The sequence below is a fragment of the Dipodomys merriami genome, unplaced genomic scaffold, assembly GCF_024711535.1.
Source record: "Dipodomys merriami isolate MVZ:Mamm:240054 unplaced genomic scaffold, mDipMer1.0.p SCAF_21, whole genome shotgun sequence".
In the NCBI taxonomy this organism is placed as follows: domain Eukaryota; kingdom Metazoa; phylum Chordata; class Mammalia; order Rodentia; family Heteromyidae; genus Dipodomys; species Dipodomys merriami.
Window position 1 is genome coordinate 4330854 of NW_027203493.1, and position 72089 is coordinate 4402942.

At 34.9% G+C, this 72089-nt stretch overlaps 8 protein-coding genes across 8 annotated transcripts; 4 read left to right on the forward strand and 4 right to left on the reverse strand.

The window, feature by feature from the left end:
* The first annotated feature begins 6603 nt into the window (after window positions 1-6603).
* Window positions 6604-7539, forward strand: LOC138833583 (olfactory receptor 5M3-like). The gene has a single exon (XM_070031864.1). The coding sequence runs from the start codon at window positions 6604-6606 to the stop codon at window positions 7537-7539; it is 936 nt and encodes a 311-aa protein (XP_069887965.1).
* Window positions 7540-13969: 6430 nt separating this feature from the next.
* LOC138833584 (olfactory receptor 5M3) lies at window positions 13970-14933 on the forward strand. Its single transcript, XM_070031865.1, has one exon. The coding sequence runs from the start codon at window positions 13971-13973 to the stop codon at window positions 14907-14909; it is 939 nt and encodes a 312-aa protein (XP_069887966.1). The 5' UTR covers window position 13970; the 3' UTR covers window positions 14910-14933.
* A 5058-nt stretch (window positions 14934-19991) lies between these two features.
* On the forward strand, window positions 19992-20924 carry Or5m9 (olfactory receptor family 5 subfamily M member 9). Its single transcript, XM_070032906.1, has one exon. It carries the CDS (start codon window positions 19992-19994, stop codon window positions 20922-20924), a length of 933 nt encoding a protein of 310 aa, XP_069889007.1.
* A 17770-nt stretch (window positions 20925-38694) lies between these two features.
* On the forward strand, window positions 38695-39657 carry Or8u3 (olfactory receptor family 8 subfamily U member 3). Its single transcript, XM_070032907.1, has one exon. It carries the CDS (start codon window positions 38695-38697, stop codon window positions 39655-39657), a length of 963 nt encoding a protein of 320 aa, XP_069889008.1.
* Window positions 39658-45978: 6321 nt separating this feature from the next.
* LOC138833585 (olfactory receptor 5AL1-like) lies at window positions 45979-46920 on the reverse strand. Its single transcript, XM_070031866.1, has one exon. It carries the CDS (start codon window positions 46918-46920, stop codon window positions 45979-45981), a length of 942 nt encoding a protein of 313 aa, XP_069887967.1.
* Window positions 46921-53131: 6211 nt separating this feature from the next.
* Window positions 53132-54073, reverse strand: LOC138833586 (olfactory receptor 5AL1-like). Its single transcript, XM_070031867.1, has one exon. The coding sequence runs from the start codon at window positions 54071-54073 to the stop codon at window positions 53132-53134; it is 942 nt and encodes a 313-aa protein (XP_069887968.1).
* A 4269-nt stretch (window positions 54074-58342) lies between these two features.
* On the reverse strand, window positions 58343-59284 carry LOC138833587 (olfactory receptor 5AL1-like). The gene has a single exon (XM_070031868.1). The coding sequence runs from the start codon at window positions 59282-59284 to the stop codon at window positions 58343-58345; it is 942 nt and encodes a 313-aa protein (XP_069887969.1).
* A 7462-nt stretch (window positions 59285-66746) lies between these two features.
* LOC138833588 (olfactory receptor 8U9) lies at window positions 66747-67697 on the reverse strand. The gene has a single exon (XM_070031869.1). It carries the CDS (start codon window positions 67695-67697, stop codon window positions 66747-66749), a length of 951 nt encoding a protein of 316 aa, XP_069887970.1.
* Window positions 67698-72089: the final 4392 nt, after the last annotated feature.

Consider the following 72089-nt stretch of genomic DNA (forward strand, 5'->3'; position numbering starts at 1 on the left):
CTTGTATGGTTCAGGATACAAGGAGGGCTCCATAATAGCCTCTCTCTGATGCAGGCATACAAAATTGAAAAATAATAATTAAAGTGCACAAAATTCAAAGAAGGACACAAAATTGGAAGAGGACTCTGAGTTATAATATGAAAAACCCAGCAGTTACCAGATACAGCAGAGAACATATCACTAGAACTTGAACTCTATGAGAGTAGATTGAATGGTTTGAGTTATATTGTAGGTACACCATGAGTGACTATATTTAATATCATCCACATTTTAATAAGCATCAGACATGACAAAGACTGTGTTACTCAGTGCCCTGGAAAACATTCTTCTGTGAGGACTCAGATGCAACTGAAGGAAAAGGAGGAAGATGTATTTATCAAATTAAGTTCCTTTAACCTCCAATGGAAAGTTCAAATATTAATTTAGTGCAACTACAGGAATAAAGTGACATCTTCTAAAATAGATACTGTAAACTAAACTTAAACATGCTATATTGGCAAACATGATTGACCATAATAAAGTTAACTAATGGTTCTAGCATGTTGCTTGTTTTTACTTCTACACAATAGAAATAATCAAATTGATGGAGAAACTATTACTTCTCATGAAACAAGCAAAAATAGCTAGGTAATGGTTATTGTTACTTATTACTATTTAGCTTATTACTTACACAAAGAGGATTTCATTGTTATATCGCCACACACATTTGTGTATTCCATTCATTCTTATGCCCTGCAAACATCCCCATCTCACTCATTGTTCCATTTTCATAGCTACACTAATTTATTAGTACTATTCCAAAGTCTATTTCTTTTCCCAGCCTTACACTTCCTACTGATCAATTGCTTTCATTGATTTCTCTATGCTCCTGAACAGCTATTTTTTATTATATACTAAGGATTTATTTTTCCACATTTTTCATAAAAAAGAAAAGCACCTTAAGGAAAAAGTTATTGAAGGAATCCAAAATATTTTCCTCTAAAATATTTGAAATTGTTTTGTTAAAGCCACTCTAAGTAACATGAGGACTTTCTGCTTTTCTTTTTTTTTCCCAAATGGCAGGACAGAGATTTATCCCAATATGAGTTCTTTCTCATAAAATTCTCCCTCACTAGAGGCAGTGAGTTATCAACGCAGAGACTTTCTCCCATAAATTTATGTCTTTTGGAATGGAGAAACTGTTCTCCTTTCTCCTTACACTAGTGCAAAATTTATGGAGTGTTAATCAGGTTATTTCTGTTACTGTAACACACACCTGAGATAATCAAAATTAAATGAAGAAGTTTATTTGGTTCATAGTTTTAAGACTTGCAGATATTTAAAAATGGTTCTGTGTTTGTTGTTGGTGTTGCTGCTGATTTTTTAAGCAGCAAATATGGATAGAACATGGATAGCGCAAAGCTGTTTATCTTTTATAAAGAAAGCACATGAGAGGGAAAAGAAGGATCTGGGATTTCAATACTTGCCAGGCATGTCATAATGCTAAACCCTTCTTGATGCTGCATCTCAGTTTTTACCCTTCCCAATAGCACAATGGGGAGGGGCCTTTTAATATATGCACCTTCAGGAGATACTATTAAACTACAGCAATAGTTCTTTCTTGAAATATCATTTTAGCAAAACATCGCAGCCATAGCTTTGGGGAGTACTAACATCTAGAAGAAATACTTTTCTCTCTTGAGTTACAAAATTTGATTTTCTCTTGTTAATACAGCTTTAGTTCTGAAAGTCTCTTCTAACTATATGTTTATGGAAATCCAAGAGAAATTATACATTCTCTCCATTCACTGCCAAAACTCATTAAGGAGTTTAAAAGAACTATATTAATTTTTTATCAGAAGAAGAGATGCCTTTTTAAGGAACAAGAATGATGTGTGTAAGAAAATGTACATAATTTTTAATAGAAAGAGTAAGTGAAGGGTTTGCATTTCATTTTCTATTACAGATGATGGAAAAGGGAATGAATATTTTTGTACTAAACAAGTGCAACATGTTTGCTGAGATTCAGGCAAATCATTTAAAATCAAGTCAAGTTTTCTATTGAGAGTTATTTCACCTTTGGGTTTTATTTTCGGTTCTAGAGGATGTGATATGGAACAGTTTAATTAACTCCTCAGTTTCTTTCTTATATTCTCCAGGGAAAAAGTCCCATAGTGAGAAGTTAGTCTTTATAAATCCTTCTAGATTATTCATTTAAGTATTTCCAAGAACATGGTTCTTTCTAGTACAGGTAGGTTAAAGCATACACATTTCAAGATGTTTATTTTTAAATAGAATAAATCTAAATGCTAACCTATGGGCTGTCCTTGTTCTACCAAGAAGATAATTTTGTGCAGAGTGCTTAGAAATTATGTTTGGAGAAGCTTCAGTGTGACAGTGAATGTCTGATGTGAATGATTTTCTGGGTTTGATAACTCTGTCTAAAAATTATAATTCATCCAGGGACAGAAATATATAATTTTCCCTAATCCAGAGATCATTTCTGTATTGTGTCAGTCAATACTAATAAAAAATGTGTTTTTCTTTCCTTTAAAACTCTTTTCCCATTAATATGTGTGTTATCCATTTCTCTTCCTATTTGATTGTCTGCCTCTTATGCATATGTGGTCGTTAAAAAAAGAAATTTAGAATATGGGCGAGTCTATACAGTACCAACAATATATTTTCAAAGTCAGTGACAAAGAACGAATCTTGGTCCCATAAATAATTTTTCCTATACTCCCCAGAAACTACTGTTAATGTTTTTCCTACTATATCTTCAGCCTGTTTTTAGCTTGGAGATAGCTGAGAACATCATATTTAACAGGTATCATTTTGTGCTCTGTGACATACAGAACTGTGGAAAATAATCAATAAGAAGTGCCAGTTAAATAATGAGCTCTTGACAGTTTAACACCTAACCTGCAGTGCTGAGAAACATGTGGTTTTGCAGGATTCCTAAACTAGGAAATTCTTAGACTGAGTAGTTGTTTTTCATCCTACATACATTCTACTGTATGTAGAATCGGTTTTGTTAATTCACTTTTCCATGAATTGAGTCAAATGACGTTTTGTTAAATACCATATAAAAAAGAAAAGCATTATCTTATTTTCTTCTACTCATTAGTATTTTCCTAATTAAGGAAGAAAATAGCTTCTTTTCTAATCTCCATTTATTTTCACACATGTTATGTTCACTCATGAGTATTGAGAGATTTCCCAAGGAAAGTAAGGTAGAGAAAATCCTAGGAAATAAGTACAGAAGAAATAATAGATGACGCATAGTGAAAGGTCATATCTTATATTGAAAGGGGAAAAAGGTTAAAGTAGTAGACATTGGTGGGCATGGAATAAGAAGTAGCAAGGTTATTTTTATTAAGAGGGGAAGATTTAAATGAAAAAACAAAATAATAGAATCTTATACTCCAACATAAGATACATGATTTTTACGTTAAATTCTTAGGTAGGTAGCTAGTAAGTATTTTGGTTGTGAGTGACTCCGTTTGGCAGTAGCAAGTCCCTGCCAATAGAAAGTGAGAGGCTTAGAGTAAGGGAGACTGATAGTGATTTCTCATGAACAGGTGAAGATATGAGAAATGGGGAAAAATCAATACTAGAAAACAATACTTACTGCCCCCTAGGCATTACATGCACTTGTACCTTTCTAGGACATTTTTTTTTCTAGAGGAAGAAACAATCTTCAAAAACCAATTAATGAATATTATATTAGATAACTATTGTCAGCTATTGCCTTTAGAAGACAGAGTCTTTATAAATCATTATAGGACACATAGGTAAATAGACAATACTTCTTTTAAAATAGATCCAATGTAAATTTATGTTGCTAGGTGAGAGAAAATTTAGATTTTCTTTTTTTATTGTGAAAATAGTGTCCAGAGGGGTTACAATTACATGGGCAAGATAATGAGTACATTTCTTATCAAGCATTGTAGCCTCCTCCTTTGTTTACCCTTCCTATCTCTTACCATCCTCCCCTCCCACCCAATCCTCCCCCCCCCACACCAAAGTTGTAAAGTTCATTTTTCCACATAACGACTTGTATATCTCATTGTTGCAATGGATCCACCTGTATCCCTATTTAAACGATTTGTTTTTTCCCTTCCCCTCCACAAATTATACTAACATCAAATACAGTGAAAGCAGGAGTTATACCATTGGTGGAGGGACATACAAAACAACAAAGAAATAATCTTATAAATGTGTTAGAAACAATCACCTGAAAAAATTTAGATTTTCTACATTCCATACAGCTGTGCTTTGGAATATCTTAAGTTCATACTTTACTTAAAATATTTTATTTTTATACTTCTCTTACGGCTATGAAGTGCTCCTATTTAGTGATAAAGTTATGAATTGTTTCTGTATAAACATTGTGTATATATGTATATAAATATGTGTGTTTCAGTTGTTAGTAGAAAGGACACATGATATATTTATATTCATTCCTATCAGTTTCTTTAACATGAATGCAGCATATTTTAAAGTGTTTCCTCTACTGGATAACACTTTGAAATAAAGTACTAAAAAAGTCCTGAGAATGTTAAACAGTAATTGCTAAAGACCCTTTTCTAAATACTTTTACTAAACAAATGTTCATTTTTCACAAATCATACTCTTCAGTTTAAAGAACAATTTAGAATTCACATTAGATCTTTTCTACTTATCATTCAGTGAATTTTATGCTTGTAGTTATCCTATTCAAGTAAAATCATAACATTTTTCTATATGTGATACTCTTAGTTATTAAAATTTGCATGCATTCTTTTTTAGTTAATGTTGGACACCTTAAGAACTAGTATAAAGAAGGAATTGAATCTTTATTACAGAAATTCTGAGAAAATAAATTATGTCTTATACCTCCTCTTTGGTCTTTCTGTGATAAAATAAACCCTTTTTTAACTTTTTTTGTGGGTCCGATCGTGGGGCCTGAACTCTGGGCCTGGGCTCTGTCCCTCAGCTCTTCAGCTCAAGGCTAGCACACTACCACTTGAGCCATAGCACCACTTCTGGCTTTTTTTTCTGCTTATGTGGTGCTGAGGAATTGAACCCAGGGCCTCATGTATGCAAGGCAAGCGCTCTACCACTGAACTACCTTCTCAGCCCCAAAATAAAAACTCTTTATAATAAAAATTTCCAAATGATAACTATTTTTCTTTGTGTGGATAAGGGACATGATAAATACAATTTGAGTTCTATTAATAAATCTCTTTACTAAAATATTACCAGTGGAAGCCACTTGATTCAAATTGTTTCCTATATTAAATGATATATTTATTAATAATAGTCAGGACTAAAACTCAGCATTCAGGATTTTAGTTTGCATCCTCACTTTGTAACAGTAACATGAAAATCTCTCAGTTAATAATCAATGATATTCAACACATTATTTTATTATCTTTACTTACCTATGAAGAAACTATTGCACAAAAATATACAATAATAGTCAGGGTAACAAATTTAGTATAGTTCAAGACTTGTAATGATGAAAACCCACAGTTTTTAACTACCTTACAAAGAGAAGAGGTGGCCAAAATGATATGTTTTCCTACCTTGTACATAGATAGGTATAGGATAATTTTACAAAGTATTTAGGGGTCCATGAATAAATGGAACATAAGAACAAGGTTATAATTTGTGAGTTGGCTCAAATAATTATAACATTAAGATGTGCTAGAAGGTGCTAAGAGTCCAGACAAAAATACATTTTAATCTGAAACAGCCTAAAGCTGAAAAAAACCTGAGCCAAACCTTTCAACAAAGTTTTTTTTTTAATATTTTTTTACATTTGGTACATTTTAGTAATTACTTTGATTTTTAAGCTTAAGCATTTATAAGTGGATAATATCAACCTTTTTTCAATATTTTGTTGATATATTGCCAACCACAGTTTTAGTAGAGTCAGAGATTTGATACTGTGTCAGATTTGGTACTTCTTCCTGGTCAAAGTAATGCAGATTTTAAGAGCACGTGATGCCTAGCTTTGTTTTGATTAGAATTGTTTTTAAATACAATTATGTATTTGGAGATTTTTTTCCTGATAGGAGTAATGGATTTGTATTAAGCTATATACACAATTTTATTGTCATTTATATACTAAACAGCTCAAGAAGGCTGGATAGATGTGCAACTTACACTGGTTAAAAATAGCTGTCCTTTTTGCATCTTTTACTAAATTTTAAGTGTGTGGAAAGATTGTCTAAATATACAAATTTAGTAAATTAATGAATATGCACAGGGTTTTTAGAAGTAAGTACCACTGGTAAATTATCTTTCTCTTCCTTGAAGATAATAACAGTGTGTTTGCTTTATAAAATTTTTCTTTGTAGACAAATAACAAGACAATTTTAGACAAATAACAAGACAATTTTAGACAAATAACAAGAAAGTAACCATTTCTGTGAGAAAATTGTAATGTATGAATATATACATGTATAAGAGAAATCAATATTTGTAAGGAATAAATATAAGAATGAAAGAGACATTAAAATTTGGATTAGGAAAATATATTAATGAACAATGGCTGTATTTTTGTCCTTGTTGTTAACTAATTTGTATTTATTTTACTAGATAAAATGCTTCTATCTGTGGATCAGATTTAAGAAAATGCTCAATTTTACTGACGTAACGGAATTTATTCTTCTAGGATTAACCAGTCGGCCCGAACTGCAACTTCTTTTCTTTGTGGTTTTCCTAATGGTCTATGTTGTCACTTTGGTGGGAAACCTTGGCATGATCGTATTGATCCGAATTAGCCCGCAGCTGAACAGCAGCCCCATGTACTTTTTCCTCAGCCACCTGTCTTTTGCAGATGTATGGTTCTCGTCTAACGTCACCCCTAAGATGCTGGAGAATTTGGTGTCGAAGACCAAAACCATTTCCTACAGTGGCTGCATGGTGCAGTGCTTGCTCTTCATTGCCTTCGTCCACGTGGAAGTCTTCGTGCTGGCTGTGATGGCCATCGACCGCTACATGGCAATCGGAAACCCACTGCTGTATGGTAGCAGGATGTCAAGACCCATCTGCATTCGGCTCATCTCTTTCCCGTACGTGTACGGGTTCTTCATCAGTTTCATTTCAACCCTGTGGACTCACGGGTTGTACTACTGTGGGAAGCTGGAGATCAACCACTTCTACTGTGCAGATCCAGCTCTGATCAAGATGGCCTGTGCGGGAACTTTCATTAAAGAATACACCATGCGTACCCTAGCCGGACTTAACTTTTCCTATTCCCTATTGGTCATTATCGTCTCCTACATATTCATACTTATTGCCATCCTCAGGATGCGCTCTGCAGAAGGGAGAAAGAAGGCCTTTTCCACCTGCGGATCGCACCTGACAGCGGTCACCATATTTTATGGAACCCTTTTCTTCATGTATCTCCGGAGCCCGACAGAAGAATCTGTGGAGCAAGGGAAGATGGTGGCTGTGTTTTACACCACAGTCATTCCGATGCTGAACCCCATGATCTACAGTCTCAGGAACAAGGATGTGAAAGAAGCCGTGACAAAAGCCATCCGTGGAGCAGTCTTGACGAAGTAGCAACTTTATAGTGTGTTGGATGCAAACTCTGGTACAGGGAAGGCCTGAGGAAAGGTTGAGATTATTTCTTTCCAATCATTTTGAGGGAGTTTATTATACTTTCAATGAGTAGATAAATTTATTAACCAATGACATGGAAACAATAATGTAGAGATTGGGAAAGTGTGATGTAAACAGGAATCTTGGGGCCATGAAATGTAAGACAAAAACAAAAAAACAAAACCAAAAAACAACCCTGCACGGACAGTAACGTTAATGGATTTTTCTCTTTCATATCGGGTTCAATTGAGTAAGTTGATTTGTGACTCTGAAATTCTTTTGATCACTCTTTAACATTTCACAACTCATACAGGTAGCTCAGCAGTCCAGTACTTAATAGGCACAAAGAAAAGACCTGGGTTCAATTCTCAGCAACACACACACACACACACACACACACACACACACACACACACACACACACACACACACACACACACACACACACACACACACACACACACACAATTTAAAACTCCATCCCTGCTTTCAGACAAACTGAAAGGGCTGTTTGCAGTTACATGATTTTGTTTGCCCTTTTCTTCTGGATTACATGTTATTTCAAAACAATTAAAAATGATTAAGTTTTACAACAGATGAAATCTACTTCACAATGGAATGCTAAAAATTCTCTGAATTTGAATTTGAATTAGTTGAGTAATATGTGAGGTTTTATGTTCAAATACGAACAATTAGTACAACTCATTTATAAAGGAAGTGTGAAATATCCTAGGACAAGTACTTACAATGGTATTTAGGCCTTGCCTATTTAAATATCTACCATCAAGTAATATGTCATATTTGTTGATGTTCTGGAACCTGGGATAGACTGAGCTACATAGACAAGAGCACAGTGAGTTGTTACCAGTCATAGAGAGGTATTTACTCAATTTTTTGTGTCTATTCTTTCAGTTTTTAGTCTTTGATCCTTATCTTTTACCTTTTAATCTCTGTTTCATCATTTATGTTACATCCTGTGGTGTTCTTCTTTATTTGAATATTTTTTATTATCTTTAAGAAGTTGTACAAATTTCAAGCCCCATGACCAACTTAAAAAAAAAAAGAAGTTGTACAAAAGAATCACCATCCAACCAAGCAGTTTATGAATACACTGCACCTTGATCAAATTTCACCCCAATCAGCATTCTCACACCCACCCATCCCTCTCAAAACCAGGCTTTCTTTCAGTTTTCTTGAATTTTATCTCTTATTTTATCTTTTGTTTTATAAAGATTTACTTATTTTCTTATTTGTGTGTATATGTGTGTGTGAGTTTATATTTAGGTTTGGTGGTAATAGAAACTAACTGGCCTTTCAGAAATTCTTACGTATTTTGTAATGTATCTGTCTTTAAAAAGGAACAAGTCAAATAATAACTGCTACTGTAAGAATGTTGATTTTCTATTTTACAATATTGTTGGTTCAATTTCTAAAAGCTTTGTTTTGGAAAATAGAAAAATCAAGGCACAAAAAGCTTTGTTTGATTGTGAATGAAAACAATTTCCTTTCATTTTAGGATGAAAGATTTTGTTTATCAATAATCATTTTTTTAATTTTCTTTTTTTATATCTATTTTTACTTTTGTCATTGTGAGTCTTGAATTCTGGGCCTAGGCACTGTCCCTGCGCTCTTCAGCTCAAGACAAAAGCTCTACAATTTAAGCCACAACACTACTTCCAGTTTTCTAGTGGTTAATTGGATATAAGAGTCTCTCAAACTTTTCTGCCTGGGCTGGCTTTGAACTGCAATCCTCAGGTCTCAGCCTCCTGAGTAGCTAGGATTACAGGCATGAGCCACCAGCACCCAGCCTAGCAATAATCTTATAAGTACAATTAACAGGGTAACAAGGACATTTAGAAAGAAATAAGATTCAGGAGCTTATTAATTTGCATGAATATACACAGTCATGAATACATACATATGCATGTATATACATATAAACCCACATATATACCTTTATGTGTGTATATGTGTATATATTATTTGCATATATTCAGTTTTTTAGTTTTGCTTTATATTGTTCAAGTTGATCAGAACGTCGTGGAGTACTTCTTTAGAAATTTTATTTAGTAACAAACTAGTTTTCATATAAGATTTTTATATTATTCTGTTAATATTTTATATACTATCTTAATGTACTAATTCAGTCTCCTATCATGTTTAAGCTTATATTCCAATCACCTACTTTCTCCATATGCTACATCTTGGGCATGGGTTTTAATAATCTGAAAGCTTAAAATGTCCTCATTTTTAATAATTTAAATAAGCTTGAATATTAAACACTTAAATAGCACATGAAAGTAAAGTCAAATTTTCTTAATAAGAATAGAGCTTATAAATATGTTAGAAACAATATCAAGAAAGGAAAAATATTTGAGTCCTTATCTTGGGGTTCATTTTGCCTAACATCGTTATCTGACTGTTTCTGCTTGCCATTTTCACAATAAAAAAATAAGAATAGAGCTAAGTAGTAGAATGCTTTTGTATCACCTATAAGGCCCTGGGTTCTTCTGTTCATACCAACATAAGCCAAAGGTGGAACAAGCAAACACAGAAATAACATAACACCAATAACAGCAATACATTTAAACAAAACCTGCATGCATTTAGTTAAGTCATAAACCATGCAGATTCTTAAAGGATAATGCTGATGTATTAGACATTGAGAAGACCATAAATAAAGGCATTCATGGACTGCTTCAAGCAGAGCCTCAAAGCCTTTTCAGACAACATAGACTGAGATATTAGAGAGACCATACAATGAATGATTGATTTGTTTTTATGTGGTTTGCATTTTGCTGCAGAATGGTGGGGAAATGCAGAAATCTGTGAATTGTCCTGATGTGGGCTGCTTTATGGTTTGAAAGGATCATTGTAGGTTTTTAGTTTAGAATGGATTGAAATGTAGGGGTAAGTGTCATACAAACATCTTATGACATCTTTTTGTCCCAATATTACATATCATACTTCCAAAGCACCCTGGGGCCAGAGATGAAGATATAGAGACATTTCATATGACTAAGAGATGAGAATTCCTGCTTTTCTATGTTATGTGTTTATTTAAATAAATGTTTTTGTGTTGCCAATAATATAGTTTTGTTTACAAAACATGATAAATGAAACAGATTTTCTGAATAATTTTATTAACTTTAAGTCATTATACCAAGGAGTTACCATGCACCTAAGCCAATTTATGTATAGAATGCATCTTGATAAACATTTCCCCTTTCAACATTCTTTCCAACCCTTCCCAACCCAACCTTTCTGTCACTTAATTATAGGTTTTTTACTGAATTGTTCTGCAATTTAACAAAGCAGTTTATGTATGCAATGAATCTATGTCATCACCTCAACATCTTTACCTCCTTTTGATATACTCTTTCCCTTATATTTCTAAATTTTGTGGTATATACAATGAGTTTTTGCCTGCATTCTCTTCCCATTCTCCCCTTTATTCTTCTATATCTCTGCCTTTGACCTCTACCCTCCCTTCTTGCAAATACCCATTCCTGGTCCTTATTCTGGGTGCTTTGATTTAGTCTTTTTAAAGAGTGATAGATACTATTTGCACTTGCCACAGAGTCTGTTACGCTTCAGCTGATTCACTTGTAACTCCTTGATAGATTTTATTCTCTGTTTATTATGCTGTAATTTTTAGTTAGAAAGACTAATATTTGATTTATCTTTCATTGGAAAAGCCAAGTCATATAGACCACATGGAAATTATATAACCTAGGACAAGTGTTTACAGGTTGAGGTATGCCACCTCCAAATACTACTTTGGTATTGATCCTCATATCATTGCTGTACTTTGAATATCTTCATGAAAATTCTTGCTGAAAACTTGTAAGTGGTGAGACCATGTGAGACTTTTGAGGAGTAGTGGGGTGATCTGTGCTCTTCTACCATGAATGGATTCATCTATTCACAGATGAATTGGTTCATGGGTTTTCTAGACAGTAGGTTTGTCATAAAATCCCATTTAGCTCTGAGTCTTTTATGCATCCCTGTACCCTGTGAGGCCTTGAGTGGTCTCAGATTCCCCCACCAAATACTGGAAGAAAGTCAACAGCTGCAGCTCCTGGATCTTGAACATCACCTTCCATACCTGTGAGCTGCATCATCTTTTCTTCTTTATAAATTTGCTGAGCACATATCTGGTTATAGTAGAGAAAGCCAATTAAGAGAACTTGGGAGAAAGTAAACTTTTACTAATCAGTTGGAAAAATAATAATCTAATCACTTCCTCTAGAGAGGTATCTCCTCAGGGGGAAAATTCTTTATAGCTAATCATTTTGTAAGAGAAAGATTTAAGGGAAGATCTGTTATAGATTATTTCCACTTTCTCTTTTGTCAGGTTTAGTTATCTGCAATTCTTCTATAGAGAATTCACTTGAAAACTCCACATTTTTGGAATTTTTCTTCATTCTCAGGTGGGTATGAAAGGTGACAAGACAAAGCTAGGCTCTTAGATTTTATTTCATTTTAGGTTTTAGAAATACTCTAATGATTCTATTAGCACTATAATTGTGAAAACTGGGAGAAATACATATACACCAAAAAAATAAACTTTCAATAGAAATTACATTTTATGCTACAATTTAATAATATATTACATTTAAAATTATTCTTGCTTTATTTTGTGTTCTGAATGAAACCCACTATCATAGTGACAAACATGTAATAAAATTATATACTTTTATTTAATTAAGTCATATTGAACAATAGAAAAATGAAAACGAAAACAAAATTTGAATAAAACAAGCTTACTTCCAGAGATGCTAGATTATGCATTCAAAAAATCCTTAAAAATAAGAACTCTTGCTAAGACATTTACTATTACTTTATAGCTACTGGAAAAGCAAAGTAAATCTTCACATTTATTCATAGTTTGATTTGAAATAGAGTAGTCCATTAAGGGAAGCTTATAGATTTTTACCTTTTGCTCCTGAGACAAATCTGCCAAATGCTTTTGACATCACTAGCTCTCTCATTCTTCGCAGACTTCCCATTCTTTAGCATCAGATCCAAACAACCCACTTTTCCAAAACCCAAGTTTTGTTATGATTGTCAATCACCTGTTCAATAAACACTCAGATTTTTCTTGAGTGTAACTTCAGCATAATGTTATCTCTACTACCTTTATTTGATTGGATCATCCTTAGATAATCTTTCTACAATTTGATCTGACTAATACAATAGGTTCTCTATCTACAATCAGTTTTATTTAAAAATATGCAATATTTAACAATCAAGAAACTTCAGGTATGTGATATGCATGTCTTACCACCCAGAGGATAATATTCCCTGCTTATAATCTATTCTGATAGGATCTTGGAAACAATTTTAACAATGTGGAAACCTACTTTTCACTTAATACAGAAATGTGTTTATGGGAGTTGATTCTAATTTTAGATGAATACATATTTTTTCATTCTTTTAAAATTTTACCAATGATTTAATACCTTGACTAGACTAAGATTATGATGTCACATAGTAGGATGTTAATTTTGCTAGGTTGGTATCTTTCAACCTTATTATTGTTTGAGTAATTTCTTTCCAAATAAGTGAGTGAAAAGTTTTATCATCGTAAGGCACCATTTATTTGTACTTTAATATTGAAAATTTCATGGTTTTCTGCTCTCTTACTTTTATCCCCTGACTTATAACCAGTGATAATTTATGGATGCAATCCAACAAATTGTAATTCAACAAATTACAGCATTTAAGGTTAAAGGTAGGAATTCTAGTAATAACCCTTTGCCTTAGATATAATATTAAATTATGAAACAATTCACAATCCAATCTTCACTAAATTCATTTTCTTGCTGAAATGCTATTTCAAGTTCATATTACATAGATGGATAACCCATGCAGATGCATTGATTGGAAAAGAATCTTTCCTTACCAGATATTTGTATATGAGTATCAAATTTTGAGTTAAATAGGCAGAGAAAATGTGAGAGAGTTATTTTCCTGACAACTTCTAATGGTATAGCTCAGAGGATGATTGTGTTTCTATAAGAAGTTGGACACAGCATCAAGTTATCTCACTATTATTTGATATAAGTGATTTTTGTCCAAAATAGGTATGAATACTTCATGAAGCAATAGTATATTCAGAATTAATAAATAATTTTGCTAGAAATATTTCTGAAGAACAATTCAAGCTTTGTAGAAACTTAAAAGGAAGAGAATATTCCAAATTTAAAAATGAATTTGGAAAATTCAATAACATTTCCTAGAATTCCTCTAGATCCTCTTTATTTTCTTAATCATGCCCCCATTATAGATCTGTGCAATTAATAATCTATGCTTAGAAAGTACAGTTTTGCATTAATATTTCTAAATCACTTATTTCATTTTAGTGGTGCAGAGATTTTGACAGAACTATGGAAATGCTAAATTTCACAGATGTGACAGAATTCATTCTCTTGGGATTAACCAGCCAAAAGGAATTACAAGTTCTCTTTTTCGTCATTTTCCTTGTGGTCTACATTGTCACCATGGTGGGCAATATTGGCATGATTATGTTAATTAAGGCCAGTCCCCAGCTTAATAGCCCCATGTATTTTTTCCTTGGTCACTTGTCCTTCATTGATGTGCTGTTTTCTTCCAATGTCACCCCTAAGATGTTGGAAAACTTGTTATCAAAGACAAAAACCATTTCCTATGCAGGTTGTTTGGTGCAATGTTTCCTCTTCATTGCCCTTGTCCATGTAGAAATTTTTATTCTTGCTGTGATGGCCTTTGACAGATACATGGCAATTGGGAATCCTCTGCTGTACAGCAGCAAAATGTCCAGGATTGTCTGTATTCGACTGATTTCTTTCCCCTATGTGTATGGCTCTCTGACTAGTCTGGCTGCAACATTATGGACTTATGGCTTGTACTTCTGTGGGAAAATTGAGATCAACCACTTCTATTGTGCAGATCCACCACTCATCAAAATGGCCTGTGCAGGGACCTTTGTGAAAGAATATACCATGCTCATACTTGCAGGCATTAACTTCACCTATTCCCTGATTGTCGTCATCCTGTCTTACATATTCATTCTCATTGCCATCCTAAGAATGCACTCAGCAGAAGGAAGGCGAAAGGCCTTTTCTACCTGTGGATCCCATCTGACAGCTGTGGCCATTTTTTATGGTACTCTGATCTTCATGTATCTCAGACGGCCCACCAAGGAGTCGGTGGAGCAAGGGAAGATGGTGGCTGTGTTCTACACCACGGTGATCCCCATGTTGAATCCCATGATCTACAGTCTGAGGAACAAGGATGTGAAAGAAGCCATGGACAAAGCCATTAGCAGAGCATGTCTCACAAAATAAACCAAGAGAGTTAGGTTTGTTTTCTGTTATCTATTTGGCAACAGATTTCTCCAATAGGGGGAACATCAATCTGAATAATTTTTAGAGGAAGAAATTAGTAAACAAAAATAAAAGGTAAACTGAATAATTAGTGTTGATAAAATCTTTGAATATAGTTATAGAATAATATGTGTAAAATGAATTATGTCAATGTTCATATGTACAACAGCTGATGAAGTTATAAATTAGTCCAATTTAATATAGCTAAAATGCTTTGCTTTTTGTACAGCAAAAGTGCTATGGATGAATTTGGGAGTGGTTTTACTGTTTTAGAAACTGATCAGTGGCTAACCATATAGTACTAAAGTTCATTTCCTAGGATGAGGACATAACTTTGATAATCAATATGGTGACTAGATGATGCTCAATGCTGGATTGGGTGAGCAGTGATTCCATTCAGAGAATACTAGCAAGGCTATTGTATTTGATGCTTTTTCCAGATTAGCAATCTTAAAAAAAAACAGCATTGTGTATCTTTATTTTTACCAATTCCAATAATTATCACTCTTTAAAGTAACACTTTACAAGTAACCAAACTGTGCCTTTCTCACATAGCACAGATAGTTTCTTCTGTCAGACTTAAGAGAAGAAAAAATTCCTCAGCACCACATAAGCAAAAAGAAAAAAAGCCGGAAGTGGCGCTGTGGCTCAAGTGGTAAAGCTCTAGCCTTGAGCTGAAGAGCTGAGGGACAGCGCCCAGGCCAAGAGTTCAGGCCCCACGACCGGGCCCCCCTCAAAAAAAATTAGAAGGTTGATATGTCAGTGGAAGAAAAGACCACATAAAGGATCCATAAAATCTAACAAATCGGTATTTACATAGAATTTTTGTATAGTTTTGTCTGAAATTCTCAAGAGTTCAGATCATTTTTTTGAGAGAGATAAAATTGTACCCAGTTAAAAAGAAATATGAAGATATTGTGTAAGGACTCAGTTTCTCCAACTCCAAAAATAACTGTTATTTTGTTCAGGCAACTTCAATACTTAACATCATTGTGTAAAATCTAAAGTTGTTTTCCCATTCTCCATTATGTATGAATAATTTAGTTAAATAAAGATCCATATGTATTCCTCTACCTCATGGATTACAGTCTTCAGCATTAGCACTGGCCAATATCAAGTTTCTTCCTGAAATCATCAATTCTCAGCAATTCAGTTTATTTTTATTTGAGAGGAAACGATATCCAAGATAGTGTTTTGTTTTGAATGGTAATGAGAAATCCCATTAAGATTTGGAAAAAAATATGTTAAGTGAAATTATTCAGGCCTAGAGAGACAAGGACACATGCTTACTCTCATGTGGAACTAGAACTAATGTATGAATGAACAAGAAAACGTACATGGGGTTGTATACAAGTGTAAACAAATATTTTAATGAAAGTACGTTCTTTCCAAGAGAATTCAAATGATGTAATTTATTAGAAAAATGAACTCACAATCAGTAAAATGAATACCAGGAAACTTGCACTTGAAAGGTGTGAAGGAAGGTCACAGATTGGGGCGGGGTAGATAAATGAAAAGAGGAAGGGTGGGAAAATACAGTCACAATATTCAATGCATATGCTCTGACATTAAGAAAACTGAATGAAAAACTTGGGTGGGAGGGAGGGAAAGAAAGAGGAGAGGGTTAACATCTAGCAAGATGCATTGTGTTCATAAACTAACTTGTTGACTGGTGACTCCTTTGTACAACTACTTAAAGACAATAAAATATGCTTAAAATAAATAACATGAAAACATTAAAATGTATTAACACACAAACAAGCAATCAAAAGGAAATAACGTGAAAATAACATGAATATGCTAGTGTATGTGGCTCACACACCTGTAACCCTAGCTAATCAGAGACTGAGAACTGAGGATTCCAGTTCAAACCTTGCCTTGACAGGAAAGCCTCTGAGATCCTTATCTCCAATTAAGCCCTGAAAAAACAGAAGCAAGCAAAGGGACAGCTCCCAGGCTCTGAGTTCAAGCCCAAGAATGGGCACAAAAGAAAAAGATTAAATAAATAATATAATTTATCTTCCAGACTATATTTTCTTGAGATATTGTATATTAGGTCTTAAGTTCTTTGTCTAAATGAGTTCATCTGATTCTCCAGAGTAGGTGTAGAGTTCCTGATCACTTAGGGATACAGTAGAAAAACTTACCTGATTGCAATCCAGCCTGTAGCAATCCAGTCTGGGACATATCTTGGCATCATATAGTTGAGAGTCCATGCAGGTTGGTCTTGACTTCATTAGCTATCTAAACGCAGTCTTATAATATCTATCATAAACTAATACATCTTTTATTCTTCAACATCAGGATAATATTAGTCACAATCTCACAGAGGTGGTGAAGGAGTTGTTATAAATGGTGAGAAAAAAAGCTGTACCAAGTATGCCATTTTTTGGATACTTCATATGTAATCTATGTTGAGAAGAGAATTGTACTATATTATAGGAGACCATTAAAACCATGCTTTTAAAATAGTAGTTTTGAACAAGAGATTTTTTTCTTCATTGTATTTTTTTCTTTCCTTTCTGGCTTGTTAGTTTATCTGTCTTTGTGATGGTAAGCAGGGCTCAGAAATGGAGGGGAAAAGGGTGAACAAATGCAGCAGTGCTACTCAATAGATGACATATTGAAAATGAACTTTACACTTGTGGGTGAGGATAGGAGGGGAAAACTAGGAAAGAGTGAAGGAAGGGGGTGATATTATCTAGAAAAGAAATGTTCTCTTTACCTGACTTATGTAGCAAAAGTGCCTCACTTTTATAACAATAATAACATTTTTTAAATGACTGATTTTTAGCTTCTTCAGGTATGGATACTGAAGTTCATGAGTAAGTTACTTGCCCATGGGTTTACAAAAAATGTTAAAACTAAGGTTCTGATTCCAGGTAGATCTGACTGTGTTATATCTTCTCCTTCTCCACTGGCTTGTACTCATTCACATTCTTTCAAATGTTACCAAGTAATCTATACTTTGAGGTATGTGACAGTGGAAAACGACCTAGAGATGCCTAGAGCATTACTAATATGTCTCCTCATATGTGGTGCTGTTTTGTAAGAGTTGCATAAGAAGCAAGAAATCAACCCTCTAATATTTTTCATGATGAACCCAAGTAATAATTCTCTGTGATGCATTCTTATCAATGTGTGAATAAATAAGGACAGAACCTATGTGTGAGAGTGACAAATAAATCATATTGCTCGGTCAAGATGTTGCTTTCTTAATTTTAAGAATCAGTACCATCCACACACTTCTATGCCCCGGATGTTTCTTGAGTTGCAGTCATTATTTTCTTTCATAATTATGTGGATAATACCTTAGGGAAATATTCTCAAATGCTCTCAACACTCATGACTGCGTTATAAATAGTGAGAAATTACCATTTGCTGTTCTCCTCTGCTGAAGGTAGGTTTGCAAGTTTTAGAATCTTTGCAGTACAGATTGATGCCATCAAATCTTGTAATGTTAAGGATTATTTTTGAAAGAGCCCTAAAACAGTAATTATAGACTCATTTCTGATGAGTGTTTTATTAGACATTGATTTACACTTTATTGTTTAAATATATATATGAATGGATGTGGGAATATTAAATTGGTGGGAGTGATTCAGTAATTTATGCTATCATTATTTATCTTTGTGGGTTCTAAAAGGAATATTACTAAAATTGATTTCTCATTTGTGAATTACACATTCTACCAACTTGATTATGTGTCTAGCTGATGCATATCTATCTAACAAACTTTTTTACCATCTGATCTTAGATCAATGGAATCTTTTAAACTTTGAAGAGTAGAGACAAGCAGCTGTGGTCTCTGCAGTCTAGCCTATTCTAGAATCACAAACAAGTTTATTTCATCCAGGACAAAGTAGAAAATGAATGATATCCTCCTTGTAATCAACTCTGTATTGTACATAGAATATTAATAGAACCTTTTATTAAAGTATTGGTTACAGGAGACTTTTAAGAGGGCAAAACAAGGATTAAATAATGTGATTTGTGATTTATATCTAAATACTGCCAATTACTAGTATCTGCCGCAGGGAGATCTAAATCTCTCACTGCTTCATTTTCTTCATTAGCAAAATGAATTGCAATTTGAATAGAGTTTGTTTCATAGGATCTTCCATGATAAAAAAATAAGTTGTAAACATTTGTTAAAAACGTGGTATTCATCCAATAGTTTAAACCTTGGTGTGTGGGCTGTAGAAAATATTTTCCCTAGAGAATGTAGGTAATAAAATATAAATTATGAAATAGGATTTTTTAGAGATCAGAAAGCTTTGTAAAATCCCCCCTGCTATTTCTAAACATATATTACATGCAAGTAGTCAGGCCTTCTAATGAGTTCCAAGGAAACTGAGGCGAGGCAGTAAGAATTTAGGCTTCTTATGATCTGACTTTATTTTTCTTGTTTGTGTTGGTCTTGGGATTTGAACTGAGGGTCTGGGCATTGTGTGAGTTTTGTGATCAAGACTAATGCTCTATCACTCTACTACTACAATTCTGGATTCTTTGATAGTTAATTGGAGATACAAGCCTCATAGACTTTTCTGTCTGGGCTGGCTTTGAACCATGACCCACAAATCTCCACCTTTCGAGTACCTAAGATTACAAGCATGAGCCACTCAGCACCTGGTTCGATTTTGTTTGTTTGTTTGTTTTTTGCAAAAGCAAAACCTCTGACTTTAACTCTGTTTCCTAACCAAAGTTTACAGCTGTCATCTACCTCCTAGCAGGCAAACTTAAAATCATTAAAAGTGACTTAAAAGAAAATAAGCTACATGCCTGGAAATATCTCCTAACTCAAATCAGAATTTAAAGTTCAGAGCTTGTTCATGTTATATGCTTGGCCCATTTTATACATAGTTGATCACCATAGTGACCATTGGCAAACATGTATATTCCTATATCTATATTTTTTATTCAATTATTTAATTTAGAGAAGAACAAGATAATGCAATGTAGAAGTTTCCAGAGAGAGAGAAATACATTTACCACTTTAAACTTTCTCCATAGGCGACATAGACTGGGTCTGTGTTCCAGGCAATGCCAAATTTCACGGATGTCACAGAGTTTCTCCTCGTGGGGTTGACGCGCCGGCAGGAGCTCCGGGTGCTGTTTTTCGTAGTGTTCCTCTTAGTGTACGTGATCACCCTGCTAGGGAATATTGGTATGATCATTGTGATCAGCATCAGCCCCCAGCTGCAGAGCCCCATGTACTTCTTCCTGAGCCACCTGTCCTTTGTGGACGTGTGGTTCTCCACGAATGTGACCCCCAAAATGCTCGAAAACCTCTTGTCACAGACGAAAACCATCTCCTACGTGGGCTGTCTGGTGCAGTGCTACTTTTTCATCGCCCTGGTCCACGTGGAGGTCTATATCCTGGCGGTGATGGCCTTCGACCGCTACATGGCCATCTGCAACCCTCTGCTGTATGGGAGCAGGATGTCCAGGACGGTGTGCGTGCGGCTGGTCTCCGTGCCTTACCTCTATGGCTTCTCCGTGAGTCTGGTGTGCACCCTGTGGACCTACGGGCTGTCCTTCTGCGGAAACCTTGAAATCAATCACTTCTACTGCGCAGACCCGCCCCTCATCAAGATCGCCTGCGGAGGAGTGCACATCAAGGAGTACACCATGATCGTCATTGCCGGCATCAACTTCACCTACTCGCTGTCCGTGGTGCTGATCTCCTACACCCTCATCGTCGTGGCCGTGCTGCGCATGCGCTCGGCGGACGGGCGGAGGAAGGCCTTCTCCACCTGCGGGTCGCACCTGACCGCCGTGTCCATGTTCTATGGAACCCTCATCTTCATGTACCTGCGGAGGCCCACCGAGGAGTCGGTGGAGCAGGGCAAGATGGTGGCCGTGTTCTACACCACGGTGATCCCCATGCTGAACCCCATGATCTACAGCCTGAGGAACAAGGATGTGAAGGAGGCAGTGCAGAAGGCGGTGGCCAAGGCCAGCTTGGCCTCGTGACGTGATATCTATCTATCTATCTATCTATCTATCTATCTATCTATCTATCTATCTATCTATCTATCTATCTATCTATCTATCTATCTACCTATCCATTATCTATCTATCTATCTATCTATCTATCTATCTATCTATCTATCTATCTACCTACCTATCCATTATCTATCTATCTATCTATCTATCTATCTATCTATCTATCTATCTATCTATCCATCTATCTATCTATCTATCTATCTACCTATCCTCTATCTATCTATCTATCTATCTATCTATCTATCTATCTATCTATCCATCTATCTATCTATCTATCTATCTACCTATCCTCTATCTATCTATCTATCTATCTATCTATCTATCTATCTATCTATCTATCTATCTATCTATCATCAAGTTGTTGTCACTGGTGAAAACACTGCCTTGATCAGTGTCTCCCCTTCAATATTCTCAATTCTTTTTTTTCCTCTTAATAGATATATATTATAGTAAAGGATACTGTACAGAGGAGTTGAGGCTACATGAGCAAAGCAATTGATTCTTGACTACATGCCCTGCCTCTTCACCCCTTCCTTTGTCACCTCTCTCCGCTTGACCCCACCCTGCCACTTCTCAGGGTTTTATTGAACTTTGACTTTGCTTTTCTAAAGAATTACACAATTTGCTTCTCCCTTGAATCTACCATGTTTACATGAATAAATTTGTATATGAATATCCGCCACCCAATGCCCTTGCTTATATGTTTAAAGCTAAATCTAGCTTCCATGTACAAAGGAAAACATGCATTCTCTGTCGCTCAGGATCTGACTTACTTCATTTAACACAATTATTCCAGATCTTTTCATTTCTTTACAAATGGTTCAATATCATATTTTCTGAGTAAAATTCCATTATATACAAACATAATCACATATATGTATACATATATGTGTGTATAAAAAACACATTTTCTTGATCCATAAGACACACTATCTAAAGACAACCTTTACCTAAAGTAATAGGTCCAATCTAAGAGTGTTGCCCCTGGAGTGATTTATGGAGATCAAGACCTGAAAATATGTGTTATGTACTTTTTGGATGAGATTCATACCACCTTGTACAGACCCTTAGCTCATAGTGGTGAAGGTGAAAGTAATATATTCCTACGAGTGTACATTGTATTTAGAGTTAAAAGTTACAGCATTTAGTCTGGAAAGTCACACTTCCTTCCATAAGAACACTTCAGGAACATGTATCTTTGTACCTAAACTCAGAAAATTGCTCAAGACAAATTATATATAAATCGATTTCACCTAAAAGCCTTTGAACAAGTCATGGCTTCTCAAGGTCAGAGAAGTTGATTATAAGCAATCTTCTTTATACCCAGATTATTTCTATCTCTTATCTATTTCAGATACTTACACACTTCTTTCTTGTAGGCACAGATTAAAGCAGTTTATTATTTTTTTTATCATGGATTGAATTGTGCCTTCTCAAAATATTTTAAGTCTTAGATTCATAGGGTAGAATGTAGAGTTCACTGACATAATGTTACACAGAATAGCCCTTTATCTTTTTTTATTTAGTTATAGAATTTTGTTTTTTGTATTTATATATATTTATTGTAAAAATACTGTACAGAGTGGTTACAATTCACATGAGTAAGATAATGAGTACATTTCCTATTGAGCAATGTTATCTCCTCCTTTGTTTTCCCCTACTATTACTTCCCTCCCCACCTCCCCAGCTCCTTCTTTTCCTTCCCCCCCCAAAGTTGTAAAGTTCATTTTCAATGTAGTGTCTTGAGTGGTATTCTTACAGAAGAAAAAGTTCTGGATACAAAAATAGAGAAGAGGCAAACAAAGAGGAACAGATTGGGAAATGACTGAGGTTAGTAGATGGGAAGGAGAGACTGGGAGAATCAGGGAACAGAAGACAGTGTTCAAAAGGAAATGTACTCATCACCTGACTCATATAATTGCAACACCTCTGTATATCACCTCTCTAAAAACAATATTAATTTAAAAAATAAAAGAGGAAAAATACCGGACACTCTCCTAGTATGTATCTTCATAAGGATATTTCACATTTTTAGAGTGAACATATAAGAATATAATTTTGCTGTTTTGAGCCATCCAGTTTGTGGTATTTTAACATCCATAAAATATTAATGCATTATGTTTATCTTTGGTGGACATGTTGGAACCATATATTTATTTATTATTTCATTTATTATTATCTATTTATTATTATTATTATTATTATTATTATTATTATTATTATTATTATTATTATTTGCTGTTTCTGAGCCTTGAACTCTGGGCCTCCGTCTGTCCCTAAGCTACTTTTGCTTAATTAAACCTAGCCCTCCACCACTTGAGCTACAACACATCTTTTTTTGTGATTAATTGGCGATAAGAGTCTCATGGACTTTCCTGCCTGGGCTGGCTCTAAACCATGAATCTCAGACCTTAGCCTCCTCAGTAGCTAGGACTACAGTCATTAGCTGATTCCAGCTATTGGAGCTTATTTAAAGCTAGACTTTGTGAATGTGAACGATCCATCTATTCTGGTCTAAGTGAGTCCTTAACTCTATCTACCCTTCCATTCTGCTATCATTCACTTGGTTCCTGGTTTTGCAACACTTTAGATATAGCCAGGAAATACCTGGTGGAAGATACACAGTCTTTGACAAAAATCCAGTAACATTAAATTTTACTTATATTACCTAACTCAGACTCACCCCTTATTTTCCAAGATATTAATAATCTTTCTTTCAATCTCGTATTTACTGTTTAACCTGAGAGTTTAGACTTTTATTTAGTGAAATGTTTTTGTAATTACAAAGCAAGGAACAACTAAACTATTCATGTTTAGAGTCTGTGCTGTTAGATATTAATTTCTATGTCTCGGATTAATTAAAACATAATTTCTATGTCTCAGATAGATGGCTTCCTACTACCCTCCCCACCTTCCCACAAACCCCAACAGTTTGATGCTATACTTAATGTTTTTCTGCTTTCTTTGAATAATTTGTGCCATGAAAAAGATTCATATATGAATTTACTTTCTGCTTTAGTGTTAATGTTCAATTGACATTTAGTTATGATTATAATGAAGTTTGGTGAGGCATATTTCTTTACCTTATGTATGGTGTATTCACGTGTACATCTTCTGGAGGGATGGTAAAGAACTCAAGGCAAAAGGCAGGAAAAAAGTGCAGTAATAGGAACTCACTGGACATAGATGAAACTGAACTATACTAACTTGTGGGTGGAGATGGGAGGAGGAACTGGGGGATGAATGAGGGAACAGAAGACACTGTACTATACACATTACCTGACTCTTGTAATTGTAATCCCTCTGTATATCACCTCTATAACAACAATCAAGTAAACTTAATTAAAAATGAAAGAAAAGTTTTAAAAAACAAAATCATAACTTACTCATCTATTGTGGTTTGGAAGAGACACAGGTCCCAAAGGCCATTTGGCTGTTGCTGTTGACATCATGGAGAGGTGGTGGAAACTTCAGAAATGGGGCCTTCTTGAAGGCACTGTGCTAGTGAAGATGTGCCTAGAAAGGTTTCTATGATTCACTAACTTCTTCACTCCTTGGGTTTCCTGGATTCCATGACTTAAAAATCTTTATTTGGGCCTGTCCTGTCCATTGTGCTGACCTACCTGATCATAGATTAAAGGCATCCATGGATACACTGTGACTTCTGAAATTGTAAGCCAAATAGATCTTCATGTTGATTTCCTCAGGGGTTGCATAAGTCTATCTTTGCTTCATTTTGGGATTCTCCACATAGGTGATATCATAAACTATCTTCTGGCAGCTTCCATGTTTCCTTAAATATAAAGTCCTATGCGTCTATCAATACCATGAAATGATAGAATTTCATCTTTTATACATCAATGATTATCCATGATACACATACACAAAGTTATCTTTATTAATGAAAATAGTGCTGAAATAGTTAGAGACAGTGATTTTGTTTCCTTTGGATACATAACTAATTTAAGATTGCTGGGTTATATGGCAGTTCTGTTAATAATACTTTGTTTAAATTAGTTCCCCTAACTTAGATTTCTACTAATGGTTTGCAAGTATTTTGTTGAAGCTGTCAAATTGTTTTAGGAATACAGAGTTAACAGTTAGATGAGAAGAATGCTTTTCTGTGTTCTATTGCACAGAATGACTATAATAATTAATTATAATACATCTTCCAATATACCTTGAAGAATGACGTTTGCATGTTTCACCTCAAATACATATGAGATGTTTGAGGTACTGAACATGCAAGTTACTCTGATTTAGTCATTGTACAATCTAAACACATATCCACACATTATGTTATACTCTATAAATTTGCACAATCATTGTGTGAATAAAAAGAAAAAAACAAAGCCAAAACAAAAGAGTGGGTTGTCATAAATGTATGCTAAAATTACCCAGCCAGATTAGGTTTTGGCCTTGTGTGGTCAGTTGGCCAAATTTGGCTCACTGGTACTGCCTCTTTTATTGTGACCCTGGAGCTAAACATGTTTCTTTTTCCTATTATTATTATTTTTTTAATGTCAGGTGTTGGATAAAGCTTTATTTATTGTACAAATACTATACAGAGGGTTTACAGTTACATAAGTAAGGTAATGAGTACATTCCCTATCAAGCACTGTTACCTCCTCCTTTGTCTTTCCCCTATCATCCCTTTCCTTTCCACACCCCCAACTCCTCCCTCCCCCTCCCCAAGTTGTAAAGTTCATTTTCAACAGTGTCTTGACATCTCATTGTTACAATCGGTCAACCTGTATCCTTATTTTAGCATTTTGTTATTTCCCCTTCCTTCCCCAAATTAGAAAAATATATATACAAGATGCAGGCACCGACATCAAATACAGTGTAAACAAGGGTTATTCCGTGGGGGAAGACCATCATAGAGAAACAAAAAAATCACATAGTATATTTTAAATATCTTAAAAACAGTAGCAAGAAAGAAAACACCAATTGTGTCGCTATCTTGGGGTTCATTTCACTTATACGGACATATGTACATAGCTTTTTACCTTTTCTGCTTGTCCTAGAGTTATACTAGTTATTGCAAATAAGGGAAACCATGGGACCTATGTTTCTTGGGCCTGGCTTATTTCACTTAATCTAATTTTTTCCAAGTCTTTTCATTTCCTAACAAATAGGGCAATGTCATTCTTTCTGATGGAGGCATAGAATTCCATTGTATAAATATGCCACAATTCACCATAGCTAGATATTATCTTTAAATAGTTGTGCAAAAAAGTTTCCATTTAACAAAGTAGTTTATGAATTCAGTGCATCTTAATCAATGTTACCCGTTTTAACATTCTCACCATTCCTCTTCTACCAGACTCTTTCCTTATACTTATTTTTGCAGGATATACATTGAAAGTCTTGTCTGTTTTGTCCCACTTCTACTCTGCATTCATCTACCACTTTCCCTTTGACCCCATTCTACTTCTTTTGAGTATCTGCTTCTTGGTGTTTTATTTTGCTGAAGTTTGATTTTGGCTTTTAAGGAGTTACGCTATTTGAGATCTCCCTTGAATCTACTATATTCCAGTTAATAAACTAGTAAACACCTGCCTACCATACAACATACTTACTTATGAGTTTGTAAGCTAAATGTAGTTTCAAATGTAAGAGAAAACATGCATCCTTTGTCTTTTTGAGTCTGACTGACTTAACATCATTTCTCCAGGTCTTTCCATTTCTTTACAAATGTTACAATATTATTATTTCTAATGGATGCGTAAAATACCAGTGTGTATAAATATCACTTTTTTTTAATCTATTTCTTGAAAAGTTTCTTTCTATTCTTTTTGTCCACCATTTTCTTACAAATTCCTAGAGTTTCAGAAAGTAAATGGTGATGGCAATAATAAGAATATCATCCCGGGGCTGGGAAGGTGGCTCAGTGGTAGAGCGCTTGCCTTGCATGCCTGAGGCCCTGGGTTCGATTCCTCAGCACCACATAAGCAAAAAAGAAAAAAGCCAGAAGTGGCGCTGTGGCTCAAGTGGTAGAGCGCTAGCCTTGAGCTGAAGAACTGAGAGATAGCGCTCAGGCCCAGAGTTCAGGCCCCACGACCAGACCCCCCAAAAAAATCATCCCTGTTTTTGAGTGAGATAATTCCATGATTTCCCTGTTAAACATAACAGTGCCTAGTGATTTTTCAGTACATCATCTTTATTATATGCTAATGCTTTTTACTGCTACTTTCTTATACATTATTGATTATCCCATGTGTTACATTTATGAATTACTATTCATTTTAAAATGAAATTTCAATGACATTCTTTTGCCATGATAGTTCATTGAATCATACTAAAAATTTGAGCTAGGAAATTCAAATATAAGAGTGATATTTACATGGTAAAACTATCAGGCAAATAAATACCTTGCCTTAATAATAAATTTAGGCAGTGCTTTTAACCATTTCATCTGTCAGATACAATATTAATTTTCTATTGCTATGTAGTAATACTCTATGTACTGATAATACATGAGTATTTTTGAAGATATGTCACATCTGCTTGTGCAGACCCTGTATTTAAACTTATATTATATATGTATATTTCTGCACTTATATTTATAGTGTGTGTTCAGATATTATTCTGATAACTTTTCTTGTACTGTTTCAGTGGACACGGTTTATAGTTCCTGCTATCAGGTTTTAACATGTATAACATGCAGCCTCTTTTTCTTCTTTTTTCATACTTTATCCTAGTGTTTGTTAGTTGTACAAGGAGGTTTCATCTTCACATGTCCACATATGCATACAGTGTGCCTTGATCAGATTCAATCCTTCTGTCTCTCTCCCTTATCCCCTTCTTCCCTTCCCAAACTAACTTCAGTTAATCCCATCTTTACACACACACACACACACACACACACACACACACACACACACACACACACACACACACACACACACATATAAAGCATTTTGACCATATTCATCCTCCTTCTTCTTCTCTATTTGCTCTTTCTACTCTTACTACTTCCCACCTCCAGAAAAGAACCCATTTTATACTCTGTCATTCATTTATTTTAACGTATGCAAATAGTTCCAAGGGTTTCATGACAGTATTTCACACATGCCTATACAGTATTTTAGCCTACTTTTTGATTTTTTTCTTTATATATAATGAAAGTAAAGCTCGGAAGAGGAAAGAACACAGGTGTCCAATGATGTACAAGTTGTCGAAGGCAGATTTGGAATGCCATTACCTCTCTCCCATTACACACACATCAATCATACAAGTCTCTTAGTCATTTACTGTGTTGTCTTGTATTTATTAATTTTTCATTTCACTTTTTACTCCAAACTCATATAACCTAAAATTCCTTCTCTCTATTTTAGTCAGTACTTAAAACATCCAGTTCTTCAAACATCTATGCTTATGAAGGAATCTGTGCCTATACATGAATACGTGTATGTATTAGTCTTCAGGTATAAACAAACATACTTAAATGATTTCTGTAATATTTTAAACTAATCATTCCACACTTCCCTTCAAGCAAGTTTATTAGTGAATTTTAAAATATCACTTAGTATAACCTTCTTTTTAGAGACATATTTATGTGGCTTATTCTATATCTATAACTCAAGAAAATCATGATCATAAACATTTCTTATTAGTTCAGTTAAAAACAAATACAAACTAATGCACAAATCATATATCTGCTTAATGGATGCAGGACATCCACCATCTTTCTTATTTAAACTGTGCTAAGATGTGGCTTATCCCATCATGCATTTTCAGCATGATGATATCCATATTTGATATTTATTTCAAATATTTATTTAACATTTATTTCCTATCTCCACCTGGATAGAGCTTTTAGTGTTTGACTATTAAGTTTGTTTCATTCAGGGAAGAAAAAAATCCATAATGGCCTTTAACTTCTCTCTAATAGAAACTTCTCATCACAGTACATTTGGGATAAGTACATTTGGGATAGCAGCTGAAATTTGTCATTGAATCAGTAAAAGTTTACTTCATGACAATATTCTTAAATTATTTCATAAAGGCTAATTGTTTCTCACTACAGAATCTAGGATTCTCTGTCTTTGCTGTCTGTGCATACAGTATAACATGAAAAATGTAAGAAGAATGATTCTGTTTCTAGTCAGACTTCAAAAATGCAGAGAAAAGTAAAAAGAAGTGACACTTTTTGTGACTTCCATTCTTCACCTATTGATTTTAATTAAATAATTACCATTCATTAGGGGAAGAGGAACTGAAGTTAGAATTTTCTTGAGCACAGATGATGAACTGTCTCTACGGGTCTTATTACACACCTCTTCACCTCAAAGAGAATTCCCTACCACCGTGTCTCCAAAATTAGAGTTCCCTGCTAATCAGTTTCTAGGGGCCTTATTAAAATAACTGCTTTTTAAGATTTTTTTCCATGGAGATAATGAAATGAAACCAATTTCAACAAACACAAAGTTTCAGCTTTTACACTAGATTAATGAATATGCAATTTGGTATAGGTTTGTTGAGTTAATTATGATTCCTCAGGGACTGTTATTTCCTCTAACTTGGATCATATTTCTCTGGGGACAAAGAAGTATAGATTGAAAATTCAGAACTAAACTTGGTTTGGGCACAGTGTCTTCTACTACTTACTCTTGTACTCTTGGGAATGCTATAAATTCTGAGATCTTAGTTAAAAATGAAAATACTTTTTACAGTACAAGACTCTTGAGGAGTAAACTAATAATTAGTAGTAAACTGTTGTGAAAACGGCAAGTCATTTATACTGTAACTGTTATAAATAGAATGAAAATGTTAACAGTAATAGTAATGATAAGAATAATATTTATTATTTGCCCATTATGTTTCAGATAAAAATGAATGCAAAATACCTGCCATGAGTTTTACAAGGACACCAGGAGAAATGTTAAGTTATCTCACATTTTAGATAAGAAAAGAAATGCTGGGAAAACTTAAATTTTAGCCTCAATCCAATGATAAATATTTTAAATAGAATATTTTAGAAGAATAAATGTTTTTAGATACAACAAATATTTTAGGTTTAATTCAGATTCAATTTATCATCTAAGGATCATTGCTTTTAACTAGTATGGGCCAAGAGAAAGAGGAGATAAAAAGAGTTCTCTCAACTACATAAATAAGTAGATAGATGACATATAAATAGATCTACACAAATATGTATGTACCTGCATATATACACATATATTTTATGTAATTTATAAGTATATAATATATAACATATAACATATAATATAATACATGCAATATATAATGTGTATTATATATTAGCATGTAATATAATATACTTTAATAAATTATATATTATATAAGTGTTTATTTTACATATCACATGTGTCATATATAATACATACTATATATGTATAACATATAACATACATGCAATATACATACATGTTTGTTTATAAAAAGATTAGTATATAAATAAGTCTTATTTAATATTTCTTCTAGTCTTTCCATTTCCTAATGAATGTACAATATCATTCTTTCTGATGGAAGAGTAGAATTCCATTGCGCATATATACCACATTATCTTGATCCATTCTTCCAGTGAAGGGCATCTAGAATATTCTATCTTGGCTATGGTAAATAATGCTGCAATGAACTTGGTTATGCTGATAGCTTTAGTATGGCCTTGTTTGTGCCCTATTGGATAAATGCCTAGGAGTAGAAGAGTTGGGTCATAAGGTAGCTAGCTCTATGTTTAGTTTTTGAAAGAGTGGTTGAAGAAACTGAAATTCCCAGTAACAGTGCAATAGAATTCCCTTTATCCACATCTACATCAGGATTTGTTATCGCTCATTCTAATTGAGGTGAGGTGAAATATTAGTGTTGTTTTTATTTGCATGCAGACCCAGAGAAGAGGTGTCTCTGAAAACATCAGAGATCTAAATCCATAAGGCCATTGGATGGTTGACAGGGACCTCTAAAACAATGAGCCAAAAAATGTTTCTCCCTCTACATTCATATTTTGGGTATTTTCATATAATATCATGAGTCTAATATATTGACTATATATATATGTATATATATGTATATATATATATATATATATATATATATATATATATATATATATAGTTTGATTCTTTCTTTCATCCAAGCACATTTTTAACTTCATGTTTTCCCCTAATCTTAGAATTGACTTTCAACTAAATATTTTCTCATGAAAATTTCAAAGTATTTAGTTATAAAGAAAAATAGATTTACTTAAATGTAATTAGAGATTTATCAGATTCTTGAGAAGGATCAACCCATAATACTTCAAATAAAGAGACTGAACAGGAATAGCAGATGCCTGAAATCTTACAATATAATACAATACTATCATCACTTCTGCAAGTGAAAAGACCCAGAGAGGATCAGTGTCCAATGAGAGCTACAATGTTGTAAGCTGCCAGGAAGGGGCTGAATAAAGGGATGTGTCTATAGTGCTACTACCAAAATTATCTGCCCAATAAAGGGAACTAAAATAACCTGACTTCCTTTTCCTCATGTCATATAATATGTTTCAGTTTCCTATTGATTGTATATAATTTAACCCAAGTATGAAGCACTTGAGAAATGTAACATGTAGAAGTCAAGAGTCTTGTTTTTAAGAGAGGAAGGAAGAAGCCTGCGTCAGTGGTTCTGTGTCTAGAATCAAAGTGTGGGCTCTGTCAATGTGTTGGTGTGTGACTTGCACAAGACAGTTGAACTTCTTGGGTTTCAGTTTCTGTCTTTGAAAATAGGGCTAATAATAGTACTTATGGGATTGTTGAGAAATAAATATGTTAGTATTTCTTAAAAGAGTGGTTGGCATAATAGGAAAGACAAGTACGGAAGCATTTATGGAAATCATTGCAGTGAGGTTCTTATACCCACACATACCTGATATTGAGGAGCCTTGTTTCCTTATCTGTGAAACTAAGTGACTTCAAAAAGCAAGATTTGGGAGAATACAAATAACAACTTATAAGGCCATGAGAAATGCCAACAATGAATTGAAACATGTTTGGATTTATCTGTTGTTTTACTGTGTACCTGTAACATTTTATACAGAGCAAAGTACTTTGTAAATTAGAAAATATATAAATTCATTCATTATTACATTTACATGTAATATGTTATATGTGTAATATATATTACACGTGCAATATATACATGACATATTATATATGTGGCATTTAATAATGTAACAAATATACAATATGTATTTGTTTTGATTTCCCAAGTAAAAGTTGGCAAAAGTGGAAATCAGGGTCAGTATATAAATAGAAAGAAACAAGATACTAGTGTTAGGACAGCAGGAAGTTCACATGGAAGAATATCAATGAAAGCTGTGGGAGCAAGAAGCAGTGTCCTGCAGGGAAGGAAGGTAGTACTGTAGAAGAAAACCTAACATCATGGAAGATCCAGAAAATGCAATATAGGAAGCTTGACTTTAATTTGAAGAATGTGAAAGTGACTGCATCTACTTGCATTAGCTCTGTATTCAAATGGGATTTAGGTTTCCAAAGGTTTTTTAGAGACTAATTGAGATGCATATTTTGACAACTGAAGAAATCAGTGCTATATTGCATTGGAGGTTAGCAATGGAAGGATAAGTAAAGGTGTAGATAAGACATAAAACTTCGGAAGTAAGGACAGAAGGGTGCTGAGGATGACATCCAGACAGCATCAGATCTGGGAGCAGGAAACTGGGAAATTAACCTTGGATGTTTAGAATTTTATTTGCATTACTGTTGGGCTGCTTGGTCTTGATCCTAAGTATTTGGAAACAGACTCCTGGTGATGAAATCAAATGAAATCAATACACAGACACAGACACAGGCACAGACACACACACACACCCATTACATATTTGTTGCATTTTAAAATACCACATATTTTATATATTACATATATAATATTTATATTTGTTGCATTTTAAAATACCACATATTTTATTTATTACATATATAATATTTTGCATAATCTATTGCATCTATAAATATAACATATAAATATATAATGGATTTATATCTTTTAATTTAAAAGAGTTGTCTAAGAGAAACCAACTTATTAAAACCCAATTTATAAATTATGTTGAGTAATAGTCACTGCTAAAAAAACAAAACCAAACAAAACAAAAATTCTTGAAGACCTGGAAGAACAAACTGCTGAAAAGAAATAGAACCCAAATCTGAAACCAGTGAGATAAAAGGAAGAATTATGAAGAAGAAAATGTGGTGGTATTGCAAAAATCAAAAAGTGAGACAATATATAAGATCTTCAACTTTCAGATAAGATTCAGCTGAGAAAGAAAAAGTTTTATTATCGACATAAGATTTCACGGATAACATTGAAATGGCTATAGAATAACTTTGAAATGCTGAAATAATGGGAAGAAAGCTAGACTGGAAAGATCAGCCAAAGAGATTGTGAAAAAAGATAATTTTAGAACTGCTATAAGTTATGTAAAACACATACACACACACACACAAACACACACACATACTCACACACACACACCACAACACACCTAATACTTAGATCCTGAAATTGGGGAGGAAGCTGAATTTTACCATTAATCAGGAACATTTCCATGTTTTAGTTTTGAAATAGAAAAAGCAGTTATGTGTCGGGGCTGGGAAGGTGGCTCAGTGGTAGAGCGCTTGCCTTGCATGCATGAGGCTCTGGGTTCGATTCCTCAGGACCACATAAGCAAAAGCCTGAAGTGGCGCTGTGGCTCAAGGGGTAGAGTGCTAGCCTTGAGCTGAAGAGCTGAGGGACAGCGCCCAGGCCCAGAGTTCAGGCCTGACTGGACCCCTCCTCCCCCCAAAAGAGAAAAGGCAATTATGTGAGATTTTATTATATTATAAAATGAACGTTCCAAAGTATCAGCAATCAACAAAAGAAAAATACCAGTCTTTTCTATTAAAAAGATGAATATAGGAGGTTTAGAGAGGAAAAATTATAGGTTCAGTTATAAAATTAGGATGAACTCTAAGATATAAGTAATTAGGGATAAACATCTCAGAATGACAAATCAAATTCACATCTACACAGGCACACACATGGGTACACACACGTACAGACACAGGTGTGTGTGTATGTGTGTGTGTGTGTGTGAGAGAGAGAGAGAGAGAGAGAGAGAGCGAGAGAGAGAGCAAGTTAGTTCTGAAGAACACCAAAAATAATTATTAAAAAATGGTGACACAATGACCACTAGAAAGCTTTAAGTAATTTTCCATATCCACTGATACATATAGAAATCTGCTTGTGTATATAGAGTGTCTTGACTTTATTTATGCTATCATTCTGTCTCACGTTTTTAAGAAGGTAACTTTTTTGTTTTGTTTTTTAAGCTTTTAAAATATGTTTTTTATTGTAAAAATAGTGTACAGAGGGATTACGGTTATATGATTAAAGTTATGAATACATTTCTTATTGAGCATTGTTACCTCCTCATTTGTTTTTCCCCTACCATCCCTTCCCCTCCAAGTTGTAAAGTTTGTTTTCAACATAGAATCTTGTACATCTCATTGTTACAGTGGGTCAACCTATATCCCTATTTCAGCATTTTGTTTTTGAACACTTGCTACTTACCAAGGAGTCCACTAAGCCTTTATATAATGTAACATTCAATACTCACAAAAACACTTACGGAAGTTTGTTTTTTGTTTTTGTTTCTGTTTTACTATTTAAGATGGGGGAAATTAAGAATTAAAGCAAATAGAACTTTGCCCAAGATTTTGATTCCAAAGATTTTAGCATTATTTTTATCAGTTCAAAAAACTTAAGATTTTTAAAAAAATCTTCACCTAAGCATTATTATTTATTATGTTGTCTCCATCCAGAAATAAAGACCACATTGGCTTTTAAGGAAATATCTAATTGATATATTTAAAGTGTAATTCCTCCAGGAATACAAACAATTTAATTTTTCTCAATCCCCAATATAATTTATCCAGTTGATGTTAGATGGAGAAAAGCATGGAAAAAATATCTCAGCTTTCTTATACCTCTGGAGGTTCACGTTTAGATCCAAAGGGACCCAAGAAATAATAAATCATCCAAACAACTTCAGGATGAGCTCATTGGGATGAAGGTTAACTGCTAAGCAGGTGAGTAGGATGGGTTCTGGCTTTGGAGACACAGGCCTATGCTCCATACACCCCAGCTCCTCTTTAGAAGCATCAAGTCCCATTGGTGAGCTGCTTTAGAGTATTAAATAAATTCAGATTACATCCTAGCTACATTTCATGAGCCTAGACCTTTTTAGCACTCTCTAAAGGAAATCAATTTTATTTAAATGTGAAGTTTATCATATGCTCTCTCTTTCTCTGTGTGTCTTCACTCCTTAATTCTTAAATGACCTCATGTTGTTAGGCAGAGAACATGTTAAAATTTACTGTCCTTCTTGCAGCAAAACTCATAAAATAGAGTTATTTTATATGATTTAGAGTATAGATATGGGGGAAAAATGAGAATTTTTGGCTAAAATTTCTCTGTGAAAGAATTTCACCAACATTGGAGTCTCATGTAATTGTTCATCATCTTTGGGGGGAAATCCCTAATCTTTGTTTCCATGGCATTTGGAAACTTGGCATTTGGAAATTTGTTATTTTTGTTTTGGGGTTTGTTTGTTTGTTGCTTGTTTGTTTTCTTTGAATTTGAAATCCACTCATTTCAACATCCCAGGCTACAAATTAGATTATTTGTCCTCAGACTTGACAAATATATTTTCCTATTAAAGAAAGACCAGATGCATACAGTAATTTTTGAATCCTGAGATGAAATAAGAATCAATAGATGTATCCCTTATCTACTATCTCACCAGAAGAGTGACTCCAGTGGAATCAGTCTCATTCCAGAACATTCCAACATTTTTCATATGCCAGGCCAGAGCATTTCAAACACATTTTTGTGATGAGTAGAGGGAGCATCTTGTGGCTGAAGTCACTGGATTTGAACACCTTTAATACATGTTCTGCAGGGTAATAGGTCTCTAAGCGGTATAAAGAAGACAAGCTTGGTGCAGCCCTGTAACCAAGGAAAAATTCTTGAAAATACAGCTAAAGTTCAATGCAGAACTAATGTGGCACCAGGGAGTAAATCATGAAATATTTGATCCATGGAGCCATGGATTTCGCTCAATGCTCATTTTCTTTTCAGCCCTTGATGAAGGTGAATTTTTTTCTCCAAATCCTCACTTCTTTGTCAGATTCCAATACATATAGAACATTCCATATATAGAACAAATTCTTAAGAAACCAGGTCCATTATTTAGAATAAGAGAGAGATTTACTTTGTTCAACAACTAGGTTTACAATCTGGATAAACAAAATAAACTCCCACCTAGAGCCAAATAAATGAATCTGCTTGGTTACAGAGCCTGCCAACCACAAGAAAAGCCTTTAAGATGACTTTTCATGAATTTTAATGCTAGGTAAAATAATTAAAAATGATATTTCTAATAGAAATGAGCAATTCCAATTAAAGCAAAAAGAAACAGAGTGTTCTCCACTTACTCCTTTGAGTAGTCCAAGTTTTCCATCGAATAGTTTAAATAGATGCTCTGATATACTTTTTGTATGATATATATATAATATATATGGACATTAAAATTATTTATGTGTCCGTGTGTTATATAGTGTATTTTATCTATCTATCTCTCTATATAATGTTAACATATATATAGTGTGTTTTTGTGTGTGCCTGTGTTATATAGAGTGTGAAAGAGGAGAGAGCTTATCTTACTCTTCTATATCTTACTATATAAAAATCTTATATAAAAATGATTTAAATTACTGTATCTTCTGGTTTGTTTACAAATCGTAATTACAAATTACAAATAGTCATTAAAGATAAATTTAAGTTCTCTGCACTAATGAGATATAGTTTATTGGTATAGATATTGTTGAAGACTATTACCCAAACACAACCAGGTTCCAGAAAGCAAACTTGCTATCTCTGTCTTCAGGGGCCTGAGGAAGGAAAATCATGAGCCTACACTTAACCTGGGTTACAGAGTGAAGCAAGGCCCCAAGCTAAGACAAATGGAGGATAGCTATGATTTTAAACAAAAAAAAGGATTCAAACATAAAGGATTGATTTCAAAAGTTGCCTTGTCAATTCATCTTCAAAAACAGCAAATATAGAAATAGACAAGTGAAAACTGGCCTTCCTAAAACAAGCTTATCCTTATAAGTCCAGTCACAGAAATGACAATAGGGCTTGGGTGGTCTGGCTCACACCTCTAAGTCCAGATATTACCTGAAGCAGAGATGAGGCATATTATATCTCCAGGACATTCCAGCCCCCCAAAATTAGGGAATGTAATCCCAGCATTCTTGAAAGTCTATGTAGGAGGATCAAGCCTTAAAATCCTATGCAAAAAAAGCGAATTTCTTGTTTAAAAAATAACTAATTCAAGATGGCCTGGGAACTTCGCTCAAGTGGTAAAGTGTTTTCATAGTAAGAATGAAGTACTGAGTTCAAATCCCAGTATTCCTAAAATAAATAAACAAGCAAAAAATAAATACCACCAAAAATCTGTTTTGTATATGTACATTTTCCCTTCCCACCTAGTTAATTTAAGTGTGCATAATTTATTTTTGTCATTTATCTTTTCACAGAAAAATAATCTTGCCTAATGTTAAAAACTTTAAGTACTTGATATTATAAAGGTAAAACATATATTTCTAGGAATTACTCTTGTTTCACTGTAATAGTTTTAAAGATAAACTCCAGAATCTCAAGATAATTTAATATAAAGGCTATTATTTGGGTACCAGAGTCTTACCATTAAAATCCTAGCTACTCAGGAGGATGAGACCTGGAGAATGGTGGTTTTGAAGTCAGCCTGGGATGAAAATTTCCTGAGACCCTTACCTCTGATTAAATAGCAAGAATTCAGAAGTGGAGTTGTGGCTCAACTGGTAAAGTGGTAGACTGAGTCACACAAAGCATCATCACCATCATCAACAACAACAACCAGCTAATGATTTTAATATGGAGGAAAGTTTTAGAAAAAACCTTGCTTTAGGAATAATGCAACTCAACAACAAACAATCATTTGTTTTGGAAAATATCTCTGCTCAAAATGTTCCATGATTTTAAAGATTTCCTTTACAAATTAAAGAGATGTGCACATGAATAAAGAAATGTATGCATTTCCTTGCTCATGTAATTGTAACCCCTCTGTACCGTATTTTCACAATAAAAAAACTTATTAATAAAAAAAGAAATAGTCATTGAAATGATGAGTCATTCAGAACAATGTACACAAATCAAATAGCTGGTTTTTAAAAATCAAAATCAGGGTATTTGATAAAATAATCTCGAATCCTACGGTAGTATCTTAACAGACTTTTGAAAGTATTTTGCCTGTGTAATTTTTTAGTTGATCCGATTCAGGTTTCTAGGTAGAGCTGTTATGCAATGCCACTGGGAACTTTGATTTTTCACTTCAATATAGTATGTTGATGTCCCACTTTACTAAATATTTGCCAGCATTCATGCTCTCAGTGATTTCTGGCTTCTCATAGGATTCCCTCGGACCTGGTCTGAATGTACTTTAGATTCTCTACCCATTTTGGAGTTCTCATTTTAAAAAAATAGCTCAAGAAATTGGAATACATTGCTATCTACGAGAGCGCAAGCCAACTCAGTCAGCAAGAGGACGCCAGCAATATGCTCCACTGACTGGCAGGGGCCATGAAGAATGCACATTTCCCACGGAGACCAAATTCACAAAGTCTTGCCAGCGCACATGGCTGAAGCGAATGTCACCTATGTCACCGAATTCATCCTCAAAGGGATTACAGACCGGCCAGAGCTCCAGGTACCCTGTTTCGTGGTGTTTTTAGTGATCTATCTGGTGACGATGCTGGGCAATCTTGGGTTGATCATTTTGATCAGGGTTGATGCTCGACTCCATACCCCCATGTACTTCTTCCTCAGCCATCTGGCCTTTGTCGACCTCTGTTACTCCTCGGCCATCACCCCCAAGATGATGGTGAACTTCGTGGTGGTGCCCAACACGATCCCTTTCCACGCGTGCGCCACGCAGCTGGGCTGCTTCCTCACCTTCATGATCACCGAGTGCTTCCTCTTGGCCTCCATGGCCTATGATCGTTACGTGGCCATCTGCAGCCCCCTGCACTACTCCACACTGATGTCCAAACGCGTCTGCCTGCTGTTGGTGGCGGTCCCCTACACCTACAGCTTTCTGGTGGCCCTCTTCCACACCATCGTCACCTTCCGGCTGACTTACTGCGGGCCCAACGTGATCAACCACTTCTATTGCGACGACCTTCCCCTCCTGGCCCTGTCCTGCTCCGACACGCGCGTGAAGGAAATCCTCATCTTCGCCTTCGCGGGTTTCGATATGATCTGTTCCTCCTCCATCGTCCTCATCTCCTACCTCTTCATCATCGCTGCCATCCTGAGGATGCGCTCCACCCAGGGCCGACGCAAGGCCGTCTCCACCTGCGGATCGCACATCGTGGCTGTCACCATCTTCTACGGCACTCTCATCTTCATGTACCTGCAGCCCAAATCCAATCACTCCCTGGACACCGATAAGATGGCCTCCGTGTTCTACACAGTGGTCATCCCCATGCTGAACCCGCTGATCTACAGTCTCAGGAACAAGGAGGTGAAGCAGGCCTCCAAGAAAGCCTTGGAGAAAGGGTGCGAAACCTTAAAACTATTAAAGTCAAGAAGACAATAATGTAAACCTTCCCCACCCCCAAATCTCCCAACTTATAATGTCATTCTTTCCCAATCCATGAAAAAAGAACTGAGAACTGTTACTTACACCAACTTTGGTTATTTTCTGTGAAGACACAAGCTGGTCTCGGAAAATACATCCACTGTCTAGAGTCCAGTTCACTGACAGAGGTGCAACACACGTCTGTAGTACTGGACCTCAGGAGGTGGAGGAAGGAGGACCATGTGTTTGAAGTCATGGTATAGGCTGCAGAGAACTTTTCTTCACAAAGCAATGCCTTGACCAACTGCTTCTACAGACCACACAAGGCAGGTTCAAATACGAATATAGAGGATCTCAAACAATGGAGGAGATAGATTATTTATTAGAGCCAAGAACTCTGGATATCATTGCTTGGGTTTGAAAAATGTTTCCTCCGCTTATTACTCATGTGATTTTTGGACCACCAACCTTAATCTGAGTAGCTGACTATGATTCCAGTCCTCAAAAATGATAGGATGCATTGGTTTGTCTTTTCTTTTTTTTTTTTTGTTTTTGGGTCCCGTCGTGGGGCCTGAACTCTGGGCCTGGGCGTTGTCCCTCAGCTCTTCAGCTCAAGGCTAGCACTCTACCACTTGAGCCACAGCGCCACTTCTGGCTTTTTTTTCTTTTTGCTTATGTGGTGCTGAGGAATCGAACCCAGGGCCTCGAGCATGCAAGGCAAGCGCTCTACCACTGAGCCACCTTCCCAGCCCTGCATTGGTTTTTCTTGAGGATTATAGAGGTTAATATTTAGTCTGCTTTGAAGTATATCCACTTTAGTATGCATTTTGTTAGGTGTTAGTTACATGAATATTTGTTATATAATGCTAAGGATAATCTGCTGGACTTTCAGAAGCTTACCAATCATTAAGGGACACAGATAAAACCTAGTGGAGTTTTCTATTCTCTCAGGCACTTAATCAAGTAATGCTATTTATGATAAGCAAACAAAGCTAAAGGATGTATAGATTTCATTAGGAAGTGATTACTTGAAAGTTGCCTGATTTCACATAAAATGTAATGTGAAAATTCCAAAGGAGAATTCAAGTCTAGCTGAGCATTCTTTTCTTCATTTTTTAGGATTTAAATATTTAAGATACTAAATTATTTCTTTTTTGTACATTTTTATTGTAAAAATGCTGTACAAACGAGTTACAGTTACATGAGCAAGTATTGAGTACATTTCCTATTGAGCATTGTTGCCTTCTCCTTTGTTTTCTTTATTATATACTTGGAAGAACATAGCTTACGAGAAATTGTTTATAAATTAACATATTCAACATATATCAGTGCTTGTCTAGTGACAAATAAGGGTGGCCATTATGACACTAGTCCCCGCTGTGAATTCAAAATATGTTTGTAGAACAAGATACATAAATAAAAATAAGTCTGGGAGTTTTATATTTTAATATTTAAGGAAAGAATTAAGCTAGCACTTTACTATTATTTATTATGTTGCATTTTAGAATATTATACTTGCTGTCACTTAAAACAGAGTCACAAGTTTGTAAAAGAAGATAGTTATTTCTTCTGCTGAAGATCAGCATGATCTTCATGAAGATTTGCATGACCAAGATATGCTGCCATTGAGTTCCACTGAGTTGACTAACTTCTCTGTGTACTTTATTTCATTTGTTTTGTTTTGAGGCCATATCTTAACCCAGACCTCAGCCTCACTAATTCTGGCATTACAGGCATGTGCCAACAAGCCTAGCTCCTAGAATTAAAATATGTGTAACCACTGGACATGTACATGAAAATGCAAAGATATAACCCATTTCATATAGGTATTTGAAATAAAAAATAAAATAAAAATGATTTTTAAAGTAAATTAAAAATATTTAAAAAGTTAAAATAAAATGAGCTTAACAGAGGATCCAAGTGTTTCTACTTACAGGTTGTCTTCTGAGTGCATGTTTATATGGACAGATTAACAAGACATTCTCACTCATTACAAACATGACAAACAACATTGTCCTGAACACTTTTTATTTTTATGAGTAAAGAAATCCCAGGCTTATAAAATATTGATGACTGATTTGAGGGACACTGTAGTTCTGGGGAGTTTACCGAACTTTTATATTTCATGCAATTATTTATGACAGTCCTGCTTAAATGAGTGGCAAGTTTCATGTCAACACACAATTTTAATCCTCAACAACTACACATAAAGCCAAATGGAAGTTTTCTTCAGACAGGAGCACAGTCTCCAGTGCACTGAGTAGGGAGTTTATTTAGGTCATTGGTGATATAGTTGTATAGTTGTATAGTTCAATGCAGCCCCTACGACTATGGTAGAAGTTGCATAGATGACTTGACTCATCTCTTGGCTAAAATTCCTCAGTCAAAATATCACAATTAGCATTCTTCAGTTTATTAGATAATAAAAATAAATACAATTGTTGAGCACTCGTGGCCCATGACTATAATCATAACTACTTAGAAAGCTAAGATCTGAGGATTGCAGTTCAAAGCCAGTTCCTGGGAGGAAGTCCATGAGATTTTTATCTCTGATTAACCATTTGAGAACCAAAAGTGGAGCTGTGGTTCAAAGTAGTAGAACACTAACTTTGTGCAGAAAAGCTCAAGGACAGAGCCCAAGCCCCAAGTTCAAGCCCCATGACCCACAAAAATAAGTAAGTAAATAAATAGTTTATTTACAAAGGTAAACAAGTATTTGATGCTTTAATCTCTCTGTCTGTGGTCTCTGTGTGATTTTCATATGGATTTCAAATACAGAGAGATGGAAACAACTGAAAGAATGACATTTTAGAAGAGTCCAAGATTTGCAAAGATACAGTACTATTTGTAAAGAAATGGAGAGACTTGAAAAAAATCATATTAAGTGAAGTCAGTCATACCCAAAGATACAAAGATTGTATGCTTTCCCTCATTTGCCATAAGTAGAATGTACAAGTAAGTACACTGGATGGTAAAGATGAAAAAAGTAAACTTGGACATCATAAATTATACAGGTTTCTAGATATTCACAAAGATGAAAGCAACAGAAGATTTTCTCAGGAGAGGATCACAAACGCTCAATAGCTATGTACATATGGTTGTATAACATGTTTATTGAAATAACCTCCCAAGAAATAGGTTTAGCTTTTATAGGAACAGCTAAGGCTCTGGATATGAAGGATACGAAATATTCAATCACTGCATGTCCACAGAAGAGAAATAAATGCAGAATGCTTTCTATCCTCCATATGCTGACTTCTTTATTTTACTTTTTGGAGAAGATAAGCCAAGTAGGAAGGTGTACAATTTCTGTTCCTAAATTAAGTTTGTATTCATACATTTTTCTTTTGATGTGTTCTAATTTCTAATTTAGGGATAACATTTTTGTGAGTCACCATGCAATGTAAAAACATATAAAAGCCTAATGCATTACTGGTTAGAATTAAAGATAATAATTAAAAAATAAGTTTGATAGTGATTTTCAAAATTGAATTCAATAGTCATACTTTGATTTTTTATCTATACCTGGAATATTTGCATTCTGAAACACCGATCTCAGGTGTTTTGGAAATTAACTGAGACAACTTGATTAGAAGTTGTACCCACTACAGGACACAAGAGAAGCAGTTAGTGCATGATTACTTTAACTTAAAGACATATGGAACTAAATGAATTTTATTAACTCAAACAATGGTGGCCTATTTGTTTAACAGAAAAAATATTTTTATGTAGTATGTAGAAAACAAATCAAAATATATATAAAATATTTTCTGTAATTCATACCACACATACACATATGCAGCAGGGAGAAAGGGTTGAAAGTATCAGAGAGCTAGAGAGAGAGACAGAGAGAAAAAGAGAGAGACAGAGAGGGACAGAGAGGCACAGAGAGACACAGAGAGAGACACAGAGACACAGAAACACACAGAAAGACAGAGACACAGAGAAAGAGAGGAGAGAGAGAAGGGGAAAGGGAGGAAGAGGGAGAGAGACAAATAGATGCAGATTTAAAATAATATAATTGTTTTAGAGATTATATCGAATATGAACAGAACAGAATTCACATGCCTGGCTAAAATCCTACCCTGATATATAATAGCTTTGTTACCCTGGGCAACGTACCTCTCTGTACCCAGTGTTCTCATCTGTCAAGCAGAGATAATAACATAGGACATATTGCATAGTTATTTTTTAAAATATGATAATTTTAAAGCTTTTCTTTTCTTTTCTTTCCTCAGCAGAGATAAAGGAAAGATTTTATTGCGTAGACTCTACTTCAAAAATCATTTGAGAAAAGATTTGCAGAACAACTGATTTCCCATTCTGTAGATGATTATCTCATTCATGATATTCCCTAGGGTATAAAGTCATAACTTTAATTTACAGAAGAAAATAAATAGTTAAAGTGTACTAACACAGCTGTATGTTAGACAAAGGGCCTATGTAAACTTTGTTATATTTGTCATTGATAGGTCCTTAATTTGACTAAGGTTTCTTAATAACTTTTATGTTTATTATAGGTCCCATGGTTTCCCTTCTTTGCAATAACTAGTATATGTCTGAGTCAAGCAGAAAAGGTCAGATAAGTTGATGTTAGGGGAATGAACCCCAAGATAAGTAGTAAATGTTTTTTTTCTTTCATGCGATTGTTTCTAACACATTTATAAGATTATTTCTTTGTTGCTTTGTATGTCCATCCCCCACGGTATAACCCCTGCTTTCACTGTATTTGATGTTGGTATAATTTGTGGAGGGGAAGGGCAAAAACAAATTGTTTATATAGGGATACAGGTGGACCCATTGCAACAATGAGATGTACACGTTTTTATGTATAGTTATTTTATGATTAGACAAGTTAATATTTATAAGTAACTCAAAATAATGCTTGGCACACAATAAATACAGTATTTCATCAATAAATAAGAAAAATTAAAATGGAAAAATAAATAATTTGTTATAAAAAATTGCAATGAGGAGTGAGGATTTTGCTCAATGTTAGGGCACTTTAGGTATGCAGGAGGACCAGGTTTGATGTCCAATGCTAAGAAAAGAATTATAAAGAAATATCATAATGGAATAATTCCTTTTTTATTTTTATTGATTTTACAATTAATAATATTATGTCACCAAATATTTCAGAGAACAAACACCCAATCACCTAAAAAAATCAATGTTCTAAAAGTATCACTGATCTTCAAGTTCATTACTCACCACTGGCTCAATTTGACTATGAGTATGTGTTACTTTTTGTGTGTTTCACAAACTTGACACATCCATTACAATCTTCTTACATTTGCATTCCTCTTTAACAATCACATTTACTTCTATAGAAATGAAGTATCACTGTATCTGCAGATGCAGAGGTGGGTATTTAAAGATGAAAAATTTTGCTCATTAAGTCACCTATTAACTACAAAAGTGCAAATTGTTACCCAAAGTATCTCAGGGTCAAAAATCATAAAAATAAGACTGTACAGGAATGAATTGCATTGCTAAGAAGTTATTCACTGACATGATACAATGCAGAATGAGTTAGTAAATATTGCAAGTCAAGTGAATTCTGGGGTACTCTGTCTGTCATGAATGCAGAATGGAGGCCTATGGAAAACAGCCAGTCTGTAAACATTGTTATTAAACTTTGCTATTTTCCCAGGGTGTCTTGAAATATAAGATAGAAGCTGAGCCAGGCACCAGTGGCTAACTCCTGTAATCCTAGCTACTCAGGAGGCTGACATCTGAGGATCATGGTTCAAAGCCAAACTGGGCAGGACTGTTATCTCCAATTAACCATCAGAAAACCAGAAGTGGCACTGTGGCTCAAGTGGTTGAATGCTAACCTTGAACTGAAGAGCTGAGGAACAGTGCCCAGCATTCAAGCCCCATGACCAAAAAAAAAAAAAAAAAAAAAGAAAGAAAGAAAGAAAAGAAAGAAAAGGTAGAAGTTGATCTATTTCAACTTAACACAAATTTAAATTTCTGTGTTGGACTTGAGATACTGTTTTTTTCAGTTATTAGAGAAATGCTGTCAATTATTAAAGATATTGTGGATAAGGTTATGATCTCTCCCTTTTAGTATTATTTTAAAACTCTCACTCTGATTCTCTCCTCTCTCTCCATTCTTCCCATCATTCTCAATTTAAAATTCACCAACTCAAAATGTTTACAAAGTGATTTTCATGTGGAAACCACTAGAATGAAAGAGTGGGCATTTACAATACCATGTCTAAGAAAGGCCTCTCCAAGTAAAGGACATGGGCTTACAACTTACCAGATTTGTGATTCCCTGTAAGAAATAGCTCAAATCAAGGTCAAAATCCTTGAGCCTCAATAATTCTTAGGTTATTTGACAGCCAAACATAACTTTTCTTTCATTCTCTTCAGGGAATTTTTCACTTCTTGATTCCTCAAACTATAGATCAGTGGATTTAACAAGGGAATCACTACAACATAAAACACAGAAGCAAGTTTATCTGTGTCCAGCGAATGACTGGACTTAGGCTGTAGGTACATAAAAATGATTGTCCCATAGTATATTGTGATGGAAGTCAGGTGGGATGCACAGGTAGAAAACGCTTTCCTTCTCCCTTCAGCAGATTTCATCCTCAAGATAGCAAACAGGATGAAGACATAGGAAATGATCATAATCAATAGAGAGCAAAGGGTATTGAACCCAGCAATGATTAGTAGCATCATCTCTTTGATACTTGTGTCAGAACAGGCCAGCTCAACTAGAGGCACATCATCACAGTAGAAGTGGTTGACCCTATTGGAGTCACAAAAGGATAACTGAAATGTTGCCAGGGTTTGTGCAAGACCCACAGCAAATCCATACATGTATGTACTTGCCATGATTTGAACACAGAGTTTTCTTGGCATGAGAATGACATAAAGGAGAGGATTGCAGATGGCAACATATCGATCATAGGCCATGATGGAGAGCAAATACAGCTCAGAAACCAAAAAGGTGATGAAGCACAATAACTGCATGGCACAGGCATAGAATTTTATACTTCTCACTTTACGCAGAAAATTCACAAGAGTGTTTGGGGTGATAGAGGAGGTGAAGCAGAAATCAATGAAAGCCAGATGTGTGAGGAAAAAATACATGGGTGTGTGAAGCTGAGGGCTGATATGGATTAGCACCATCAATCCAAGATTACCCAAAGCACTGCCTAAGTAGATGAGCAGGAATACACCAAAGAGAATGACTTGAAGCCCTGGATTATCAGTGAGCCCTAGGAGGATGAACTCAGACACCACTGAATAATTTCCATGGGCCATGGAACAGGTGGAAAAGCCTTCTACAGAAAAGTCCTATCGATCACACAATCTGAGTGATGTTCCTACCGGAACAACCAAGTGTAGATCAAGAGATGTTTATGAAGCACTGATCCTATTCATTCATAGGAATGTCTTCATCTTGAGCCAGCTTTCAGTCTTCAAGTCATGCAGCTCTACAAAGTTCTGTGAAGACAGAAAGTTGTATTTTAAAGTTTTATATAATTTATTAACTGAAATCGTATCAGTTATGAGTAAAAGAGAAAGGATTGAGAATTATATGTGCATTGATAACAAAAAGATTCTTTCTTAAGTATTGTTATAATTTAAAGAAAATTACACCAAATTAAACAAGTAAAAATATTATTTCTTGGATGTGTCAGAATGTGTTTGAGCAGATGAGGAAACATCACAGAATGACTGACAGCATTGGGATGTTTCCATTCTTAGTGAAAGACCCACCATGAATCCGCCAATGGTTGTGCCAGTACACTTTCCAGATATCAGGAATAATAAAGTTAAAGATCAACTCCAGAAAGGCTTCTATGAAATATATTGAAGACAATTTGGGATATTGATGTTATCTGTACATTCTGTTTGCATTAGTTTACTTTTTCATTTTGTCTTTTCTTATTTCTCTATTTTATCAATTCTCAAATAGCTCTTGTTAATTAAGTAAATACTAATCTTGAAATGTATGTAGTTTTTTTGGTGTTTTGAAAAAGATCTCACAGATGAAGAATACTGTTATAATTCAAATAAACCTCTTAACCTATATGTTCAGGTATACAAAGCTACACTAGGAAAAGCAAAGAAATCTAAGAATTGGATTTCTCTGAAATAAATAGTTGGGACAAAAATTTTCAAATTTAATATATCTAAGAGAATTCAGGAACCAATAATCTACAGCCCACTTACGTGCGATGTTAGACATATTCAAATTCAGTGCATGTTACCATCTTTCATCCTGGCAAACCCATGACAATGTAAAGAACATATTCTTCTGTCCCTCTACTTTGGCCCTAAGCATTGGATGAATTCTTTTTCTGATGTTGGTCACCTCCTCTTCCTCCTTTCTGTGACATCTTGAGTGTACTTTCTAACATGCAAATCTTGGCTTTTGTTTCCCATCAAACTGTAAATTGAGTCCAAACTTCCTACAAGGCTGATTACATTTGTGATGCATAAACCTTTCTTGTAGACTCCTTTCACCATTTATAATAATAAATACTACTATCTAGCAGGAGTCAGTAATTAGTAAATTCTCCTAATAAACTATGAAAACAATTAAACATGATAATTTACAGATTTTGTCTTTTTAAATCCTTTTTCTTTGCTTTAATTACCTTGAAGTTTCTCCTCCTACATATTGCTTTTGAATAATGATCAACAGAACCAAAAGACAGCCAATATACTTTATGGACGACTGTGGATGACAACACTTCCTAGCATTTCAGTATTTAAAAGTATATTGTGTGATCTATTGTTGCCCTTGGATACTTTTCTTGAATTGCATCATTTTAAATCATTTTTGAGTCAAAACAGTAATGGTGCTTTGCAAACATAAGCAATTAAGTCATGATTGTTCATTGGGGACCCAATTTCCTTAATAACAAAAGTTAACCATGTGAGTACACAATGGTACACTGAATCTCATGGAAGAAACAAGAACCTAAAGAAAGAACTAAGAAATAATAACAAACATCATTCTAACAGATGAGACATAACGCTGACAACATTCACTCCCCCATGATTTGTTTTTACAGAGTGTGTTACAGTTGTGAAGCTCTCTATGAGGTCATGGAATAGAGTTGCTAGGCTTCTGAGTTGGATAGGCTTCTGAGAAAGATTTTAGATTTTCTTTCAAAAATCACAAACTATATTTCAGTATTCTTCTTCATGTTATTCTAACATTTTTGAATGATTCATAAGGTGATCATTGTTGTTCGCCTATTATCCTATGGTCCTAAACTGAGAAAAAAAAAACAGTTTTTATTGCTAAAGAACTCCAAGCCTGTAGAACATTGCTTACTGATTTAAATAACACTGTTTCTCTAAGAAGGTCCATGAATCTTTCTGTTTCATTCAATAACTGATGACAGTCACATTTAAACACTGATTGGCTTGCAGGATTTTTCTTTTTCTTTTTATATTTATTAGCATGAATTTATTCTATGTAATATTCATGGTAATATTTCCATACATGAAAACAAGTTTGTTTCTTGTCATGCCTAATTAAAATTTCTCTGTTTCTGCTTTTCACAGTGTTTAGTTAATTTGTACTCTTTACAGTGTACATATGTATATATTATGTAAGCACAGTATACATATGTATATATTATGTAAGCACATCTATATGGTATATATGTGATATAGGCTATATACTATATATGTATGATACATACGTATGTATGTATGATAGGTATATATGCTATATATCTGTATGATAAAAGATGTATATGTAAAATTTTATGTATGATATATACATATATATCATAAAGATTTAAAACATTACTTGGATCATATTATGCTTTTCCCTATTTTCCCCTCTTCTGTTATTTGCTCATAATCACTGATCCAATAACATTTTGTATAAGACCAGTGCAATTTTTGAAAAATAAGTCTTTCTGAAAAACACTGATTGTTTCTCAATTACATAGCCAACATGCTAATTATTCCTATTAAAATTCCTCTAAGTATAATTTGGTCAGACTCCCATGGACGGATCAATGACAATCATTGTAATTATATCCCTGTATATAAGTTAAATTATTTACTATCAACAAACACACATTAAAGAAATTGTAGGTTTTCTTGGAACATGAGCTACAAGTCTTTGGCGTACTGGATAGATAGCATATTAAGGATATTTGTTAGCAGATGGGCACAGTTTTTTGTGCAGTCCCTGATACTATGATGAAAATTACTTCGCTATAGTCCTACAGTCAAAATATCACACTACTCAACTATCAACGTTTTACAATTTAGTTTCTAATAAAAAATAAAGAAAATTCTATATACAAGTAAATAGTGCTTTAAATACAATTGTAAAATTCAGAGGCTGATTAAAAAAGGAAATAATGCCTTTTTAACATTTAATAATATTTGTGGGTTAATTTTATACCCTGCTGCTTTGCCAAAGCTTTGAATCAACTTGAGTAATTTGGAAGTGGAGTCGTGGGATTCTTTAAATAAAAAATCATGTCATCTGCAAAGAGGGAGAGTTTTACTTCCTCTTTCCCTATTTGGATCCCTTTTATGTTTGCATCTTGTCTTATTGCTGTAGCTAGGCATTCTAATACTAGATTGAAGAGAAGTGGAGAAAGTGGACATCCTTGTCTCATTCCTAAGTTAAGAGGAAATGGCTTTAGTTTTTTACCATTAAGTATAATGCTGGCTGTAGGTTTGTCATACACAGCCTTTATTGTATTGAAGAATGTTCCCTGGATTCCTAATTTTTCCAGAACCTTCATCATAAAGGAGTGTTGAATCTTGTCAAATGCTTTTTCTGCATGTATTGAGATAACCATGTGGTTCTTATCCTTGCTCTTGTTGATGTGATGAATTATATTCCATTTTTTTTCTTTTTTGCAATTATTTCTAACATATTTAAAAGATGATTTCTTTGTTGCTTTGTATGTCCCTCTCCCACGGTATAACCCTTGTTTTCACTATATTTGATGTTGGTATAATTTGTGGAGGGTAAAGGAAAAACAAATTGTTTAAATAGGGATACAGGTGGACCCATTGCCTGATTTCAGAACAATTTGGACCCAAATTTGAGTTTTGTTCCTGATAGATGGGAAATCATATTAATCTCCCAAATACTTGCAAAATATGCAGATAATTATTACACAAATGGAAGTAGCAATATTAAGATAATAAGATATGTGTTTGGACATAATAAGTAGCATCTAACAGATACATCAAAAATACCAGATTTGTTGGCATCAGCTACATGAAGCATCCCTAGTACATTTTCTTGAAACAAAGCTTTCTAAATTTTTGTACGTGTCATTGATTGTTGATCTAACTTGAAAAAAACTCCAAGCAATTGAATTTAGTCCTATTAAAGCCTTTATATTTTATTTTATATTTTCTGCTTTTACTACTCTTTTAAAATTATTTTCATTGTTGTATACAGGGGTTTTAATTCTACATTTCAGTTTATGAATACAAGATATTTTGATCCACATCATTCTCCTCTTATCTGTCCCAACCTCTAAGTTCACATTCTATTCTCACATGAGTATATTGATTAGTGTGTCTTTATTTTTTATTTCTTGTTATTGTAAAGGTGATATACAGAATGGCTGCAGTTCATAATTCAGGTAATGCATACATTTCTTTTTGAAGAGGGTCATTATTTTTCCACACTTCTTCTCTCCTATTGTCTGTTGACCACCTCCCTTTAAGGTTCACCATCCCTCAGAAAAATCATGTTTTGACCTTCTGGTGTTCATTTTGTTTAACTATCAGATAATTTGTTCAAAGGAGTTATACCATGGCTGGAATATATCAGACTCATATCTTTCTATATTTTCAAAATTCTGGAGAATTTTTATTTAAATACAAATTAGGAATGACGTTTTTGAGAATTGTGAGACAAAAATCCTAATTTATATCTACTTACAATTATTGGAAAGTCATGTAAAAATTAGTTGTAAAAATGTTCAAAAATGAACAAACCCCATGTCTATTGCATAGCTATATATGTGTGTTTTGGAACTGCATAAACTACATTACCTAGAACACACTCATTCTCAGACACGATCGCATGTGTTTGAAAAATGAGACAATCCATTAAATAAAACTAAATACACTACTTGACACAATAAAACAGTCAGTAAATGACTGTTTATATTGGCTTTACACATTTGGGAACTAGTTAGTAGATTTCATATTTTACTTTACTGATTGTATTATCTGCACTACTGAGTTAAAAGGGAAGATGATAATTTCACCAAAAAGAACATTACACAAAAACCTAAATCAAATGACAGGAATGCCTGACACAGTGTTAATTGAGAAGAGCACACACATTTGGATAGGATGTTTGTGAGGCAACCACTAAACAAAGTGGCACATGTTGTTGCTTTGTAATCTACTAGTGGTTAGGTTGTAGGACAGGTAGAAGGAACCACACCCCACGACAACATTCCATAACAATCTATGTATATTTACAATATTCTTTGGACATGGAGCAATGAACTATTACTGCTCTCTACAGAGTAAAAACACAGAGAGGAAAATGGAACAATTTGCCAAGATGATAGCTATCAATTATAAACACAAAATTGTTAATCACGTATTTTAGAGTCAAAATAAGACACAGATTCAGGCACAAGAATGACGGTGCTAAGAAGGGGCAGTATTGATTTGGTCTAGGATGGAATCAGTGAGGGATAGTTAAAATCAAGGTAATCTTGTTAGTGATATACTCTCCTTGCAGACTGGAGACCTGTTGAAAATTCCAGTCTATAAACCTTGTTGATAAACTTTAATATTTTCCCAGATTGTCTATTGTATAATGATAACATGTAAGAAGGAAGAAGTAGAGCTCTTTTAGCTAAACATAAACATCTCCATGTTACACAAAATCAGTCAAAGCTTATGTTCGCGTATATGGTGTTTCTTCAGATATTAAAGATGTAATGGAAGCAGTATATTCTTTCTCATTTACTGTCACTTTAACTCTTTTGTTCATATTCTCCCATTTCTCTCTGCTCTTTCAAATCCTTTGGCCATTAAAATTCAAGACATTAACTGGGCACAGGTAGCTCATGCCTGTAATTATAACTACTCAGATAGCTGAGACCTGAGGATCGGGGTTCAAAGCCAGCCTGGACAGGAAAGTCCGTGAAACTCTTATCTCCAATAAACCACCAGAAAACCGGAAATGGCTCTGTGGTTCAAGCAGTAGAGCGCTCGCCTTGAGCTGAAGAGTGCAGGGACAGCGCCAAGGCCCTGAGTTCAAGCCCCACGACCGACCAAAAAAAAAAAAAAAAAAAAACAAGTAAAATTCAAGACATTGAAACTTACACCATGGTTGTTAGGTGAAAATGACTGAAATGAGACAGTGGACATTTACTGTAGCCTGAGTGAGGCTGAGCTCTCCAGGTGAAGGTCATGAATCTGCCATTCACCAAAAATGTGTCTCTAAATAAAACCCAATTCAAAATCAACTCAGCACTACTCTTCGATAATCCTTAGATTATTTGTTAGACAAACGTAACTTTTCTTTCATTCTCTTCAGGGAATTTTTTACTTCCTGGTTTCTCAAGCTATAGATCAATGGGTTTAGCAAGGGAGTCATTATTACATAGAACACAGAAGCAACTTTATCAGTGTCCAAAGAATGACTGGACTTAGGCTGTAGGTACATAAAAATGATTGTCCCATAAAATATTGTGATGGAAGTCAGGTGGGATGCACAAGTAGAAAACACTTTCCTTCTCCCTTCAGCAGATTTCATCCTCAGGATGACAAACAGGATGAAGACATAGGAAATGATCACAATCAATAGAGAGCAAAGTATATTGAACCCAGCAATGATCAGCAACATCAGTTCTTTGATACTTGTGTCAGAACAGGCCAACTCAACTAAGGGAACATCGTCACAGTAGAAGTGGTTGAGCCTATTGGAGTCAAAAAAGGTTAACTGAAACGTTGCCAGGGTTTGTGCAAGACTCACAGCAAATCCATACATGTATGTGCTAGCCATGACTTGCATACAGAGACCCCTTGGCATGAGAATGACATAAAGGAGAGGATTGCAGATGGCAACATATCTATCATAGGCCATGATGGAGAGCAAAAACAACTCAGAAACCAAAAAGGTAATGAAGCAGCATACCTGCATGGCACAGGCATAGAATGTTATACTTTTCACTTCACGCAGAAAATTCACAAGAGTGTTTGGGGTGATAGAGGAGGTGAAGCAGAAATCAATGAAAGCCAGATGTGTGAAGAAAAAATACATGGGTGTGTGAAGCTGAGGACTGATATGGATTAGCACCATCAATCCAAGATTACCCAATGCACTGCCTATGTAGATGAGCAGGAATACACCAAAGAGAATGAGTTGAAGCTCCAGGTGGTCTGTGAGACCCAAGAGGATGAACTCAGACACCACTGAATAATTGCCATGGGCCATCGAACAGGTGGAGAAGCCTTCTACACTAAAGTCCTCTCAGCTCACATAATCCAAGTGATATTGTTCCTACTGGAATAACCAAGTGTAGGTCATGAGGTGATTATGAATCACTGATCTTACGTTGAGCACATTCAAGGGGATATCTTTATGCCGATCCACATCTCAGACTGCCATGCTTTTTCAGAGTTAGAAATCCCAGATCGTGCAATCCTGCAGGTATGTGTGAAGACAGAAAGCTTATGTTTTAAACTTCCACATAACTCATTAATCTAAGTAATACCAATTGGGACTCAAACAGAAATGATGGAGAATTATTTGTTCATCGATACCAAAAATGTTATTGCTCATGTATTGGTGTACTTTAAAGAAAGTTACACTAAGCTGAATCAGGAAGACACTGTTTTTTCTTGGATGTGTAAGAATGGGTTTGAGCAGATGAGGAAACATCACAGACGTGACTGGCCACCGTAGAGCCACGAAAGTACAACTGGAGTATTCTACCTGTTAGTGTAAGACCCACAAAAATTTCATAGAAGTTTATATACATACACTTTCCAATCAGCAGTTAAAATGAAGTTAAAATTGACTTCAGAAAAAGTTTTATGTAATATCTTGTACATTATGGCTATAATGATTTTATTTTTTCATACTTTCCCTTTATAACTCATTCCTTCAACAGCCAAGTAGCAGTTTGAGACAAATTAAAAAATATAATATAGAAAGTTTGTTTTTATTACTGTGAACATCTTAAAGATACTTTCATATTTTAAAGTCATCTCCTATCATTCATCTACAAATATATGATAGCAAACAGAGATACAAAGACATATAGTAGTTGTATTTGGGTATCTAGCTGAGGGGATCTCAACTATTTCTTTCAAAGATACCCTAATTTGCCCTATCTAAACAATATATAATCAACATTATGGCAGCATCTTCCATCCAGTCAAATCCATGACAAAGTAAAGAACATATTTCATATATCCCTCTATCCTGCTATTAAATGCTGGGTGATTACTTAAGCTAGTCATCTGCTCACTACCCTCTCTGTGCTACAACACCTGCATCCACTCTCTGACGAGCACCTCTATAGCTCTCTTTGCCACAAATTTGGAGAAAGTCCCAAATTCCTAACAAGGCGGATTACATTTGTGATAAATAAGCCTTCTGGTAGACTTGTTTTAGCACAATAGGAAGGATATTGACATATTTTTCATATACAAAATGTCTCTACCTGGCAGGATTCAGGCATTAGTAAACTCTTCAAGTAAGCAATGAAAATAATTGGAATAAGTAAATGTACAGATTTTTTTCCTTTTAAGTCATTTTTCAATGGCTTCAGTTACTTTGATGATTCTCTTCTTACACATTGTCTTCAAGTAATTATCAACAAAACCAATAGGAGTCCAATATACCTTATGTAAAACTATGAATGATGCCACCACTGTTTAGCATTTCTGTATTTGAATATATTTCACATGATCTATTGTTGCTGCTAGGATATTTTTCTTGAATTTGATCATTTAAAATCACTTTTGGATGAAAATTATAATGAGGTTTCACAAACACAAGCAATTAAGTCATGGCTTATCTTTTGGGACCCAATTTAGTTAATAGGCAAAATTTAACTACTTGAGTTCTACAATTCTAAATTTAGCTTTAAAGCAATGAAGCATTAAGAAATAAAAGCAAAGAGTGTTTTAACATATGGGAAAAATTCAGACAACTTTCACCTACTTGAGATTTGTTCTTATATGTTATTACAGATTTTATTACAGTTTTGGATTTTTCCATAACATCATGTAATACAGTAGTTTGAATTCATCATGATAGTCCTCTGAAAATGTTAGAAAGTTTTAAAAATTATCCTTTCTGTCAAAATTGCAAACCTCACTTTATGATTTTTCTTAATGTCAGTTTGATTTTTAAAACAATTAGTTAGGTGATTATTATTGTTCAGCTATCAACTGGCCTTAGTCATTAAGTCACAAGTTTTGTTTTATCAATGAAAACCCAACACTTTTTATAGGTAAAAGAACATCAGTACCTGATTTGAAGCACACTGTTTTCCAAGGAATTTTTCTGTAACTTTTTGTTTCATACAATAATTTATGAGAGTCATACTTAAATACTAATTCTGTATGCTTGCATATCCTACTCAATTTCATTTTTGAAATATTAGTTCAAAGGAACCCAATGCTTTCCTTAGTATTTTTATGCCAATTTAATTAATTACCATATTATCCAAGAAGAATCACTACCAATTAGAGTTGCATAGGAATACATATATTCCATCAATATTTCTTTTGAAATAATTTGATCTATAAATTTAAACCAACGATAGGTTGTTAGCCCTTAACTATGTACCTGATTCACAGAGTGATTATTCCAACCTTCATTTCTACTAACAAATCTTACTCTATAGAGGAGAAGATTGGCTCTCAGACTGCTCAGGTTCTAGTATTATGCTCCAAACTAAGAATTTACACAACAGCAAAGAAGCCCCAATGATGGCAAGGTGGAAATAGAGATAGCTTTTTAAGGAACAACCAAGACTCTGGATTAGAAAGGTAGGAGGGATTCATCAATTGCAAATCCATATCGAAGACAAAATAGAAAAAGATGTGAAAAGTTTTCTGCCCTCTCTGTGATGACTTTTCCTTTATTTCAGTTTTCAAAGTAGAAGACTAACATGGACAGATATGAAACATGTGTTCATGGACCAGACACATATGTCTTTCTTATGTTTTCAGAAGTCTGAAGGATTTTTACTTAACTGTAATTCAGGAAAGATATTTTTTTTGAGAATCATGATACAAAAACCCTGATGTAGATATGGTTAGAATTATGAAACGATCAGGTAACAATAATCTGTACAGTTTTTCAAAACTGAATTCAAATACTCATGCTTCTAATTCATTACTATATGTGTCTTGTTGAAAAATAGTTAGTTGTGTATTGGTAGATTGGATAAACTATCATGATCATATTCATTCTGGAATACCTATCTCATATGTTTGAAAAATAACTGAGACAATACATTTAAAATGGAAACTACTACTTGACAAAACAAAAGCAGTCAGTAAATGATTGCTTGTTGAGACTTTACTAATTTTGGATCTAGCTAGAAAATTTTATATTTTACTTTATTAATTGTATAATTTATATTACTTATTGTTTTTGTTGTTTTTGTTGGTCATGGGCTTGAACTCAGAGCCTCAGTGTTGTACCTGTTCTCTTTTGCTCAAAGCTAACACTCTAGCACTTTGAGCCACAGTTCTACTTCCTACAGTACTGTTTTATTTTATTTTATTTTATTGTAAAGATGCTGTACAGAGGGGTTAAATTACATGAGTAAACCTAATGAGTACTTTCATTGTCAAGGATTGTACTGATTTTAAAGGAAGGAAGATTATTTCACTGGAAAGTCTGTTACATAAAAACCTGAACCAAATAAGTGAAATGTCTGATACAATATCAATGTTGATTAAGAATAGTACACATTATTGTGACATGTATACTATATACAAGGGGCACATTTTGCTTTTCTGGAAATACTATGGAAGTGAAAGTAGGTGGAGAAAAATAAAGCTATTTGCCAAGATGACAGCATTAACTGAAAAGGTAAAATGGTTATCTAAAGTATCTCAGAATTGAAATCCTGTTAAGACTCCGGAAGAACAAGATTGAAAGACAATGCTAAAAAAGGGCTGCAGAGATGTGGTCCAGTATGGATCAGTGAGTAATATTTAAAACTCAAGAAAATATGGTTTGTGACATACTCCAACATGCATGCAGCCCAAAAACCTGTGGAAAAACTCCAGTCTATAAAACTCATTGATAAACTTCATTACTTTCCCAGATCGTCTATTGTATAATGGTAAAATACAAAAAGCAAGAAGTTGAGCTCTTACAGCTAAACCTAAATATCTCCATGTTTCACAAAAATCAATCAAAGCTTCTATTTCTAAACACTGAGTTTGACAGTTATTAAAGATATGATGGAAATAATGGAAATGGTATAATTTTCCCTGGTACTGTCACCTTATCTCTTTGCTTCACACTCTCCCATCTCCAAATCCTTCTGCCATTAAAACGTCAGAGATTCAAATTTATACCATGATTGTTAAGTGAAAATGACTGAGATGAGAGAGTGGACATTTACTACACCCCAGTGAGGCTGAGCTCTCCAGGCAAAGGCCATCACTCTGCCGTTGATCAACATAAACCAGCTCAAAGTCAACTCATCATGCTCTGATGATCCTTAGGTTATTTGCTAGCCAAACGTAACTTTTCTTTCAATCTCTTCAGGGAATTTTTTACTTCCTGGTTTCTCAAGCTGTAAATCAGTGGGTTTAGCAACGGGATCACTATTACATAGAATACAGAAGCAACTTTATCGGTGTCCAAAGAATGACTGGACTTAGGCTGTAGGTACATAAAAATGATTGTCCCATAAAATATTGTGATGGAAGTCAGGTGGGATGCACAGGTAGAAAACGCTTTCCTTCTCCCTTCAGCAGATTTCATCCTCAAGATGGCAAACAGGATGAAGACATAGGAAATGATCACAATCAATAGAGAGCAAAGGGTATTGAACCCAGCAATGATCAGCAACATCAGTTCTTTGATACTTGTATCAGAACAGGCCAGAGCAACTAAGGGAACGTCGTCACAATAGAAGTGGTTGACCCTATTGGAGTCACAAAATGACATCTGAAACGTTGCCAGACTTTGTGCAAGACCCACAGCAAACCCATAAGTATATGTGCTAACAATCATTTTAATACAGAGACTCCTTGGCATGAGAACAACATAAAGTAGAGGACTGCAGATGGCAACATACCGATCGTATGCCATGATGGACAACAAGAACAATTCACAAACTGCGAAGGTAATGAAGCAGCATACCTGAACGGCACAGGCATGGAACGTTATACTTCTCACTTCACGTAGAAAATTCACAAGAGTGTTTGGGGTGATAGACGAGGTGAAACAGAAGTCAACAAAAGCCAGATGTGTGAGGAAAAAGTACATGGGCGTCTGAAGCTGAGGACTGGTTTGGGTTAACACAATTAATCCAAGATTACCCAAAGCACTGACTAAGTAGATGAGCAGGAATACACCAAAGAGAATGACTTGAAGCACTGGATTAGCTGTGAGCCCCAAGAGAATGAACTCAGACACAGTTGAGGAATTGTCATGGGCCATGGAACAGGTCCGATCAGCTCACAAGTTCTGTGTAATATTCTTCTTACTGGAATAAATGATTGTAGGTCATCAGATGATTAAAATCACAGATTCTATGTTGAGCACATTCAAAGGAATGTCTTCATGCTGAGCCAGCTTTCAGTATGAAAGGCTTTGTTCAAGGCAGAAATCTCAATTCCTGCAGAGATACAAGGAGTTGTGAACACAAACAGATTATATTTTAAACTTTTGCAAAGCTCATTAATCTAAGTCATATATATCTCAAGTAAAGTGAAAAGATTGAGAACTACTTGTGCTATAAAAAGGATTTTTTTCAAATATTGATATATTTTAAATATTACACCCAATTAAACAAAATGAAAATTTTACTTCTTGGATATGTCCAAACATGTTCGAGCAGATAAGGAAACATCACAGAAGTGACTGACCACACTGGAGCTCCAAACAGACAGGTGGAATGTTCCCATTGAGTCCAATTCCTATAGTGATTCCATACATGCTTGTGCTATTATTTTTGTGTAGCAGGAATAATACACTTAATCACTGACTCCAGAATATTTTTATAAACTGGATAACCGTTGATACCTGCACATTATACTCAGGGTGGTTTGAGTTTTTTCTCTTTCTAAATTTATCTCAACCACAGGAAATGTACCTAAGCAAAGGAAGTCTCTGACAAGCAAGAAACTCAAAATCAGTCTGTCATCCCTTCAATTCTGCTTTTGCGCAAATATTTTTGTCTCTGAGAATTCCATCACAGACCTCCACAGTACAACCATTAGTTGATCTAAGTAGATGTTGGCACTTCTCTCCTTAGTGAGAGACTGATTATTTCACGTTTTCTGTTGTCAATTGAAGAAAACTAACATTCACTTTATCAGTGCATTTAATTATTATGATGTAGAAACCAGAATTATGTCTTATTTGGAATATATAATTTTAATTTTTTTCTCCTACTCTCTTTGCTTTCATAGCTTTTTATCTTTTCCAATTTATTAAATGTTTGTTTCAAATCACATATATATTCAAATATTTATTTATTTATTATTTTTATTTATTTTAATACATTTTATTGTAAAAATACTGTACAGAGAGTTTACAGTTATATAAGCAAGGCAATGAGTACATTTCCTATCAAGCATTGTTGCCTCCTCTTTTGTTTTTCCCCTACCATCCCTTCCCTCCCACCTCCACAACTACACTTCCCTCTTCTCCCTCTGCTTAAATCGTAAAGTTCGTTTTTCCACATAATGTCTTGTACATATCATTGTTACAATGGGCCAACCTGTATCCCTATTTAAGCATTTTGTTTTTTCCCTTCCCTTCTCCAAATTAGAGAAGTATATATACAAGATACAGGGCACCGACATCAAATACAGTGGAAACAGGGGTTATACAGTGGGAACTTATAGATACACAAAAATTCATACCTGTGACCTGATTGTTTTCCTCTGGCTTTACTCAGTTACTCTACTCTTCATATTACTTCAGTTCAGATATCCTTAAAAAGCCACTTCTGCAGGCTCATTTCATTGTATGCAATTATAACAATTACATTTCTACATTTATATGTGGTATTGTCCTCACATTCTAATTCCGCTCTGCCCACTGTAAATTCCTTTATCAGTTTTCTATAGCACAAGTCCATTGGCATCTCTCATTTCAAAATAAGTTTTCATTATTTAGACAACAAATACCTGTGTTTAACAAATATTTTTGTTTACTTTTACTTTTTGCCTCTGCTTCCTTTGTTTATGATTTAAAACACCCTATTACTTATTTATTCTTTTTTAAGCTAGCTCCTGTCAAGTTTACAGATCCTTATTAGGAGATGTAATCTAATGGTGCAGGGACAATCATCTCTTATTTGATCATGCCATTGTCTAGTCTTTAGACAAACTTTCTGATCGGAACTGCAGACACATCTTCCTAACTTCTCCCCCAGTAACTTCAATTAGCTATTCCAGAGACTCAAACTGAATATATCCAAATAATATGTTCATCAATTAATAACCTACCTATCCTACCTATATAAACTGAGGTAGGCTTGTGCTTCTTTAATGGGACTACTTTCCAGAACAACAAATTAAAGAGCATATTTTATCTACATTTGCTCATGGTTTTTGATTAATTGGTGACACTACTAGCAATTCAACTTGTGCGTTACAATACTACCTGTAATAACTTCCATATTTTATTTATTCAGTTCCTAAAGCAGACACTGGGTTATTGCTGTGTTTATTATGATAACTTATCTGACACCACCCTCTCTGGGGCACCTTGAATGCACTTTCTAACATGCATCAATCTTAGCTCTGGTTTTTCACTCAAACTTCCTAAGAGGACTGATTATATGTTTGATAAATAAGCCTTTCTTATAGACTAGTTCCACCACTTGCAATACCCTTAATATATTAAATATCCCTACCTAACTGGACTCAGCAACTTGTAAACTCTAAATATACTATTAAAATATTTGTGTGAGGAATTTCAGGTTTTGTACCTCTAAATTCAATTACCTTGAAGTTTCTCCTCCTACACATTGCTTTTGAGGAATGACCAACAAAAGCAAAAGAAGCCAGCATGTCTTAGCACAATTCGATGCAGATGACAATGCTTCTAACCACTCCAGTGTTTGAATGTATTTTGTATGATCTATTGTTGTTTCCTTGAATTTCATCATTTAAAGTCATTTCAGAGCCAAAACTCTAATAATGTTTCACAAACACAAGCAATTATCTCATGGTGGTTCATCTTTGGGGACCCAATTTATTTAATAGGCCAAGTTTAACCACTTGAATGATACAACTGTACACCGAGCCTAATGGGAATGAAGGATTAAAATCAATAGCAAAGAGTTTTAATATTTACCTAGTTGTGACATGCTTTTTATTGTTAGTACAGATTTCATGAGAGTTGTGAATTTTTGCATGTGTAAAGTTCATACAGCTAGCCGACACAGCCTCATGTTTTGACCCATGAACCAATTTTTATTTTGATTACTAGTATAGTGCAAGTGTAGTAGTAGCTTAATGTGAATTGGATAGGGCTCAAAAACATGTTTCTCACTTAGTTTAAAAAGGTGTTTAAAATTATGTTGTTTTGTTCTTCTGACAAAATCACAAACCTATTTTCTGGATTTTTCATAATGCTGTTAACTTTTAAAAAACAATTCATTAGGTAATCTTTGTAGTTGAGCTATTAATTCCCAACTGTAGTTATTAAATTCAGCAATTTTATTTTATAATTTATTTTATATATATGTGTGTGTGAGCCAAGTTCATTTGTTTATAAACTTTTTGTTTTTATTGTTTTTACAAGTTTAGGATGTCTTAAAAATATTGTTGTATATTCTGGTTCTGGGTCTCTGGTCAGAGAGGTAGCTGGCATATTTTGTTCCTTTTGTAGGCTCTAATGCTCTTGTGTAGTGGCTATTTCTTTTGCTGTGTAGAAATATTTTAATTTGATGCAATCTGTTGCATTAATTCCTGCTCTTATTTGCTGAGTTATTGAAGCTCTCTTCAGGAATTTATTGTCTATGCCTCTATGTCCCAGTGTCTCACTTTCTTTGGTTGTAGTAGTTTTCAAGTTTCAGTTGTAACAGTAAGTCTGTGGTCCTTTTTGAACTGGTATAATGCAGGGTAGAGGTATCAAGTTTCAATCTTCTCCCAGTTTTCCCAGCATCATTGGGCAAAAAGACAATCTTTTCTCTACTGGATAGCTTTTGCAATTGTGAACAATCAGCTGGTTGTCACTGTGGGGGGTTATTTTTGGGTCTTCTTTTCCATATGCCTAAGCATCTTTTTTGTAGTAATATTATACTGTTTTCCTTACTATGGCTTTCCTTTACTATGGCTTTAGCCTTTACTATGGCTTTAGCCTTTTCTATGGCTTACTATGCCTTTTTTGCTCTGGATTGGTTTATCTGTTTGGGTTCTTCTGTGTTACCATATGAACTTCAGGATTCATTTCTCTACCTCTGTGAAGAATATTATTAGAAGATTGATGGAGATCACATTGAATATTGTGTATGTACTTTGTCACTTCTTAACATGTTCACCAACTTCAAGGCAGCTATGCTGATTCCATAAAAATGAGTGTACATGTGTTTCTGTTATATTTTCATTTATATCCTCTCATTTGTATGTCCAAGAGTAGTATTTCTGGATCAAATGATATATATTGATATATCTTTGGTAACATTGCCAGCAAAATTTGAGGAGATAGTTGTAGCAATTAATCAGGGAGTCTATGCAAGAATAGGAATGAATAAAAGATGAGAAAAGTGAAAAAATATACAGTCAATAGATAAATACATATAATATATAACTATAATATATAATAGTTACATATTATAAAACATATAAAATATTTCATCTCATGGATTCTTGGATTTGAAAAAATATTTCCCAGGTTTTTTTTTTTTTTTTTTTTTTTTTGTTGGTCGTGGGGCTTGAACTCTGGGCCTGGGCGCTGTCCCTCAGCTCTTCAGCTCAAGGCGAGCGCTCTACCACTTGAGCTACAGCGCCACTTCCGGTTTTCTGGTGGTTTATTGGAGATAGGAGTCTCACGGTTTCTCCTGCCCGGGCTGGCTTTGAACCGCGATCCTCAGATCTCAGCCTCCTGAGTAGCTAGGATTACAGGCGTGAGCCACCAGCGCCCGGCCCAGGTTTTTTTTTAATGTGTTGAAATAGTACCCTAGAATATAAACTGGAATTCCCAAGGGTATATTCCTACTATTGAATATAGCAGTGACCAAAGAAAAGGTCTCTAGAGATGATCTTGGGATTCTTTTTCTTTGCAAATTATTGTGAAGGTGATGCACAGAGGACTTACAGTTACATAAGTCAGGTAATGGGTACATTTCCTTTTGGACAGTGTCACCTCTTTCCTCATTTTCTCCCAGTTTTCCCCTCCTGTATCCTCTTCCTCCCTCCAAGTTGTATAGTTCATTTCTAACACAGTGTCTAGTGAAAGGAGGTTTTCATTGTATTTTTTTCTTTCCTTTTTTCTTTGGTTTATTCTCTTTTGTCACTGTATTTTATTTTATTTTATTTTTCTTTTCAATTGTGGGGCTTGAACTCTGAGCCTGGGTGCTATCCCTCAGCTCTTCAGCTCAAAGCAAGCACTCTACTACTTGTGCCACAGCTCCACTCCTGGTTTTCTGGTAGTTAATTGGAGATAACAGTCTCATGGACCTTCCTGCCTGGTCTGGCTTTGAACTGTGATCCTCAGATCTCAGCCTCTTGTGTAGCTAGAATTACAGGCATGAGACACCAGCACAAGGCTTCTATATTTTTTTCTGTACTCTTTGTCTTGTATCAAAGTCTATCAAAGAGTGAACAAAGCCTTCAATGAAGACATCTACTTGCCTTTAACTCCCCAGAGAGTGTTCTGTCTTGGAATTCCTCCTTGTTCTGTATCACCCTTTAAGCGCCAGTAAAGGGGACAAGTTTCTATACCTTATCCTTATTTCCAGTATCCACTTGAATCCTTTGTTGGTTGGTTTTTCCAGAATCATGGTTAATAAGAAGGTGTGTTCTGGAAGGGTCTGTTACAGAAATTTCTGATTGGCCTAAGGCAATCATTCTTGACTTTATTTTCTTGGGCTTGACTGATGACCTGGATTTTCAGATGGTCCTTTTCATGATCCTGCTAATCATCTATTTTTTTTTTTTACTGTAATGATAGACTGGGAAACGTGTGACAAAGTTAGAACAGAGGACAGGCCTGGAGATGGTAATTAATGAAATGGTGAGGCTGAAAACAGAGGCACAATAGAGATCCCAGAGTGTCAGAGAGACCAGAAACTAGGAATGTCTGGTGACTTCAGCTGCGATGACTTAGCAAGCAAGGGCAACCAAGAGAGAGGCATATGGTGGTAGCTTGCAAAGCTATATGGATGGGATGTTCAAGCTCATGTTTGTCCCCCAGGCCCACATGCTGGACACTCGATTATAGGATTCAATGCTTGTCCTGCAGGGGGTTGATCATGTTTTTTTTTTCTGATTGTTCTGTGTCCTCCTATTCTTTCCTTTTGGAAAGAGATACTTTACTCTGTTTCACTGTATGTTGGGATTACGTAATTCTTTCTTTGATTGTCATGGAGGCTTGCAACTCAGAGTCTGCCTTGAGTCTCAGATGACACTTCGGTATCTTGGGTTATACTAGGGCTTGAACTCAGGGTTTTATTTTTGCTTACAAAGATGCACTCTATCACTTTAGACCTTCTGTCAGTCCTTAGAAGCAGTTTTGATCTTGAACTTTTGAGCAATACTAGTATAGCTGAAACTTTGGGGAAGAAATTGTTCATTTTGATAGGTACATAGGCTTTATTTTCATCTGAAGATGAAATATGATACATACATTTGGTGATTAAGGATTATGTTATTACAAGACATATTTGGTATAAAATTAACAAGGTGTCAATTTATTCATCTTGTCAACTGGATACAATTGATATATGCCTAAGAGATTAGTGAAGCATTCTTCTTAAGATGTCTATAAGGTTACTGAAGCATTCTTCTTAAGATGTCTATAAGGTTACTCCCATAAAACTAAGTGATAAAGAATAAGCCTGAATGTGGATGGCACCTTTTCATAGGCTGGAAGCTAATGGATGGAATGAGAGGTAGAAAATGAGACAGCTTAGTAGTACAGATATTCTTTGCCTGCTGGGTGTCATGATGTGTGCTGTTCTGCTTTGCCATACCTTTCCTGCCATTATGGACGGAAACCATTTGCCCAAATGGTTTCTGAAGTTGATGTTTTAGTAAGTTGTCTGTTAAGATGTTGTGCTAAGGTATGTTTATCAGAGTGAGAACAAACTGATACAGTATGATTCACTGTTTAGAAATAAGGGCTTTCCTCTCTTGTCTACCCACAAACTCATCTTATCAGGCTGGATAGCTCTTGTCTCTATACTGAATCCAAACAAGAGTGAGTGTAAGAGAACCAGGACTGCAGAGTAGAGCTCTGAGCTGAAGAACATATACTACAACCATGTTACACAGGGAACATTACTACTATTTGGGGGGCTGTTGAAGTAATAGCAGAGAAAGAGAAGAGAAGTAGGAGGCAAAGTCTGTTACTTAAAGCTTGGTGGATCATTCTAATCTTTTGGGTTTGGTGTTGGGTAAAGCATAAAGGTACAAGATTTCCAGAAATAAATGTCCATACTTCTTACCTATGCTTTGTCTGTATACTCATAAAATTTATTACACGTTTTTATTTGAGAAATGGGATGAGAGTTATTGTTCATAAGCTTCCCATTAACAACAAGAGCAGAACACTTCAATATTTAAAGCCATATTTATGTCTTAAATCATTTTTTAAGCAGAAATCTGTCAAAGATTCCGTAAGACAATAAACAGTATCTACACCCCACATAATAAAAAGTGGGCATCATGGGACATCGTTAGTGGCAATAATGGGAAATCAGAAGAGTTGATTTTTATTTGAGTCACTTTCTTAATTTCATAAATACAAAAGCCTGGTTTGTACTCACAATGAATTTCCTCAGAGCATCTTTTACTTCCTTGTTCCTAAGGCTGTAGATTAAAGGATTCAATACAGGAATGATCACTGTGTAGAAGACGGAGGCCATCTTGTCTGTGTCAAGGGAATGGTTAGAACTTGGTTGTAAGTACATGAAGATCAGGGTTCCATAGAAAATGGTGACTGCCAGCATGTGAGAGCCACACGTAGAGAAGGCTTTGCGTCTTCCCTCCGCTGAGCGCATCCGCAAGATAGCAGAAATAATGTAAGTGTAGGAGATAAAGACTATCAGGAGGGAGGAAATAAACATGATACCAGCACAGGCAAAGATCCACAGCTGTTTGGAGCGAGTATCTGAGCAGGTGAGCCGGAGTAGGGGCATGTCATCACAGTAGAAGTGATTGATGATATTGGAGTGGCAATAGCACAGGCGGAAGGTAAGGACCGCATGAAACACTGCAACTAGAATGCTGTAGCTGTAAGGGGCAGCTACAAGCTGAATACAGATTCCTGGGGACATTGCAACCATGTAGAGGAGAGGGTTACAGATGGCCACGTATCTGTCGTAGGCCATGGAAGCTAGGAGTAAACATTCAGCTGTCATGAAGGCCAGGAAACAGCCTAACTGAGCCGCACAGGCACTGAAGGAGATCACATTTTGTTTATACAAGAAGTTGCCCAGCATCTTGGGTGTAATGACCGAGGAATAACAGAAATCAACAAAAGCCAGGTTGCTAAGGAAGAAGTACATAGGGGTGTGGAGTCTTGCATCTGTTCTAATAACCAGGATCAAACCTAGGTTGCCTACAACAGTGAAGAGGTAGATGGACAAGAATACCAGGAAGAGAGGCATCTTCAACTCCGGACGATCTGAGAGGCCCACAAGAATAAATTGCTTGACTTGAGTGCAGTTCATCAGAGATGTTTGTCTTCAAGTTCTGTCAATGAAGAATGTCTAGTTCATCAATTTTGTAATAGTTTTGCTTTAACAGTCTGTAAAGGACTCATCATAGACACAAAAGTACAGACTTATTAGCACAATTGAAGATTTTTTTAAGATAGAATGTAGATTATTAGGGATGATGTGTAGGGAATATCTATTTCTCTCCACTTTTCCTATCCCAAAATTGATTGTATTTATGAAGTTAAATATTATAGAATGGGAGTCAGTCTACATTGACTTTTTTCTTTACTCAAAGCTCTATATATTATACTGCTTGAATTTTAACAAATGTCCTTCAAATATCCAAACCAATAGTTTTATTTAGAAATCTCAACCAATACAAAGAAGTGAGTCTATTTGAGTCCTCATATCTATGTAACCCAAATTTCCTATGACTTCAGAGCTGACATATATGGAACTGTATATTCTTTCATTCTCTATCACCCCAGGCTGTTTGCTAGAGCTTTCTAGAATCTTTGTTATTATCATAACAATACAACTTGGTGACACTGTGAGAGACACTATAGTATACTCTATAAGGTTATTATTTATTTCATTCCTTATTTACACATTTGTTAAATACAGATTTTACTAATCGATAGCAGAAAAGTTGGCATAAGAATCAATGACAACTGTTAGAGAAAAAATAAACATGATACCAGCACAAGCAAAGATCTGAAGCTGTTGGGAACAGGTGTCTGATCAAATAAACCTCATCTTTACATGAAAATATTTTACCAAGATTTTCCTGGTGCACAATTGCAAAGATATAATTTTTGTGTAAAGACTCAACTTCTAGGATGAAATTAAATGGATATCAACATTTGACAAATATTTTGTTTATATTATAATAAAATAATTTTTGTTTAAATTGATTAATGTATCCAGGTGTTGCCTGGATACTATTACCATTTATTATTAGCTCTGTTTCTTTAGTCTATTATTTTAAGTAGACTGTCTTAACATGTTTTATCAACTGTTCTTAGACTTCATTAATATGAACATCAATGAAAAGTTCAGTTTAAATCAGCATAACATACACAATTATTCTTGCTGCCAAATCCCTTAAGGTAATAGATCGGAATCTCTTCTCTTTCACTTTTCTTTCTTCTCTTTTCCTCTTTTCTCTCTCTCAAACACAGAAATATACTGCCTCAAAAAGGAAAGAAGTAACTTATGTTGAATGCATAACATGTATGGCTTTGTTTTAAAGTAGATAGCATTCTATTAACATACTAAAAGGTATGTTTTATTAAATATATTGAAGTCAGTCATCAGAATAACCACTTTTAAATGCTATTAGAAGCTGAATTGCCAATGTTCTTGGGTCCAGGTGCAGCACCTCCAAGACCTGAGCATAGAGGATAGCAAACAAGAAAATCAGCAGATAATCCTGAGCTAAGGACACAGCTTTGTGTGCAATATGTGAAACACATCTTTGAAATTGAAGACAGAGATGGCTGAAATAAAATGTTAGCTTCTCAAGCATAAACTCTGCAAGGAAAAAAAATAAAAAGGGAAATGGAGCCTAACCGATATGTTTTTCTTTGCACGAGGAATAAAAGGAAAAATACACCTGGAGAAGTTATAGGTTCTTTACTGTGCACGAGCACAGATGTTATGACTTTTGCCTGGGATGGTCTCAAACCACACTTCCTCCTTGCTGCCTCCCAAGATGTGAGGGTTACAGGCATGTGTTACCACATCCAGCCAAAAGACTAACTTTCACAGTCGCAATTCAATACCTCTGCCTCTTTTTAGTAACTGATGTCCATCTTCTATATCAAATATAGTAATTAGATATGGATAACTCCTCCACCCAAGAAAAATGATTGATTCTTTAAATAAAATATTAGAAAAATAGTTTTGAATTGCATGCCTACGTTTCTCAGACAGCCTGATGGATTTTTATCTTGGAGTTCTCAAACCTTTCTCCAATTTTCATATGATAACACATACAGATATAACTCAAGGAAAACCAGAGGCAACACTATTTCATCTAACTTCAGACAATGGCACCCGAAAAGTTTGACTGTGAAATCTGCCATATTCTACTTTACCTCAGTTTAAAAATACTTATGGTAGTCCCAATTTTGACGATTGTTCTTTGAACTTACTTGGCTGAGAGTGTTCCTATTTCTTCTCTAAGTTTGGGCAGCAACCAACTGTGGAGTTTTGTCAGTGACTTTATACCCCAAGGATTTGCTTAGGATTATGATGTAAATAAGATCATCACAGAAATTAGAGCCCCAGTCCCACAGGAATGGCAAGGAAGACTAGAGATCAATTATCATGATAGTGTTTTTTTTAAAAATAAAAACACAGATCTAAAGTCTTGCCTTTAGACATAACTGTGCTGTTTTGATAATTTCATTTTCTTGAATATAATTATTCTTTCTTTACTTTTTCTTGTTAATACCAAGAATTTAAACTTATCTTGGGAGTAATTGACAAAAATTGACCTGTGAATATTCTTCCAGTATAGCATGTAAAGGACTGAACACTCAAGCCTTCAACACACTTCCAAAGTTTTTTTCTTTTTTTTTGGGTCCGGTCATGGGGCCTGAACTCTAGGCCTGGGCGCTGTCCCTCAGCTCTTCAGCTCAAGGCTAGCACACTACCACTTGAGCCACAGCGCCACTTCCAGCTTTTTTCTTTTTGCTTATCTGGTGCTGAGGAACTGAACCCAGGGCCTCATGCATGCAAGGCAAGCCCTCTACCACTGAGCCACCTTCCTAGCCCTCCAAAGTATTTTTAAGTAATCATTCTCTCTCTTGATTTACTCCTTGAAATTATTTATTATTCATTTCCTCTTCTAGACTATTGTTGTCTACTATTGTTTTATATTTTTAGTTACCTTTGGTAAATTCTCTTGTCAGTCTGTGGCCATAAGAAAAAGAGAACATGTGTTTGATGTATATTAGGGGAATAAAAGAATCAGTTATGGACTGAATTATATTTTCCTAAATTCATATTTTAAATCCATAACCACCAGTATGATAGCATTTAGAGGCTTTGATCTTTTATGGTGAAAACATATGGATCTATGTAGTCATAAAAGATACCAATTAGCTGAGTGATTAAAATGATGTGTTTATATAATTTTTTATCAAAGGAGATGAAAATGTGAGAGATATTCAACTCTTATAGAACTTTGAGAGCCAATAAAGTCCAGAAACAATTTGAAGGGTTTATTCAACACAAATGGTTATATTTTAATAAAAACAATACCAGACATTTGAGAAATACTCTTCAGACAACTGTAGCACCACACCACAGGAAATGCCCAGAAAAGTCGGTAAGCAAGAAAATAGTAGCAATTAAAAAACCCACAATAATATCAAAGTGTTCAGAAACAACAAACCTTTGAGAAGAGCATCAATGTAGTCATGTATCTAACAATACACAAAAGGAATATCTAAATAAACTTTTCAGCCAGGCACAGTGGCTCACACCTGCAATTCTAGCTACAGAGGAGGATGCGATCTGAGGATCATGGTTCAAAGCCAGCCTGAGTAGGCAAGTCTGAGCGACTCATCTCCAATTAATCACAGGAAAAGCTGAAAGTAGAGCTGTGGTTCAAGTGGTAGAGCACTAACTTTGAGCACAAAAAGGTTCAGGGGCAGCACCCAGGCCCTGAGTTCAAGCCCCAGGACTGGCCAAAAATTAAAATCTTCAACAAAAAGGTGGTAGACTTGACATGGAAACACAAGGTCATGAGCCATTTAGAATAAAATTATCAAAATTATAGACATAAAATCTACCATGCTAATAATTATAGGAAATATTAATGGACCATGTATTCCAATTAAAGACAGAGATGATTAATCAACAAAAATGTATAAGGCAGAAATAAAAAATGGTTGATATGAATTTACTGAAAATAAAGAATAGTATCCTATTCTATGAAATTCATAGCTAGTAGAGAGCATTATTTGCTATATTAATGTCAGAGGAAAAAATAATTTGGGACAATACATGCTACCAGAAAAAAAGACAGCTATAGTAACAGGAAATGATGTAAGATATTACTGGTTTTATGCATGATTGACAAGGAAACCCCAAAATACCCTAAATAAAAACTGACAGAAGAGCTGGGCATGATGGCTCATACTTGTAATCCTCAGGAGGCTGAGATCTAAGGATCACGGTTCAATGCCAGCTGGGGCAGGAAAGGCCATGATTATCATCAATAAACCACTTCGAAAACCAGAAGTGGAGATGTGGTCAAGTAGTAGAGTACTAGCCCTGAGCTGAAGAGCTCAGGGAAAGCACCCAGTCCCGGAGTTCAAGCCCTACAACTTACCAAAAAAAAAAAAAAAAAAAAAGGACAGAAGAATGATACAAATACAATTTAACTGTACT

Excerpts from the sequence above, each read along its gene's own strand:
- LOC138833584 (XM_070031865.1), top strand. The coding sequence starts at position 13,971 with ATGGAAATGCTAAATTTCACAGATGTGACAGAATTCATTCTCTTGGGA.
- LOC138833585 (XM_070031866.1), bottom strand. The coding sequence starts at position 46,920 with ATGGCCCATGGAAATTATTCAGTGGTGTCTGAGTTCATCCTCCTAGGG.
- Or8u3 (XM_070032907.1), top strand. The coding sequence starts at position 38,695 with ATGGCTGAAGCGAATGTCACCTATGTCACCGAATTCATCCTCAAAGGG.
- LOC138833586 (XM_070031867.1), bottom strand. The coding sequence starts at position 54,073 with ATGGCCCATGGCAATTATTCAGTGGTGTCTGAGTTCATCCTCTTGGGT.
- LOC138833587 (XM_070031868.1), bottom strand. The coding sequence starts at position 59,284 with ATGGCCCATGACAATTCCTCAACTGTGTCTGAGTTCATTCTCTTGGGG.
- Or5m9 (XM_070032906.1), top strand. The coding sequence starts at position 19,992 with ATGCCAAATTTCACGGATGTCACAGAGTTTCTCCTCGTGGGGTTGACG.
- LOC138833588 (XM_070031869.1), bottom strand. The coding sequence starts at position 67,697 with ATGAACTGCACTCAAGTCAAGCAATTTATTCTTGTGGGCCTCTCAGAT.
- LOC138833583 (XM_070031864.1), top strand. The coding sequence starts at position 6,604 with ATGCTCAATTTTACTGACGTAACGGAATTTATTCTTCTAGGATTAACC.